The sequence below is a fragment of the Uloborus diversus genome, unplaced genomic scaffold, assembly GCF_026930045.1.
Source record: "Uloborus diversus isolate 005 unplaced genomic scaffold, Udiv.v.3.1 scaffold_15, whole genome shotgun sequence".
Lineage (NCBI taxonomy): Eukaryota > Metazoa > Arthropoda > Arachnida > Araneae > Uloboridae > Uloborus > Uloborus diversus.
In genome coordinates this window covers 561,116-622,063 of record NW_026558209.1, presented here as the reverse complement: position 1 = coordinate 622,063, position 60,948 = coordinate 561,116, and the positions used below count along the sequence as shown (strand labels likewise).

Sequence of the window (60,948 nt, the reverse complement as noted above, 5' to 3'; positions counted from 1 at the left end):
GTTTATATACATATATATTTATTTATTCTCAATTCTTACTATGAAAAGTATGTTCTACCACATAAAGAAATTTGAGATTTTTCTCTCTGTTGTAAATTTTTACTTTACAAACATCTAATTTTAAAATTTATGTTCTCACTCGTTGAACACTATAAACTCAAATGTTTTTAATGAAAAAAATGAATTTTCTCTAAAAAATATGAAAAGTTGACACTATTGTGTGATGCAGCCAAGATTGAACTCTGGTTCCCCCAACCCTTTGTTCAAAGACTCAAGGGTTAGAAATTGTTGCCTCTTTTTCAAAATTTAGATTTATTAAGGAATAAACACCCTTGCAAGAAATGGTACAATGCAGCAAATTGTACAAAATTATTACTCATACTTAATTAAATACGTATTACCTTTAAAACTGATAAATTAGCCATTTTTTTGTTTAATTTTTGAATCCAAGTTCTATTTTGATGCATTTTTGGATATCATCCCTTTTACGTAATTCTTTGGATTTCCTCCTTTTTGCTCTCTGACCACTCTCATCCCTGTTTTAAGAAATCTGCAGAATTTCTGCATGAGTTGGAAGATATTTGTAGAAAATTTCTACAGATTTTCTGCACCACAGTTTCTGCAGATTTTCGGCACCGCGGTTTCTGTGCAGAAAATTTGATCAGTTTTCCTCTCACATTTGAACAGAATGGTTCTTCAGCTCAGGCATCTGTTCTGCGACGTACGTCGCAAATTTAGTAGTATTCTGCTTTGGGGAGTGTACTAATTTAAAGAATAATACATGAAAATTATTTAAAAAAAAACATATAGATGCATCACAAATAAAACAGCTCAGACAAACCCTGTTAACAAATAAACAGGAAATTTCAAGTATAAAAATAGGAAATGTCACACAGCTTGAACAAATGTGATTAAACGATACTGGATACTCATTGGAAAGAAAGCTGCGTATAATCTAACGGTAGCAATGTGCACGAGATCGAGCCGAGAGTTTAACACAAATCCGGAGATTCTTGCAACGTTTTTTTGATGCGCAACAAAATGGTGGTATACCAGGAATCTAAGCGGGATATGGAGTCGTATTCTTTGACGGCATCGGTGAATCCGTCGATATCTTGCTCTTCCAACTTCTCTATAAGCGTCTAAATTAAACAAAAAATATTATAAATTAAACAAAAAAATCCTCATATACAGTAAGCGCCGATTAATGTGATCACTTTGGGACAAATACAATTCGATAACAATAACCGACTGATAACAATAACCGAAAAGAATCCAGGAGACACAAAATAATGATTTTTTTTCCAATTAAGGTGCATTTATTTCGGTAACCTCAAATTAAAATCACAATGACTCAACTGAACGCAGTTTTCAATTATAAATTATTAAATTAACAGAATGGAAATATCTGAATTATAAAAGTTTTTTTATGACATAGTGATACGTGAAGTAAAATATGACCGTTTTCCCCGACATTCGTAAACCAGTTTCGAAGCACGTTCTGCTTTTTTATCTTTTCCAGCATGGTTTTGCATGTTGGTTAAATTTTAACTTAACTTCGCTTTGTTTTCAATCTCGACACAATTCTTTGATAGTTTACAAAGTAATGGCAACAATGGAGGTCCTACATCAATGCCTGCAACATGCCCAGCGACTGAATTTTTTTAGGTGCAAAAGAAAGTTTTCTTGGGGGGAGTCTCACCTCTTGTTTTACAATGTTGTGACTGCAGTCCGATGTTTTCCTGAGGTGCTGAGATTGTGCCTGGGAGCTCCAGAGTTCCACGTTGTATAGTGGATTCTTTTTGAAAGAAGTACGAGGCGTGTTTTTAAAGTAAGTTCCATTTTGAAATAAAAAAAGAATGAGTACAGATAGAGCAAAGAAATTTATTGCACAAAAATCTACCACCCTCACGCTATTTTTCGACATTGCTCCCGTGATTTTCCGAGCATTTGTCATAGCGTGGTACAGATTTTTGTATACCTATTCATACAAAATTGCCGCCTGTGTAGTCAACCATGGGGGTAACATGTTCTCTGAGCTTATTATTGCTGTTGTGCCACAGACCACCTAAGAAAGACTTCAGATGCCGAAACAAATGAAAAATGCTGCGAGAGAGGTGGGGGCAGACCAGAGGATGTTCAAAAACGTCCCAGTCAAAGCCCTCCAGGAGTCCTCAAGGTCAACTACACGGGCGGCAACTTTGTACGTATAGGTATACAAAAACCTGTACCACGCTATGACAAATGCTCGGAAAATCACGGGAGCAATGTCGAAAAATAGCGTGAGGGTGGTAGATTTTTGTGCAATAAATTTCTTTACTCTATCTGTACTCGTTCTTTTTTAATTTCAAAACGGAACTTACTTTAAAAACGCCCCTCGTAGGATGTTTTTCGTCGAGCCCAGCCAGAAATGCGGGCATGTTCCAGTTGTTGCCTTGAGATTATCTTTTTAAGTGAGGGATTTTCTCTCTGAAATTGAGAGTTTAAATCAAGTTGTTTTTTTTGCTGTGAAAAGGCCTAGCAAACAGGACCATGGAAGGTCCACGCTCGAGAGCTGGATTGGATGTCCGTTAGATGGACGGATGGTTTCTGTTGTCCAGGAGGACAGGTTGCTTTTCTGAATTCAGCACGGTGGCATGGAATGGTCACGGACAATTTCGATATGGGATCCAAATCGGTGGATCGCGCCCTCACATGTTGTGCCAACTTTTAAGGAAGGAATAGCTTGTTTGGTATGAACATGGCTGCCACTCTAAAAATTGGCGACGACTGAAAAGAGCGTGGCTCCATTTCGCGACACCAAAATGTTAGCGCTTAGTTTGTTTGATGTTTTAGACATATATAATAATGCTAATTCTTGATGCTGTAACTATATAGTAAAACCAAATTGTAAGATTAAGTAAAAATTAAAACCTAAATAAAAAAAAATAACATATCATTGTCCAAGATTTTTAGAAGGTAAAAGCAGAAAAAGAACTTAATAATAAAATACAATTAAAAAAAACTTACTATTTGCTACTGCAGAAAAAAAGCTTCAGATTTTATAGTTCATGTTACATAAATAGTTCATATTTCATACAAAAAAAAAAATAAATAAATAAAATAGTAATTAAACAAAATTCAGGTATGAGATTCTCGGCTATAAGATGCATTGTGATAAAAACTTTAATAAAATTTTCCAGATTAAGATAAGAATGGTTGAAATCAACAGATTGAGTGACCTATTTAATTATTTTTTGGGGGAAAAAAAACAGCTTATCTTTTTAACTTTAGCAGATGGGCCAGTTTTTTGTCCTCAGAAAAATAAGACCTTTTTTGAGAGTGAGAGATTCAAAAGTAAAGATTTGTTTCATCTAGAAAAATCATTTTGAACATGGAAAAAAAATCCGATGGCCGAAATTTTCAAAAAGACGGAATTCCGTCCCTTGGACGGAAGTGTGGCAACCATGGGTATGAACTTTTAATTCGTTCGTATGAACTATTCTGTTTTTTGGCATTGGACTCAAGGTTGTACTTCTATTAATCTAGTCATATAAATTTTACCGGAACTTTAAACAATACTATTTTTAAGAAATGTTTCCTACTGATATTTTTGGGGGGATTTTTTTATTCAATTGTTGGGGAACGTGATTTTTATTTACACTTGTTATTATTTCCATGTTTTGACACATTTATTGTTTAATAAAAATGTTTATTTAATTGTTAAATATGTGTCTGTATGTCCCTTCTTCCCGAGCAGATCGTTCCACAAATTTTCAGTTGGGTTTGCTTACTTAGAACCTGCTTTTAGTCCTTTGAACTTCGGGTTTTGATTGAGCTATCAGTGTGAATTGCCCAACAAACCGATTCCGATCCGCCGGTCGAAATGCGATTCGAAAGCTGCTGGAAACGACAGTCCGTTTTCGAAAGGTATAGGCAGTTTTTTACTTTAACTTTTTAATCGCCAGAAAAAAAGTCTTTGTGCAGTAGAAATATTGTTCTAAACAACGGGGACCGAACCCCATTCGCATAATTAGATCCAGAAAATGGACTGTTTAAAAAAATAAATTGAGCATATGAGTATGTTATTTAGTTGTAAAATATTTTATTAAAAATGAAATAACATAAAATTGCAAAATTACTGAATAATTGTTTGAAAATGGGGTTCATATTACACTAAAAATATTATAATTTAAAAATAAATAAATAGAAAAATGAAATAAAAATGAATTATAAAAAAATTTTCACAACTTATAAAAATTCTCCCCCAAATTCAAAAAATCCCCCCTGGAATCTGAAGTAAAGGGGGGCATGCCCCCCTAGAAATTGAACCCTATTTCAAACCCTGAAAAGATTGTTTTCCATACCATAACAAATTTGCATTCCCTGGAGTCATGGAACGAAGGACAGATTTCTTCGTACTTCTTGATAGCATGCTGCAAGAAAAAGGTTGGGAGTCAGAAATAGAAGTTTACCATAAAAGAAAAAATTAAACAATATTTCCTACAAATTTCAAAATCAATGGACCTGCCACTATTGTATTTGTCAAGTGCACTTAAATACTATTCACCAATGCTCACGAAAACTATATTTTTGCAGGTATTCCATAGACTAATAATAAGAATAGACCGAGCTATGGCAACCCTTTTGCTGCTCATAAACCAAACCATGTGACTGGTGGATATCCTAGCAACAGCGGGCGTTGATCGTAGCAGACGATCAATGCCCGCCAGAAATAAAATAAATAGAATTGATGGAATACGGAAGAATGATCTTTTATGGAGTCCGATTCGTAAATTTCTTATTCTAAGTTGTAAATATTTTGTTAATATAGCGAGTTTTTCGTTTAGATAGTATTGTGCATTTTCTTTATTCAATTTCAATAACTCTCTAAGCAATAAAAGATGCAAGCGACCAAGAAGAATCGGCAAACGGTAAGATTTTTACCTACAATTTCAATTTAAGATACCGATTAGTACATTTTTGCGTTTACGCAAAACGTTTACGCCATTACGTTCACGCCATCGCTGACGTAGCAGTTCCGAGTGAAATAAAAGTTACTGAAAACTGTGATCAAAGACTAATTGCTAATGTCAAAATAATGCATAACTAACAGAAAAACAGTTCAATCTCTGCACCTGGAAAAAAATTATAATGGAAACACATTACGTCTTAAAATGTATGTCGAGTGCCAAACTATAGATAATGTTGCCATCTAGCAACCATGCCGCCAAAGTTTTCGCCAAGCCTCCCAACAGTCACATGATGTATCCATGAACCAATTTCTTCATCAGCAAATCTGGGAAAGCTCGGTCTACTCTTATTATTAGTCTATGAGATATTCGCTTTGGTAGCTATCCCATTAATCCTTTAAGGGCCATAAGCTTCGTGGTAGAGTGTGAAAATGTTTTATAAATACTGTAGATTGTCAAAAATCTATATATATATATATAAATGGATGTTGGTAAATGTGTTCCCTAAGATCTCAGAAACTACCCGGCAGATTTGGCTGAAACTTTCACCGTTTGTTCATTTTGGAACTGGGAAGGTTTATCGACCAGTTGGAAAAAAATCCGATTGATAGTTCCTTTTCTATTCCAATTTTAGTCCCAATTTTCGCACCAATGCCCCAATGTGGGGGTGGAAAAAAACGTGCACATATCAACATTATGTGTCTATCGAAAGCGCCAATTTTTCTGCTGAAGATAACATCTGTTCGAAGTTTCTAAGTTGTATAAAAAACGAGTTATGAGCTTTTTTGTTCCCCGTTCGAAGGCTTTCACCAATCCAATTCATTATTTAGCGTATCATCTCAACTCCCAGTCGATAGCTAGAATTGTCGTACTGTTGAATATTTTTGTGTTTCGTCTGACATTTTGAGGCTTTTCTCAAGTCAAATCTTAAAGTAACGTTTTTCCACAAGATTGGCTAAAAATAAATGGATTTGGCTGATCATTTTCCATTTAAACCGAACTTAAATGTAATTAAAGGGTTTTTTTATTATTATTTATGCGGATTGGGACACTTACTCACTATCCAATCAATCAGCATAAATATCGCCAAAATTTTTGCAGAAAGATTCAGTAGCTGATGCATTTGGTAGTTTTTCCAACTGTCGCTGTTTTTGAAGCCAAAGGCTACGTCATAATGTTTCTCAGCTTACACCATGCAAACAAAATATCGCCAATCAAAGAATCTTTTAAAAAAACTTTTTTTACTGTGTAAAATAATCCAGCAGCTAAATAAGGCAAATCCATAAAGAGCAAAAAAACTTCCATAAATTTTTATTTTTGCACAATTTCAAACAATCGCCAAATTTTACTACTTATTTTGGAAACCTTTCGGATGAAACCGTTCAGCGCCATTTTATTTTGACCAAAAGTATCTCAGCATCTGGTGACAATATTTCTATAATAAAAATTAGCAAGAGGGGGGAGTATTATCGAAGGTGTCCCAAAATGATTCTCGCAAATTTGGTAACATTTTAAACCGCACCAAGTGCCCACAATATTTGAAATTTCCCAAAATAACTAAAGCAAGTGTAAGGGGAACACGGGCGGCTACATTTTTTAAAACAGTTCGTACATCAATAGCCATACAGAGAAGGTTTTAGATGTAAAAAAAAAGTACTAACAGATAAATCTTTTTAACCGTAAAGTTTAATTTCATATTTCGAAAATTCTTCAAATTTGTATACGTTTAAATGTCGTGCTTTCGTTTTTAAATGAATACTATTTCGTTCTTTATGCTTATTGCTATTTTAGTTTTATGAGTAAGGAAGAAGCTCGATTTTTAATCACGTCAAAAAGGTTTGTTTTGAATTCTTTCGCTTAAAACAGAAAACAAAGGCAAGTAACGATTGTTTCTCGTAACTATTACTGACCCGGGCAACGCCGGGTACTTTTGCTAGTCTGATATAAATTTAGTCTTATCTGCTCCATACAGTGTCAGACTACTGCAATCTTACAGTTTGTAGATCAAAGCCTTTTAATTGAACTTTGGATCGCTTCATTTCTGAGCGAAAACCTCGAGCTTTCGACAAATAGAGCTGTGTCAGCGGCCGGAGAAACTTAATCTCAAATTCTGTTTTGATTGAATAACCATGTGTTGGATTTTTAATTTAAATTTTCACAAAAAGTGGAAGAATCACTTAATTTGAAAAATAAAAAAAAGAATCATTAAAAATACGTTTTTGCATCATGCAGAATGTTTCCAGGATTTTGTTTTTCCAGGACAGCACAAAGACAACACAATAGATGGTGGTGCCATCTATGGACAGTTCGAGAGACAATTTAAAACCAGGCCAGGAGCCGAATAACTTCCTAGTCTGGCACCCCCCAGAGGTATCGTTTCACTTGGAGGACATTGTGACCACGAGCATATTTAACGTCGCCCAGTCACCATTAATGACGATGGTGGGTCTTCGACCAGTGAGGATCGAACCCGAGTCCTTTTTTGATGTAAACATTGCATCACGTTGTGACGTCATTCGTGTGATCGGTCGCGATAACTCAGTCAAATGAATGAACTTTTGGGTGAATCGAGTCACCAGTTCATTGTATCTTATAACCGCGAGAGTTTTTTTTTTGATTGAGTTACTTTTTGATTGGCAACACATCTTTAACTTTCTTGCATTGGCAACACATCTTGTGTTTTGCATATTCTTAATTTGAAAGCCATGTGAATACCTTAAATACTTTGAGCGATCTTTTTCACTCTCTCTCACCTCTCACAGCCGTCATGAGTTGAATGTAGTAATTTGTTGTAATTTCGTGACGTCTGCCAGTGCTCTTTACTCCTGACAGGTTGTAATACAACGTGATGTCAATTTTAAAGTTCTAAAATGCCTTTAGGCCTATTTTGTGTGTTACCGAAATGCTTTATATTCCATGGAACCAGCATGTTCATAAATTGAACTTTGTTTCGTTGTGTCATAGTGGCTGATATATTTATTTTTCAAAATGTTTTTTAAATATTAATGAAGATGTTGTTCTACAACTTAAGCAATCTCTGAAGATAATAAATACAGATTTTCCTTGAGGAAAAATGCCCCACGTGTTTTTCGTTTTCTTCAGCTTCAGGCTGTGGACATGTTTTGCAGGTTCACTTCTACTAGCGGTGTAGTCAGTCTAATTTCACTACACTTGATGCTCACACCATGCATGCCATTTACGATGTATAAAAATGCTTCCTTAAGGCATGAAAAGGCGATTTTCGATCAAAATTCACTTTTTCTCAAAATAGTTTTATTCAACAGCCCTATTCTTTAAGATCATGAAACATTTTGGTTTTATAATCTACGCGAATTAGAACTCACGTTATAAGCATTTGAATACTAAGTGTCTGCAGTATAACGCGTGTTAAGTCTAATCTTACGTTTTTTTTGAAGAATACAATTATTTCTCGATACTGGCTACGGAAAACATGATTTTGCAAATTCTATTCAGTATTCAAGCATGAAATTTGGCATGCCTGTCCTGTAAGTACTTGTGAGTGGAATAGACCACAGACTATGTAAATGATGAAATATTTTTTGATTTATAGCTTTTTTACCAAAAAAAAGTGACAAATTTTTGAGAAATTCCCGGATAAAGTCACGTAATTTGTCATAAACCTGAAAATTCTTGAAATATTTCTTAACCTGCGGTCTGTTTCATGTGAAATATTTATACATGCGAAAAAATCTAAGCAAATTGTGTATAGCTAGTTAATTTTTATTAATACAGTGTTTCTCCTAACTGGTAATTTTCAGTCATTTTTGCCAAAAAAATCCCCCATTTAAAAAAAGTTATTGATATTTTAGTTTATTTTTTTAAGAAAAATACATGTTTTAAGATCATTCTGCTTCTAAAAAAACATTAATATTATTTCATAATAGTGTTTTTTAAAAAAAACTGCTCCGAACCTAGTCGGATACCTTAATAAAACAAAATTATTGCTGAATCAATTATTTTTTGCAGTCCATTTACCTGAGCATTCAAAATATCAACACATAAATGTAAAAGAGCAGCACAGAAGTAGTATTCTTTGGCACTGTACTTCATCAAGGGACTGGCGAGGGAGGCCTCCCCGACCTTGAATTTAAAAAAGCTCATTAAAATTACATCATGTACAGTATTTATATCGATAACACTGTGTGACAACTTTTCTAACATGAATAATATGACGTGCATTGAATTTTTCCACAATAGGGAAGTTTTCGATTTTCTTTTTAAAAGGTGTCCAGGGGTAGAAGTGATCGACTTGTCACACATAGGACATTTTCCACAAAAAATATAGGACAAATATAGGACACATTATATGAATAGTTTCGCTATGAAAAATAAAATAATACATACATATTATTTATTTATTCTTATCAATGATTTTGTTTTATAAAAAACCTTCAAAAAAAATTATAACTTACACCTGAAATGACTTTCCTGTAGTTGAAAGAATAATTTTTGAAAAAAGTGTACTTTGTAGACAAAAAAAAAAAGAACAAAGTGAAATTTATTGATAATTAACATAGCAACTCACAATTTTTGCAGGGATAGAAGTGTCTCAAACATAACTTATATAAATAAATAAAAACCGTCTTTGTGTTGAGAACTTACAGGAAATAACCAATGCTTTGTAGCACAAACATAAATATTTTGTTCTATAAAATTCCACGAAAAGAAAAGATTGCAAAAAGACTATTATAACATTCCGATCAGAAAATGCACTGAACACGAAAATATACCCGCGAAAACAAAAACCAAAAAAAAAAAAGCACGAAAACAAAACCAAAAATACCACGCTGGAAAACAAAACAAACTGCTGTTGCCAAACGCAAAATTCTAAAACCAACTTCAGAATTCGTTCTCGAAACTCCACCCACTAAAGTGACGTCATATTGCTGTGGCCAATGAGAGAAGATGCCTGTTGCAGGATTTAGTGAGTTGTGTTTTTTAATTTGAAATTCGTTGCACACGTACTTTCGACGAAAAATCTGAAGTCAGATAGTTTGTTTACTGTTGTTTTAAGGAAATAAATTGGATAAAAAACAGGAATATAGGAAATATAGGACATTTTCCAAAAATATAGGAAATATAGGACCATTTTCATACTTTTTTTGAAAATATAGGAAATATAGGATATATAGGACCACTTCGACCCCTGGGTGTCCCAAAATTAACGCAAGATTTGAATTTGCCACAATTTTTGCTATGAATTATTGGCAGCCACGGAAAAAGAACAATTTGACAGCTGGGAGTTTAGGGTTAGTAAAAATGGAGTGTTATGCTATTATACAGCCGGCGAAACAATTCAATCACTGCATAAGGCATTTCCTGTTCGTGTACTCCCTCGTTTCGGTGATACGAATTGTACCCCAGATCGTGTGATTTTACATCATTAGACTTCTCCCTATGGGGTTATTTGAAGTCAAACGTCTATGTCGGCAATCCCACAACCACCCGCGCATTACCTAATTGCGATATCGAGCGCCAATAACAGTAAACCGCTCGACCCGCCCAAACTTTCATTATTTTTCAAATCATTGTTCGATAATGAAAACGCATTATGGAATCGGAAACGCTCCATTTGTAATAACCCTAGACCCTCAGCTGCCAAATTGTCCTTTTTTCAAGATTGCCCACAATTTATTGCAAAAATGGCGGCAAATTCAAATCTTGCGTTAATTTTGGGACACCCTTTATATGATAGAGTAACATGTATGAACATCATAGGTGAAAAAAATTTTGCGATGCGATAAGTAGTTCTTTTTAAATTAATTTTTAAAGTTCAAGTGCTTGTGACGTCAAATGGCACAGGAAGTGACGTCATGCGCTCTTCCGACAGGGGAGAAACCGAAGGACGTGCATTCGACTTTGAAGACGAAACGTAAAAGGCTTATCTCCTCGCATTTAACTCCTCGCGTTTCTGGGACATTAAACCTCTCATCCTCCTGGAAATATTCGCTTTTCCAAGACTTTCTCATGACTTCATAAAAATTTTCATGACTTTGTTAAACAAAGAGAATGGTACTACTTAATGTCAAACCTGCCAATTTTCGGAAGTGGGCATTAGCAAAACTTTTATAAGAATGCCACTACCTCATCAAAGCACTTGACTAAAAAAAAATATCAGTGCACACTGCAGAAACTAAACTATTCTTATTTGTCTTTATCATATAAACTTTAGTTAAGTAAAAATATAGTGAATGTAATACACTAATGTTTAAATGTCTAATAATTATTTAATAAATAGGGCAAAATAGTAATGAAGGGGACAAAAGTGGAATAAGTTATTACTAAGTTTCCGATCGTAAATTAACTTCAAAAAGAAATATTGCCCATTTGGTGTCAACAGTGCTTCTAATCATCCATGTAACAGTATTTTCATTCATTGAAGTTAAGTCATGTTTATCAGTAAATTCATTTTTCTAAACCAGATATTGCAGCTGGCCACATGGACCAATTTTGCGAGCTGCACGTTTGGCACCAATGACTATTAGAATTCTCCTATTTGTATGTTTTATCGTCCGATTAAAGTCTTCATTTTCTAAAGCTTTAAACAAATTAAGATAAACTCCGACAATTACAAGTGGTTTAAATAAACTCGGATGCAATTAAATTACACTTTTTGAGTGGGCGTGGTAAAATCAAGAACATGCTAATCCCACTATTACAGAATGAAACATATAAGTTCTAAAAATAATGGTGAATTTAAAATTAGAAATGTTTCAGCAGTAAAATCACATTACAAAAAAAGGCGGGGCGAGTGTTACAGAAGCGGATGCAATAGGATTCCTAAACTCAGATTCGTTTTTGAGATCGTTCAATTTTCAAGTATTAATAGCTTTTACATGCAATATGGTTGAATCACTCAAAATTTTAATTTTCTACTGTTCTTTATTACTGCCCAAGACATTTTTCCATGACTTAAAATAAATTTCCATGACTTATAATGAAAATATTAATTTTCCATGATTTTTCCAGGTCTGAAGTTTGTTTATTTTTTTTTCCATGACTTTCCAGGATTTCCATGACCCGTACGAACCCTGCGTTTAAGATAAATGCTAAAAATGACATTTGAAATTTAATTATACCATTTCATTTTCATAATATTTCATAATTCATAACATTTGAAATTTAATTATATTGAATGAAATTCAAAAATAATTAAATTTCAAATGTTATTCTTTAAATAGTTAAAATTCAATTTAAAAAAGTTGGCAATGGTATAGTTTTGTTAAATGAATTATTTTGAAGAAATTCCATGACTGAACATGAATGTACATGAACTTGTTCGATTTCACATGCAATTTAAAATTTAATACAGTAGAAGACCATTATAACGCCGACCTATATAACGAAATTCTCTATAAACCGCACAACTTTTCTAAAGTAAACAATAGGTTTTGAAGCTTAAAAAAATCCCTCTGTTTTGCTTTGCAAACATAAAAATGGTTAGGCAAATTAAATCTTGAAAGTTTTTCATCTTTCCATCTTAATTCAAAGCTTTTAAATTGAAAATTAGTACTCACTGTAAACAGAAAATATCAGATGGCTCTTGAAAAGGCAGCTGTTATGCAAACCATGAAGCTAGCAGAAGTGCAGGATTTTGATTGTGAAACATATTTATTTGTGAATAACTCATTGTAATGTTGGTGCTTTAATACTCATTGCAGATAAAACTCATTCTGAAGTGCTAATATATAAATATATTCTGAATGTTAGTTTCAAAATTTGTGAGATGATCTATATAACGCAAAAACCTGTATAACGCAAAAGCTGTGGTCCCAAGGTGTGCCTTATAACGGTCTTCTACTGTATATCAATTTCAATCAGAGTTCACATTTCAAGTTTTTACACGAAGCTACTCATGCACCCTTGATTATCCTTCGGCCGTTAGTCTACTTGAAAAAATTACTAAGAGGGGGAAACATTCATACAAATTTGAGAAAAAATTTCACAGTACATCATATTTGTACACGTTAACGTCAAACTTTCACCATTTAAATTTCAGATTTTAAAATTCCAGTAAATTCAATACTTTGCATACCTGCCAACCTCCGAGAAAAAAAATTCGGAAGATTTTTTTATTTTTATCCACAAGATTTTAACGCAAAATAAAATCAAACAAAACCCCTATCTTCTTTTTATTTAACAATATATTAGTTATGAATTTCATATCAATTGAACTTACTTTCGTTTGGTAAATATTACTTTTATTGCTTTCTTTAAAAGTTTGGAAATAACATTTGTTACTCATCTTAAAAAAAGAACGAAGCAAAAACAGCTCGAATTGAGAGAAGGAGAAGATAATTGGCTCCGAAATTGTGCCCCTAGTTGCACGCCGCAACGCTTGCTTTGATTGGATCCCGATGAAGTCATGCGCTGTATCACTCCGTAATGTCATTATCTTGCCTCACTTCTTTTCATGCCATTCTCCTACGGCAACCTTTCCTTGGCTACTTGGCCTAAAACGCGGTGCCGCATTCCACAAAAGTATTGTTAGCACCAAAATTGGAGAGATACACTTTTTTTCCTACAAAACACGAAAAATCCAGAAGATTTTGCTCATAACCGGAAAAACGGAAAAGGACATAAAAATCCGTAAAACTTCCGGGAAATCCGGAAGGGTTGGCAGGTATGACTTTGTACGATGCATTGGTACATTAGTTGTCGTAAGTTTTCTCTGTAACTGTCCCTTATCCAGAGACAAATACGTGGAGGTCCCAATTCAAAAGGGACGGGGACCAGAAAAAAGTATCCCTTAAATAGAGTTGCCCCTTACAGGAGTTATTGCTGTACTTCGTCTTATATCTCTAAACGAGCAATTCTTGTGGGTATATATATATATTTCTTATCTCGGAAACGGCTCTAACGATTTGAACGAAATTTTGGATTTAATTGTAGTTTTGCATTCTAAGTTCATCTACATCAGTGTTTTTTCTGTAAAAACGCGATTTTTTACAAAAAACAGTTTTTTAATATAAAGTCAAATTGAGTTAAGCCTTGAAGTAAACTGTGAGTTGACGCATCAGGCAGACGATTTGCAACCATAACAATGAAAATTTGTCTCTTCTCGCTTTAAAATTTTATACTTGCTTAGGGTTGCCAGGCTTGGCTGATATTGGCCACTTTGGCTAATTTCAAACACACTTGGCTGAAAACAAATTCAAAAGCATTATGTAAGTCGATGTAAGGCTTTTTTTCTTTTTTAAGTGAAACTATTGCTTGACCATCCTATTTTATTTTATTTTATTTATTTATTTTCTTTTTACACTTCAAATAGTTTAACATGTTTTTTAAATCACGCATCTAAATTTTATTTCGAAGAAGTGTATGTCTTGAGATTGTTTATGTTTTGTTAAGACAGTTGTTATCATTTGTTGGAATGGTTTGTGGATCATCAGTTTTGATGGATATCATGCTGTATGTAGCATTTTCTGGCGTAAAAACTAAAAGTACTTATTCAAAAAGAAAATCTCGATTGGGATAAAATCGTGAAACGCATCATAGTATGAAAGGAAGTATTCGGTTAAAAACCGATTTCACCATAGCAAAACTAAGGTCAAAATATTTTAATTACTGACAAGAAAATTGTATAGTGGAAACAAACGTAACAGATAGTTTAAAGCAAAATGTTGATTTAATTACATTCAGAATCTTCTTTGTTTGGTACTTTAGTGTTATAAGAAGGTCGAGTACATAATATTTCGTTAACGTGAAGCTTTTCAAGTATATTTTAGACACAATTTGACAAAAAATATTGTCCAGGTACTTTCCGTTAACAAAAAACAAACGGAGCTACACATTTTGCATGCACAATCGCTAAATAATGATCACCGATGATAGGTATCCGCAAATTTACCTGCTCGTAAATGTTGATAGCCTTCGTGTTGCTCGAGTTGGGCAGCGATGGCGACGCCAGCATGCATTTGTTGGCAGAGCTGCAAACATAACAAAGAATACAATCAATACATGAAATACCCCGCCAGCTCAGTCAATTCCAGCCGAGGACTGCAGTTTCGTGCTTATTAGCACTCATCAGCCCGGCATAGGAATTAACTGAGCTGGAGGTGGAAAACCTCTTAAGGAAGCCAAGAGTGCTAAACAAAGGTAGCTAATACAGAATTAGCGCCTGACCAGACGAAAGTGACTGGGGTTCGTGACCTAATTTCAGAAATAAATGAAGGAAGGAGTTTTGGAGGAGTTTTGAAGGAGTAAAATGAGATTTTGAAGGAGTACTAATGGAGTGTCATTAAATGATGTCACACTTTTTTTCAATATATTTGACCATCAGCATTCTTTATCACAAAGTGTCACACTTCACCCCAAACTTCTCTTGTCACGTCATATTTTTTACAAACATATTGTTACAATAACTGTGTGATGTCACTTTTTGTCACCCTCTCTCTTCCCCTTGTCACAATTTCATGAGCCCGTCTCTCTTCCTCAAAGCATGACATCGCTTGTGGATGACACTTTTTACAATATCATAACTGCAATTAACTAAACAATTGTTTTTTTTTAACGCAATCACTTAATGTAGTACATTTACTTATGTAGTTTTAAATATTTAAATAATAATTAGACAACTTGACTTTTGCTGCTGAGAGTGTGGTGGAGGAAAAGACAATAATCATAAAACTTGAAAAAATAGCCAAGCACCATTTAAGCATGTTTTACTTCACTTATGAAATGTCTTAGTCTTCTAATAAAATTTTCACCTTCAACTTTTATGAATTAACTATGATCAATTTGTAAATCAAAATGAAAACGAAAAAATAAATTACTACATTAAAATTGCCTTTGTTGAAGTATTTAAGTTTCTGTCATAGAGGAAGATTATGTAGTCTTGAACTAAAAAAGAAGGAGTTTTGAAGGAGTTAAAACCAAAATGAAGGAGTTTGAAGGGCCCTTCAAAAAATTTTTCTAAATGAATGAGTATTGGAGGAGTTTTGAAGGAGTGTACGAACCCTGGTACATTGTGACTGATGTCAGCAAACTTCAAAAACTTTATCTTAATCAAAAACATGATGGCAAGAGCAAATTAAGGTACATTTTGAGAATGGACAATTAATCGAACAGGGGGGAAAAAGAATATAATGAATTGGAAATGATACCTATTTGATTCTTCACCCCTAAAATAATCTGCAGCTTGCTCATAATGGGCCATGGCCTGAAATTCAAACGAAAAAATTACAGCCACTGAAGCGAATCAGCATTAATTTCTATATAAAACATTTCATAGAACGACTAAAAATATCAAAAATATATTTTAATTAAAAATATCAAAACCAAACGTTTTGATGATAAGAAAAAAAAAATACAATACAAGTTTTTCTCCAATGAATTCAAACAAAGGAACAATAGCCACAACCTAAAGCTGGCTTCAACTCTTCAAATATACAAATACAAATACAAAAGTGATGACCAGCAACAGGCTCTGGGCCCAGCTAGACTGGTCCTAGTCCATTTACAATCCCCAGTGAAGATCAATGGCCCTCTTAAAACTATCTACTCCCTTGCTCATGACCACCTCTTCCATTAAGCTGTTCCACTACCCTGCTAAAATAATAATTTTTCCTAACATCCATGTTAGCTTGAGGTTTAAATAGCTTAAAACAATGACCCCTTGTTCTGTTTCCAGTGCTCAACTTCAGCCCCGTAACATCTTCCATTTTAATAAATTTAAACAGCTGAATCATGTCCCCTCGGTCTCTTCTTTGCTCAAGACTGCATTTTTAGCCTTCTAAGCCTGGAATCGTAGTCTAAGTGGGAAAGTCCATTTGTTAGCCTTGTAGCCCCCCTTTGAGCCCTTTCCAATACATTAATGTCTTTCTTAAGATAAGGAGACCAAAACTGAACAGCCTACTCCAAATGGGGTCTCACCAAACTTCTAAATAAGGGCAGAAGAACTTCTTTAGATTTGTTTGAAATAGATAATTGCTTCTATTTCAAACAAATCCAAAGAAGTTTGAAATAGAAATAGATAATTTGTATTGCTATAATTGCTTCAATTTACATAGATTAATTTATCCCTCTCACTCGAGTAATGTTTTCGTTTCTAAATCTGCATACCCTCTATTGTTTTGCCTTTTTCATCCGAAATTCGGTATCAAGCTGCTAAAATATTTGAAAAGTTAAATTTTGATATTGCATTTTCCACTGCAAATACTATCAAGATTGATGACTTAGCAACTGGGGCACTGCAGCATTTCTTGCACTTGTAGTCTTCCTTACATAGGTCAGACTAAATGTGTCCTCAATCACCATCGGTAAGGTCATAAATACTACATCAAACATGAATCACTCACATCATTTTCAATTGCAAGAAGACAGGTTGCAGATTCAGTGGGGGGAGGGGGGCATGTCCCCCTCCCTTAAGCAAGGCTGTATACAGAATTCTTTTTCGGGAGGGGCTCGGTTTCGCTTTTCGCACATCGCCCTAGCACACACACACACACATTTTTTAATGCTCCCCACTGTTTTTATTTTTATTTCTTATTAATTTTAATTCCAAGGGAAAATTTTTGAAAAATAGATATATAAAAATCTGTGTTTAGAGGCCTTATATGGTGTTAACTGAGATTCCAAAATTTGAAGAAAAATAGGCAAACAAAACCTTTTAAAAGTTATGCACACAACAATAGTTGAGTTCACAAAAATTTTTCTTGAAAACCACGCTGCAAAAACTCGAGAATCGTGATCTTTGTATATTTTACGCAGGATGTATCAAGGAGCTGAACTAGGGGCCAAAACCCTTCGAGAGTCTTGAAATTGGCGTAGTGTAAGTTTTATAAGAGTTTTCGGGGGAGGGGGGGAAGTCTACCGAACTGAACAGGGGCCTGGTCCTGAGTTGAATTTGGAAAGGGAGCAGGAAGTCCTAATAGGTGTCTAAATTTCAAGTACGCTCTGCAGCTAGCGAGAACTTGAACTACGATACTTATTCTGTATTTCTTCAAATTTTCACTCGTTTAATAGTTACACAATTAAGAATTAAAAACTTTGTTATTTCCCTTTCTGGAATAAGAAAGTAAAAAATTTAAAAAAAACTTTCTTCTGTTTTACGTTGCAAAACATTTCGGGTTTTAAAGGGGGGGACGTCGCCCCCCCCCTCCTCTGGATACGGCCTTGCCCTTAAGTGATCAAATATAGCCTACTCAGCGTTTTTGGGGCTTAGATTTCAGAATATTTGACCCAGACCCACTATTACTGCTCAAAAATTGCACTTTGATCACCCCCTCCCCCTCTTTCTGATGATGACTCCCTCCTAAACCAGTTGCAAGATCCGCCCTTGGATTAAGATAAGATGATAGAACTAATAGTAAATGCTCTGTGGTCAAAAACGTTAATTTTTGGGAAGTTTACTGCATTTAAAATTTTTGATTTCCTATATTCAAAGATTTTCCAGTACTCTACATTTCAACGCATTTTTACGATTTTTTTCTGGTCTTCAGAATTTTAAACAAATAAGAACATCTTTTGGTTGACCTTTTGTCATTAATGACTTTGTTGCTTTTAGTGGGACATCTTTAAGTTATTGACTTTATGATCCTGACAATTGGTGCTATATTTACGTTGGTAACCCCCCACCCTCCCCCAAACTTTTCTCATGCATTAAACATATTCATAAATATTAGCCCCCCCCCCCAACAGCCAGCATTTGGCAAAATTCGAGGTTCAGCAGGTTTTCAATAATCCTGCCAATTAATGGGGGGATAAATGATTATTCCTTTCAATAACCATTTCCCCCATGAACCGTTTCTAAAAAAAAAAAATAATAATAATGCTAATAAAAACTACAATTTTAAAATGAAAATTATAAATTAATATTAATAATACAAAAAATAAGTTAGTAATAATCATGATAATTATAATATTTATACTAATGTATCTACATTTCCAAAACCAATTACACAAGAAATACATATTATACAGGAATATTCACAACACAGAAACCGTAAATTAATAGCATACCTTTTCAATATCTGCCAACTCCGATTCATATATCTCAGCAACAGTTATGTGATGTTTAGCAGCAATAGTAAAGCGACCCTAAAATTTTGAAAGAGATGTCATACTAAATAAATAACAACCATATAACTATCAAAAGTAGGTAAAAATCAGTAATATTAATTTTTTTGAATCATTCCCTTTCGCACATTAATCTAGCATTTTAGTTTTCTTATGATTGATTCATTAATAATATGAGAATTACAAGACAAGCTCATATTTTTCAGCTTAAAAAGAAAAGGTCAATTTTTACTTTTTGTAAGAATTTTTTTTTTTCAGGGTGGCGACAGGAACTGTGAAAAAAAGTTCCCTGACTTTTCCCTGATTTCGTTCACCAAATTTCCCTAATTTACGTTACCAATGATAATGGTTTTCTTTCTTTGCTCTACTTGAAATCCATTGTATGTTTGTATTAAATGCAGTATTTTAAACGTTTTAGGTTGTGTAAAGTTTTTGAACTAAAGATATATTTTTAAAAAATGCTGCTTTTTTAATAAAATGGTTAAAAAAAAACGACAATTTTTTTGGAAGGAAAGAAAAATCAACAAAACAGTATATTAAATTTTTATACATGGAAAGATTACAGAAAATTCAAAAAAAAAAACTTTATTTCCAGAAACCACTTAGCATAATAAATTTAAGAAACTATTAAAATTACTCTTAAAAACATATGTGTATTTATGATAGAACTAAAAAGTAATTGAAATTATTTTGAACTAAGTTTTCAAACAGTATAATAATTGTTGCAAGAATAACAAGTAATAGTGAAAGAATAGAAGTAATGTAGTTATTCTTATCTAACTAATTGACATATTTATGCAAAATAGATGAAACCATTTGACATCCATTCATAGGGAGCTTTTCTCTAATCAAGAACATAGGTTTTAATGAATGAATACAGCATTTTAACAATAAAAAAATAAAGATATTTACTTAAGTACACAAGTTAACTCTATTTCAAATGATTTCAGTATGTAACGAAAAAAAATCTTAGATTGCTTTTGTAACAAACAACTTTGAAATGCAAGGAAAAAAAAAGCAATTAGTTAATATCAAAATAATATAAAAGAAGAATACAATTTGGTTATAAAATAAAAGAATCATTTAAGTCTGAAGAAAAGAAAACCTTTATAATCTGCGGCGACAGCAAATAGTATAACGGCAAAAAACAAAGTTTTTTGATTGAAAGTTCAATTTCAGCAATTCAATTAAAAAAGTGAAGAAGTAATAACTTTTAAGCTTTTATCAGTATTAATTCAAAAACCAAAGATTTCTTCTTGAAATCGTGATTACAGTACGCTAATCACTTTGAGAGCTAAGGCATTAATGAAGACTTCCTCTTTGCCTGTATGGTTGTTTATTTTACGTAGCATTGAAAGCGTAAAACGAAATTTCAAGCTAGGTAAAATAAACAACCTTACAGACACAGAAGCAATCTTAATAAGTTCATCTTGTGGTTAATAAGTAACATTCAATACTTTGACGTTGAAGAAAAAAGATGCACAAGTATGCGGCAGTGTATAATCGTACCTCATTAATTTTACTTTTTTTGAACAGATAATTGGCGGAAAATGCGTAGAGAATTAGAGTATTCAATTTTGTAAAGCAAAAAAAAAAATTTTTTTTTCTTCATAAAATCAATTTTCCCTGATTTTTTGTTATTTTTTTAAAGTTCCCTGATATTTCCCTGATTAAAAAAGTTCCCTGACTTTTCCCTGATCTCCCTGATCTGTCGCCACCCTGTTTTTAAATAAAAAGGTTATATTTCATAGAAGAAAATAATATGATGATTAATGCTTTTTAATCCTTTGAGTACTACAAAACAATTCTGAATATAGGCCAATTTTGTGACGGCCTAAAAAAGTCAATTAAAAAAAAGATGAGATATTATGTTGAGATGTTTTGAAAAGATGGAAATCACTATGGCTCAGTTTTACACCCTACTAGCAAAATTTCTTGCATCAACCTTGATATTATACTGACGGCGTCAATATTGACGTGTTTCATACTGCGTAAAGGTTGCATAAAGATTGAAAAAGCAATATTGCAGTAACAACATGTATGCAACATTGCATTCATCTTAAAATATCAATGTTGATATTACCTTACAATATCAGCATTGCATACATGTTGACCGGTCGAGATGGTATTGATTTCATGCTGTCGCCGTCAAGGTAATTAATACACAATAGAACAGGTGGACCTTCGTTGATACTTGCGCATGCGCACAGTTCTTTCTACCCAGCGTCCCTCGCTTTGCTGGCTCATCTTTCTCCTTCGACCTCCGATTCAGTCGGTTAAGAGGAGCTGCACATGGCTTTGCATTTCTTTAGGCTTCGTTAAGTTGGTTGCTTAGTTATTAGTGTGGAATGTTATTGTTTTAGGAATAACTTATTAATGACTGATAACTGCATTTGTTTATTAATATAGAACTAGACAAGCCATATCGCAGACGATGTGCGATCAATGATAGAAATGGCCGAGGCCGTCCCTAGACTTTGAAACAAAGGACATGCAGCCCAGAATTTCGTATTATCACTTCAATCTCACGAGTAAGATTAATTTTATTCAATGATTATTTGTGTTATTCTTTAAGATAAATTCAAATATTTTGTCCAGGTGATATTTTCAATGCCGACATCCACTCGGAAATGTACTCTATTTTATTTATTTATTTATTGTTATCTTTACTGTTTAATGTGCTATAAAAACTTCCGCAATTTTTCCTAATTGGGCATTTTATGTCTTTATAATACAATTAGAAGCAATGAATTTAAAAAATAAGTATTATGCAAAACAAAGAAATTTTCATTTTTCAAATTAAATTGCGAGTACTACTAATATCTTTATATGAATATTCGATCAGATGTCAGCTTTAAGAAAATATTCTTAGGCTAGAAAATTAATTAGTCTTGAAGAATAACAGAAATAATTAAAGAATGAAATTTAATTCTTGAGTTTGAAGCGAAAATAATACAAATAAATAAATAGATAAAACATCTTGCAAACGTACTGGTTTCATACTGTCATGACAATGTATCCTGACATTTTCCTGTCATATCAATACGTATGCAGGATTACAAAAGCAAGAACATCTTGCCTAGAGACTGGATTCATGCTGTCATGACAACATCTTGATATTATCCTGTCATATCAATATGTATGCAAGATTACAAAAGCAAGATAATCTTGCCTAGAGACTAGATTCATGCTGTCATAACAACATCTTGATATTATCCTGTCATATCAATATGTATGCAAGGTTACAAAAGCAAGATAATCTTGCCTAGAGACTGGGTTCATGCTGTCATAACAACATCTTGATATTACCCTGTCATATCAATATGTATGCAAGATTACAGAAGCAAGATAATCCTGCCTAGAGACTGGATTCATGCTGTCATAACAACATCTTGATATTATCCTGTCATGTCAATATGTATGCAAGATTACAGAAGCAAGATAATCCTGCCTAGAGACTGGATTCATGCTGTCATAACAACATCTTGATATTATCCTGTCATATCAATATGTATGCAAGATTACAAAAGCAAGATAATCTTGCCTAAAGACTGGATTCATGCTGTCATAACAACATCTTGATATTACCCTGTCATATCAATATGTATGCAAGATTACAAAAGCAAGATAATCTTGCCTAGAGACTGGATTCATGCTGTCATAACAACATCTTGATATTATCCTGTCATATCAATATGTATGCAAGATTACAAAAGCAAGATAATCTTGCCTAGAGACTGGATTCATGCTGTCATAACAACATCTTGATATTATCCTGTCATATCAATATGTATGCAGCGTTACAAATGTAGCCTACCTTGATATTTTCCTGATATTATGCTTCATACACCTTGTCAGTCAATATTGTGGCAGCCTGCTGACAGCACAAATGAAGTAACATAACAATACTGAGGCAGCATTAATGCAAGACGATTCTTCTTGCATGTCAACCTTTATGCAATACGGAGGCAAGATATTTTGCTTACTGGGCAATCAATTCAAAAACCATTTAGTTGGATTGTAATTGTTTAATTTGGTCAGATCAAAAAATAAAATACGTATCATTTTGTACTCACCATATCAGTATAAATCTCAATGGCTTTTATTATACATTTGATAGCCTCTGAAAAGATTTTCAAAAATAATTAAAAATTCTAAAACCTGTAAAAACAGCACATTACAAATAAGTATTCTTTATGTTACAACAATCTAACACATTGGAGAGTTTACATTTTCTTTAAAATTACAACTAGGGCTTGGAACAGTAATTGTTTCTCGTTCCAGTTCAACTAAGAAATACATATTGGTTCCATTCCAGTTTTTGATCCCTCCGAAAAATTCAGAAAAAATATAATTCTATCATAAATGTAGCAATGATGATAATTATCTAGTGAAGCTAAATAGCAAAATATCCATAAGTTGGTTATACAGTTGTACCCCGATTTAGCAAATTCATCGGGACCGAAACTTATATACATTAAATCGGGGTTATTCGTAATATCGGGGTGTGAATTTATTTTTTTTAAAAAATTGCACTGACTTTATCTAAAAGCCCTAATTAGCAATTGCACAAAGATATCCATAATTAAAAAATGTACGCTTTTTATTCAGCATTCCGCGACTTATTACAAACCACTTAATTTTAAATTTTGCTGTACTGAGTAATAAATTTTGACAATTTCCTCGATACTTGAAGAAATAGTTCGCTTTCGACTTCAAACATTGTTGATTCTAAGAAAAGTCTTTTCTGCTTTTCAGAAGGATATATCATTTGGAAAGCAATCCAATGTTTCCTACCTCAAATTAACAAAAGAAATTTTTTTTCAGTGGTTAAAATAATTCGTTAATTCGGGGTTTATTATTCGGTAAATAGGGGCTTTTGCCTTCATTTTAGTCGGGGAAAAAGAAAAATTCACTAAAACGCGAAATTCATTAAATAAAGGTTTGTTAAATCGGGGTCCGACCGTAAAAACAAAACGATCGAACCAAAGCGTAACCAATATTTGTTTTTCGGTTCTCGTTCCGACCCCATATTTCCACTTTTGGTTTGGCTCCGGTTCGAGGCCCTGCTAAAAAGGCCGAACAAGTTTTGTTATTTAGAAGAAAAAGGCGGCAAATAAAAAGCTTTTTCAAAGTTCATAGAAATTCCAACATACGAGACGTGTTTTTAAAGTAAGTTCCATTTTGAAATAAAAAAAGAATGAGTACAGATAGAGCAAAGAAATTTATTGCACAAAAATCTACCACCCTCACGCTATTTTTCGACATTGCTCCTGTGATTTTCCGAGCATTTTTCATAGAGTGGTACAGGTTTTTGTATACCTATTCGTACAATGTTGCCGCATGTGTAGTCAAACATGGGATAACATATTCTCTGAGTTCATTATTGCTGTTGTGCCACAGACCACCTAAGAAAGACTTCAGATGCCGAAACAAATGAAAAATGCTGCGAGATAGGTGGGGGCAGACCAGAGGATGTTCAAAAACGTCCCAGCCAAAGCCCTGTAAGTCCTCATGGTTGACTACACGGGCGGCAACTTTGTACGAATAGGTATACAAAAACCTGTACCACGCTATGACAAATGCTCGGAAAATCACGGGAGCAATGTCGAAAAATAGCGTAAGGGTGGTAGATTTTTGTGCACTAAATTTCTTTACTCTATCTGTACTTGTTCTTTTTTTATTTTAAAACGGAACTTACTTTAAAAATACACCTCGTATTAGTTTACTTTAGGGACTGAAAAATAGAAGTCAAATCATAAGAGTGAGAGATGGCAAAAGAAACAAAGTGGAAATTTTCAAAGTAGATTGCCATGTATCCTAAAGGTCTAAAAAGTTGCCTAATTAACAAAGTCAATCTTTTCTGACGTAAATACACTAGACACGGAGTCGGGGGGAAGTCTGCTACAAATCCTGTCGCTCATGTTTGCATTAAAATACCGTATTTTCCTGCGTATTATCCGTGGGCTGCCTATAATCCGCAGGTCCTAAATTCGGTCTGAAGAAAATAAAGGTTCCTATAATCCGCGGATAATACAATGTAAAAAAATAAAGTTTGAATTTAACATACCATTTGAGCAACTAAACTAAAAACGTGAAAAAGTAATTACTTTTAAGGCATAATCAAAATTAATGTGAAAGAAAATCTAAAATATAATGATTTCTTTTTGAAATCTTGATTATAGTTCGCTAATTGCTTGAAAAACAAAGAATCAAGTCAAAGGAGCAAACGGTCTAATCTTGTGCAAATGGCTACCTATTCCACTGTAATGTTGCTTATTTTACATGACCTGAATCGCAAAGAGGAACATTCAAGCAACGTAAAATAACCAACATACAGGCAGGCAGCGATGAAGAACATGCATGCTTCGTAAAATAAACAACATTCAGTCGGCGTACGATCTCGATCGGTGAATCCTACTACAGTAAAACCTGTAAAGTTGACCACCTTTGTAAGTTGACCACCCGTCTATGTTGACCGCTTTTGTCAGGAACGGAATTATTCCTATCTTATATAATGAAAGAAAACCTCTGTAACTTGACCACCTCTCTATCTTGACCACCTGTCTATCTTGACCACTAATGAACACCAAGTTTGGATTGGAGTATTGAAAAAAACCCGTTGTAAGTTGACCACTTGGTTTATTTTTTAAAATTTTATTCAACAAATTATTATTTTTATTATTTTTTTTTATAGCTTTCCAAGAATATTTTTGATGCCAGACCAGCATTTTACCAACTGATGAAACAGCAGCATAACTAAACCTCCTTTTGAGTTTAACCACATGGGAAAACTACTAAGAACCCTTTTATTCTCCAAACTTGTTTTTCTTTTGTTGTTAAACGAAAAAAAATTTATTTTTTGATTAACTATAATTTTTTAGGAACTATTAATACAAAATGATTAACTTTTCATAAAAAATAAGACTTTTTTTTTTTGATCAATTTACTGAAATTTTAAATTTTCATAACATACTATACATCATTCTGGGAAAATAATCTCTAAAACTATTCGAATAACATTTTATATTATTGATTCAAAGTAATGCTAAACAATGAAAGTGAATTGAACAGAAAGAGTAAGTGTCAAGTAGGCAAAAAATGAATGCATGGTGCAAGACTTACAAAAAAAAAAAAAAAATCATCATCATCATCATCATCATTACCCCCTTTATAAGTTGACCACCAAAGTATTGCACCGCAAGTGGTCAACTTACACAGGTTTCACTGTACTGTAAAAATATTGAGGTTCAATGCGTTGGTGTTAAGCGAAAAAAAAAAAATCACAGATAATCCGCGGCTGCGTATAATCCGCACCTCATAAACTTTGCCTTTTTTAGCAGATAATCCGCGGATTATACGCAGGAAAATACGGTAGCTTGTGGTTCAAATTAGACCTCCAGGGGTCCATTCAGATGCAAACTGGGCCTGCTCTGCGATCCCTTCAAGAAATTCTATGTTGTTAAAGCGGACACTTCAGAAAATTTCATGTCTTGAAATGAGACCTTTCTCAAAATTTCATGTGTAAAAACAGTTCTTTCATCACTTTTAAGCCGAATCAATTTGTCTAAAAAGGATCAGTAATTTTTTTTTTAAATCCAAATTATGTCCAATGAAGGCCTTTAGGCTAAACGGATTTCCAAGAGATTAAATTTTCGATAGCTAAACATGCTGTATAGCATATGACAGGTTTCTTTTCATTAAAAATATACCAGTTTTTTTTTTCACAAAAACAAAATAAACTACAAAAAAAATTCTTTTTTTCACAAAATGGGGACCTAAAAATAATCGACCCCTGATCTCCGTCTTTCGGTTTGCTTTAAGCCTAAAAATGCAACAGTCTATTGAGCAATTCTGTTCTGAAATTTTGTGATGAGTTAGTTGAAAAAGCAACAACCTCCATATATCAAAGTAGCAAAGTGCCGGAAAAAAATTCGATATATAGAAATTTCGATCTATAGAAACAAAATCTTATTTTATCATAAAAATATCCCAAAACATTAAAATTAAAACTAATTTTCGTGCATGAAACCCAACTTCTAATTAAAACGAGCATCGGATTAAATGAAAGTTGATAATTAAAATTTTAACAGAAATTACATTTTTGCTCCTTCATACACCTTCATTCTTCGGAAATTCAACTTGAACCGCCACATTAGGGGATTTTCGTGTTCACAATGTAATCGAGAGAACAGTAAAAAATCAATCTAATTAACTTGAATGATTTTTACTGAAGCTAAAAATACTAGGAATGATAATCAACACTCAAAAGGGATAACTTGAAACTGATTTTAGTGTTACTGGTTGCAACTAAGATTTGAAATAAACTTGAGGGAATGTAAGAACTCCAGAACGGATCAACGACCCTATCTACACACCCCCTGAGCCCCCTCCTATTCCATATGAGTTTCGTAGCAACCTTTACATCATTTTCTCCGCTAACCTTCATTTTTCATGAGACAAACAGTCTAAAGTGGAAAAAAACCTACGAATGTCTCGAAAAAAATTTCGATATATAGAGACTTTTTCGATATGTAGAAACAATTTTTCTATGTAATGAACATAGAAATTTGCTGGGATTTCGATACATAGAAAATTTCGATATGTGGAAGTTCGGTATATGGAGGTTCGACTGTATTTTAAGCAACAGCTCAGTAGCATAGCCCAGAGACTGCAGTTTCGCCTTTGCTTTGAGATCATCGTCAAAGCTATAGAACTTATCACTTGGCATCTTTTCTGCATTTTTATGTATACAGTAGACGCCGCTAAATGTGATCACGGTTAATGTAATCATTCGCTTAATGTTATCAGAATCACGAAGTCCCGGAACACTTGTATGTTAACACACGTTAAAACAGTCGGATATTGTAATCGGCGTTTTTGTTTATTGTTAACACTTTTTCAGAAATTTTCAATCTTTTCCCCGTTTTTGTTCCTCAATTAAAAGAAACACATAGGCAAACTCTGACTGGACTAACTTTCTGTGTAGCATTTTGTGGTTTTCAATAGCAGTTCAAAATTTTTCTAGGAATGAAGCTACAGAAAGTTCGCCCCCCAGTGACCACACAGACTCCCCCTAAGAAAACTTTCTTTTGCACCTAAAAAAATTCAGTCGCTGGACATGTTGCAGGCATTGATGTAGGACCTCCATTGTTGCCATTACGTTGTAAGCTGTTAAAGAATTGTGTCGAGATTGAAAACAAAGCGAAGTTAAATTAAAATTAGCAAAACCATGCTGGAAAAGATAGAAGAGCTGAATGTGCTTTGAAACTGGTTAGCGAATGTCGGGGGGAAAACGGTCATATTTTGCTTCACCTATTACTATGTGATGAAAAATTGCATAATTTGCTTTAACTTTTTATAATACAGATATTTCCATTCTGTTAATTTAATAATTTGTAATTTGAAACTGCGTTCAGTTGAGTCATTGTGATTTTAATTTGAGGTTGCCAAAATGAATGCACCTTAACTGGAAAAAAAATCATTATTTTGTGTCTCCTGGATTCTTTTCGGTTATTGTTATCGGTCGGTTATTGTTATCAAATTGTATTTGTCCCAAAGTGATCACATTTAAGGGGCGCCTACTGTAACTGACATTCAATAAGTTAAATGAATAGTGTCTTTCATAAAAAAAAAACGGGGGTGGAGGTCGATGGGATAAAAGATTAAAAAAAAACCTACCATGTGCATCTGTCTTTTTGTAGCAGTTTCCAGCATCAATCAAAAAGGACGCCGCGTCATGCGAGTTATCCATTTTCAGTCTCAAATTTGCCGCTTCATTAAATGCACTTCCGGCAGCTAAACGGATTAAAATGCAGGAATAAATATTCCTTATCACACATAGTTTAACTAATAGAAATTAAATGGAATAACATAGCATGATTGAAATTAACTCCACACTAAAGTGAACGTGAAGACTTTAATTATGATAAATAGGAGAAAGAAAATATTAAGGGATCTTTACCACTCCATTTCTTTGCTATTTTAAACATATTTGCTGCTCTTGCATACATTTCACAAGCATCTTCTACTTTTGAAGATGATCTAAAATGATTAACAAACGATATTAGTATGCTATACCCCCATGCAGAGTCAGATAAAAGTATAAAGTATCTGCAAGCTAATCACTGTCTATCACGAACAAAAAAAAACCAGGGAGGGGGGGGGGGGAGTGTCCGTATTCCAAAAAAAAAATAATCATAAGAAATAAATACTTGCAGGTATATGCTTTGAGGTTACAAGGAACTAATTTTCATGCCAATTATGTGAGCCTATGGATGCAAAGACCTAAGCTAAATTTCAAAATTTTAAAACTAAGCTTCTTTTAGCAGTCTATATTATCTAGCTATGAATACTACGTTTTACATTAGCAATGTTAATTTTGAACAAATTAGAAGTAAAGAAGGAGAACCTGAATGATTGTCCCGAGATGCGCATGCTCGCAACGAATGTATCCGCACAGCAGCGAATATATTCGCCGCACGCGCTTGCGTACATACTATCTATTAGTATTTTTTACAAATTAATTAAATAATATCAGTTTAAAACAAATTAAAAGTGAAAAGTAAGAACTTGAACGATTATCATGAGGTGCGCGAGAGCGCAGCGAATGCATCCACCGAACGTGCGGGTATACTACATACATCTTGTAATAATTTTTACAATCTAAATAAATAACATCAATATTAATTTAAAACGAATTAAAAGTAAAGATATTGTCTTTACTTCTTTTTCGTTTCAAATTGATCTTCAATTGATCTCATCTTTATCTTTTACTAGCTGTACCCGACGCGCGTTGCTACGCCAACAAAAAAAATACATTATACTGATTTTCATGACAATCGGTTGAACGGGGCAGAAGTTGCTACTCTGCAGTGCCACCTGGTGGCGAGTGGCTTCAATGAGCATATTATGCACCTTCTCCGTGGAAAAATACATATATATGTGAACTTTCGTTTTGCAGTGTTGTTTTTTTATTTGTGTAAAGAACTGTTGTACAGAGCGCCCTCTTGTGGGAGAAACACTTTGCCAGAATGAGAAAACGCGAGACTGGAGTCGGATGCTTGAGTGAAAACAAGGAAGTAGTGTTCCAGACGGGAACTCTGTATAGAACGTTATGTCGTAGTTCCAGATGGGAACATTCAGTCTCAACTATTTGTGTTTATGTTCGTACTTGTACTTGAATGTTTAGTGTGAAATTAAATGAGTGTCGTCAAAGAGAAGGACTTGTCCTTTTTGTGTAAGCAACGAGAGTTGGAAGATCTATATTTACATATATAGCAATTTTCATAATAATCGGTCCAGGTATCAAGTGAACCCGTGACTATACTCAAATTTTGTACTCACGCAGTTTGCAAGATCAATCCATCACTAAAAATATCAGATAGAAAAAGTTTTAAATCCCCCCGTTGCATGAAAAGTCATAAAACAATAAAGAAAGAATTTATTTGTTCAAACTCAAGAAAAATGGCTTCTTATCAATGAGATCTTTCACGCGAATTCATTTCTGCAGCCGATCATTTTATTCGTATTTATCCAATGGATTGTGACTTAAATCGGAATAAAAAAGGAACGATCGATCGGATTTTTTTTCGAACTGGTCTATAAACATTCCCAGTACCAAAAATAACAAACGGTGAAAGTTTCAGCCAAATCTGCCGGGTAGTTTTCGAGTTCATGGATGACATACAGACAAACATTCATTTTTATATGTATAGATTTAATAACTTTTACGATTATCGGACGACGTGCAACTCCGGGGCGAATGTATCCGCACGTCAGCGGATGTGCTTCTACATTATCTAGCTCTGTTAGTACGCTATACCCCCCATGGTAGAATTTCTCTCTCTCTCTCTAGCCCATTATGATTATATTACCAGTTTTATAAACTCAAAAAAAAAAGGCAAGATTTTTTCTGCTTTCAATGCTGGGCAACTTGTATAACCCACGAATCTGCATCTACTTTTTTTTAACTACTTGTCGAAGAACTAAATTTAGATCAAAACGTGATGAACTGGACCCACAAAATATTTTACAGGTGATAGTATAGGTAAAACTAAATACAAATACAAAAGTGACGACCAGCAACAGGCTCTGGGCCCAGCTAGACTGGTCCTAGTCCATTTACAATCCCCAGTGAAGATCAATGGCCGTCCTAAAACTGTCTACTCCCGTACTCATGACCACCTCTTCCGGTAAGCTGTTCCGAGGTTCCATTACCCTGCTAAAATAATCATTTTTCCTAACACCCATGTTAGAGCCTGAGATTTAAATAGCTTAAAACAATGACCCCTCGTCCTGCTTTCAGTGCTCAACTTCAGCCCCGTAACATCTTTCATTTTAATAAATTTAAACAACTGAATCATGTCTCCTCAGTCTCTTCTTTGCTCAAGACTGCATTTTTAGCCTTCTAAGCCTGGAACCATAGTCTAAGTGAGAAAGTCCATTTATTAGCCTTGTAGCCCATGACTCGTGAGACTCGTTTAGAGCTTTTTTCTCTCGATTATGGTGCTATTTCATGACCTAAAACTAAATTACCATAAATCTACTTTAGCAAAATGCCAATAATTTGTTTCTAAAAATTATCAAGCTACTATAAACTTTTTTTATTATTATAGTTACCTTTGAACCCTTTCCAATACATTAATGTCTTTCTTAAGATAAGGAGACCAAAACTGAACAGCATACTCCAAATGAGGTCTTACGAAGCTTCTTTGAAACAACTTTGTTCTTAAACATTGATAAGTTAGGGCAGATCAAAGGGGATGTGATTCAGTTGTTTAAATTTATTAAAATGAAAGATGTTACGGGGCTGAAGTTGAGCACTGAAAACAGGACAAGGGGTCATTGTTTTAAGCTATTTAAATCTCAGGCTCTAACATGGGTGTTAGGAAAAATGATTATTTTAGCAGGGTAGTGGAACCTTGGAACAGCTTACCGGAAGAGGTGGTCATGAGCAAAGGAGTAGACAGTTTTAAGAGGGCCATTGATCTTCACTGGGGATTGTACTTGGGAATGGACTAGGACCAGTCTAGCTGGGCCCAGAGCCTGTTGCTGGTCATCACTTTTGTATTTGTATTTGTATAAAGATGCAACCTAGCTAAGAACACTCTGGTTCAACTCTCCTTTCGAAGAAATTTTTTTTTCAAAATCGGTCCATCCGTTTAGGCGCTAGAGTGCCACAGACAGATACACAGACACGACAAACTTATAACCCCCTTCCTTTGTGTGTCGAGGGTTAAAAAGGGTATAAACTGAATTATTTCTAGCACAATATTGTAAAACAGCAAGATACTTTAAAGCCTCGAGAATAAGACTTTTGATGAGCAGCCTATAGTAGGTACCGTGAAAATTTATGAAGTTTTAACATATGCGAGACTCGATTCATTTTTGCATAAAAATCATGTGGGTTCTGTATTCAGCAGGTACTTTATAACATACTAGCATTCCCGTACTAGAATACAAGATGTGCAGCCGCTTAATATTGGAAACTATACTTTTGAAGGAGTCACCCAGTTTAAATACTTGGGTGCACTTATTACCAGTAAGATAGAGTTTAAAGTTGAAATCGGAAATCGAATTTCGATGGCTAATAGATGCTACTTTGGCTTAAAGAGCCAATTAAAATCTAAGCTCCTTTCCATTAATACAAAAATAAACCTATACAAAACCCTCATAAGACCGATCATTTCATACGGTAGTGAGACATGGGCAATTAATAAAACAGAGGAAAAACAGACTTCTCATTTCTGAAAGAAAGATCCTTCGGGCAATTTTTGGAGCAGTAAAAGAAAATGACACTTGGAGAAGTTTATATAACTTTGAAGTATACCGTAAATACCGACAACCCAACATCTTAAGGGTAATTAAAGCCAATAGAATCAGATGGCTGGGGTAAGTGGCGTAGCGAGAAAAAATCCTTAGGGGGGGGGGGTAATTTTTTCTGAAGTTTAAAAGTAATGCTATGCCCTCGAGTTTACACACACACACACACACACACACATATATATATATATCTATATATATATATATATATATATATATATATATATATATATATATATATATATATATGTATATATATATGTATATATGTATATATATATATATATATATATGTATATATGTATATGTATATATATATATATATGTATATATATATGTATATATATATATGTATATATAAATATGTATATATATATATGTATATATATGTATATATATATATATATGTATATATATATATATGTATATATATATATATGTATATATATATATATATATATATGTATATGTGTATATGTATATATGTATATATATATATATGTATATATATATATGTATATATATGTATATATATATATGTATATATATATATATATATGTATGTATATATATATATATATATATATATATATATATATATATATAATTTTTTGGGGATCATGGGGGGGGGGGTTCTAACCCCCCTATCCCCCCCCATGGCTACGCCACTGGCTGGGGCACGTATTTAGGCGTGCAGATCTGGACCCGGTTAAAAAGCTAACTTTTTCAAGGAGTGAGGGTACAAGGAGAAGGGGAAGATCAGCAACAAGGTGGCTGGATAGTGTTGAGAAGGACCTTAAAATTTTGGGAGTGAACAGGTGGAGAAACCTGGCAACGTGTCCTACCGCCTGGAGGAAGCAGACGGAGAAAGCCTTGGCCTGCACCAGGCTGTTGTGCTGATGAAGAAGAAGAAGCATTCCCGTAATTACAAATACAAAAGTGACGACCAGCAACAGGCTCTGGGCCCAGCTAGACTGGTCCTAGTCCATTTACAATCCCCAGTGAGGATCAATGGCCCTCTTAAAACTGTCTACTCCTTTGCTCATGACCACCTCTTCCGGTAAGCTGTTCCACTACCCTGCTATGATAATCATTTTTCCTAACATCCATGTTAGCCTGAGATTTAAATAGCTTAAAACAATGACCCCTTGTCCTGTTTTCAGTGCTAAACTTTAGCCCCGTAACATCCTACGTTTTAATAAATTTAAACAGCTGAATCATGTCCCCTCGGTCCCTTCTTTGCTCGAGACTGTACATTATGGTCATTATTTATTGTTAATATGGTTGCTGAAAAGAAGGGAGTATTGAATAAGGAGGACATGGTTACTTTGTGGGTGGGAACAAATGATGTAGGCCACAGTAAAAATGAGGAGTTTTCTAGAGAATGGGAATCCCTGTTGGATAAAGCAACCAGCTTTTCGACGAATGTCCAAGTGGTTGGTTTGCTTCCCAGGTATGGAGTGCATAGGAGCTGGCTAAATCAACGTGCGAGGTATATGAACTTGCTACTGAAGTCAATTTGCGAAAAGCGCAGTATCAGGTTCATTGATGTATGGAGTCACTGTAAACGGAATTGGATTGCTAGGGATGGCCTGCATCTGAGCTCTACAGGGGTCAAAATGGTTAGTGGATTAATTTTAAGGGCTTTGGAGTCAAAAAACTAAGTTGGAATGGGGGGCATGGTTCAAGCACCAGGTATCGAGAGAATGATATGTTTTTGGGTATTGCTAGAAATGGAAATAAAGTGACAAACAAGAGTAGTAATGTTAACAATTGTAATTTAGGAAATTTCAGGGTGTTAAATAAAAGCAACTTAGGCATGCTTAAAGTTTTCTATACCAATGCTCGCAGTATTAGGAACAAGATGGATGAATTGAAAAGCATAGTTATGGATGAGAAGTTGGATGTTATCGGAATTACAGAGACATGGGCTACCGAATCTGATGCAGAGTTATTACATATTGCTGGGTATAATTTATTCAGACAGGATAGAGTAGGTAAAAGAGGTGGTGGGGTTTTATTTTATGTTAGAGACAATTTTATTTGCAATGAATTGGTCATAAATGATAAGCCTACTGATATTGATATGGTTTGGCTGGAGTTGATGAGCAGTAAGGGCAAAAAGCTACGCTTTGAAACATTTATAGGCCACCTAATTCAAACCAGGGACAAGATGAACAGATGTACCGTATTAATAGTGACATGTCCAGTAAGGGATCCGTTATCATAATGGGGGATTTCAATTTTCCGGGTAATGATTGGAATAATTTTTACCCTGGTAATGGCAAAGAAGAGGAATTTTTAAAAGTAATTGGTGACTGTTTCTTAGATCAAGTTGTAACTCAGGGAACTCGAGAGGAGGCGATTTTGGATCTAGTTTTTTGTGACATAGGTAGTTTTGTTCAGGGGTTGAGTGTAGGGGAGCATATTGGAGATAGTGATCATAACAGCATTAGGTTCCGGGTTAAATTTGAAGTGTGCAAAGATGATAATTTTAGGTTTGTGCCCAATTTCAGAAACACCGATTTTGTTGCACTTAGGCAGAGCTTGAAAGAGGTTTTTTCGTCAGGGTTGGAAAATAGCGACGTAGATCAGCAGTGGACGGAATTTAAGGATAAACTTGCTAAAACCGTTGGGGACTATGTTCCATTTAGGAGAAAAGGTGTTAGTACCAAAATTTGGCCCATGTGGTTCTCCAGGGAGACTAAAGAAGCTCTTAATTATAAGCAAGCCACTTTTCGTAAGTTTAAAGAAACTGGTCAGAGTGCGGAGAGGCTCCAGTATGGTAAGGCAAGGCGAAATTTTAAGTATTTGGTACGGATTCAGAAAAGGGAATTGGAGCAAAGGCTGGCAGATGACATTGATGGGAACCCTAAGAGGTTTTTTGCTTACGCTAATTCCGGGAAAGCTCGAAACAGTCAAATTGGGCCTTTGGTTGATGAGCATGGAAATTTAATCCAAAACGATAGGGATATTGCAAATGTTCTAAATAACTTTTTTCCCAGTGTGTTTAACGATAACTGTATCTCAACAGTTGACACTAACAAGACACAAGCTATTATACAGCTTGAGGATTTTGTATTTTCCAGGGAGGAGGTTTTATTTCATTTGAAAAAGATTAAAGCAACTAAAGCTCCGGGACCAGATAATATTTATCCAAAAATTTTAGTTGAATGTGCAGAGGAATTAGTGGATGTTATTTTGAATATTTTCAATGCTTCTTATAACTCGGGGACGGTGCCAGAGGACTGGAAGCTGGCTAACATAACGCCACTCTTCAAGAAGGGGTCTAAAGGTATTGCTGGGAATTATAGACCTGTAAGTTTGACTTCGGTGATTTGTAAGATTTTCGAAACTTTGATCAAAATTAAGATCATGATGTTCTTAGAGACTAATAGTCTGTTGACTAGTTTGCAGTATGGTTTCAGGAAAGGTAAATCCTGTACTACTAATTTATTGCATTTCTACGACAAGGTTACCTCAGCTTTAGATAACAAAAAATGTGTGGATGTTGTTTATATTGATTTTCAAAAAGCTTTCGACAAGGTACCGCATGTTGCTCTTCTCAGCAAGTTAGCTGACATTGGAATAGGAGGAAAAACTTTACTTTGGGTTAGAAATTGGCTTACTGGTAGGAAGCAAAGAGTAGTTGTGAGAGGAAATCATTCTAATTGGAGTGATGTTTTAAGTGGGGTTCCTCAGGGATCAGTTTTAGGGCCTCTTTTGTTTATTATATTTATGAATGACATCAATGAAAATATTTCTGGAAGCATGAATTGTTTTGCTGACGATGTAAAAGTTATGGGGATTGTCGAAAATGAAGAACAAGTAAAACAGCTGCAAGAGGATTTAGATCATATTACTAAGTGGGCAGATAAATGGGGTATGGCAGTTAATGTAGGGAAATGTCAAGTGCTACACTTAGGTCTTGGAAATAAGCGTATGAGATATCGTTTACAGGGTTCAGTCATAAATCAGGCAGATAATGTTATGGATCTGGGTGTCTTTATAAATCAGGACTTCAAGTTTAGTCAACAGTGCAGTATTGCTAGTAACAAAGCCAACAAAATGCTTGGGTTCATCAATAGATCTATTTCAAACAAATCTAAGAAAGTTCTTCTGCCTTTATATAGGAGTTTAGTAAGACCTCATTTGGAGTATGCTGTTCAGTTTTGGTCGCCTTATCTGAAGAAAGATATTTTTGTATTGGAAAGGGTTCAAAGAAGGGTAACTAAATTAGTAAGGGGACTCTCAGATTTAGATTATGATACCAGACTTAATAGGCTTAACATGTATAGCCTGGAGCAAAGGAGAGTCAGAGGGGACATGATTCAGTTATTTAAATTTATCAATATGAAAGATGTAAACGGATTAAATTTTTGCGGGGAAAGCAGGACGAGGGGTCATTGTTTTAAGCTATTTAAATCTCAGGCTAACTTGGAAATCAGGAAAAACTACTACTTTAGCAGGGTCGTGGGCACTTGGAATAGCTTACCGGAAGAGGCGGTAATGAGCAAGGGAGTGGATAGCTTTAAGAGGGCCATTGATCTTCATTGGGGACTAATTAATTGACTAGGACCAGCCTAGCTGGGCCCAGTGCCTGTTGCTGGTCGTCACATTTGTATTTGTATTTGTATTTGTATTTTTAGCCTTCTAAGCCTGGAATCATAATCTAAGTGGGAAAGTCCACTTATTAGCCTCGTAGCCCGCCTTTGAACCCTTTCCAATACATTAATGTCTTTCTTAAGATAAGGAGACCAAAACTGAACAGCATACTCCAAATGGGGTCTTACCAAACTTCTATATAAGGGCAGGGTCCCGGGGCTCCTGGACTAATTATATATATATATGCCCTTGTCCTTAACCGATTCTTTAACTGTAATTAACCATCCTTTTAAAGTATTGATTTTCTTTGCAAACGCAAGCCATCCACATTTTATTGTTATATCTATGTTTAAGCAAGAACTTCCTTGTTTACAACATTTTTTTTTTCTGGTGTTAAAATTATGAAGCTGCTTGATGAACTCACTCTGGAGCAAGCTACATTAAATTGTCGGTGTGAAAAACAGTTTTCTCTTAAATAAATCCCTGCTACTTTTAATATCTGTTCTTGTGACTTATTAACGGTTATTGTAAAGCAAACTTTTGCAGGAAACTGCACTCTTCTGAAAGGATAGTCTGTCTGTGATGATGTTCTTAAAAATTTCGTTTCCAATGTTGAAAAAATGAAAGCAAAAGACAGCAACATTATTATTTGTCTTAAGAAAAGCTCGAAGAATCACGTGAGAAATAAAAACAGTATCAAATTTAAAAATTCGCTATCGACAAAAAGTTGAGATGAAGTACTGAATAATGATTTGAATGCAGGAAAGCCTTCGAAAATATGGGATTTAAATTTCAATTGCAGGTTTTAATTTCACAGATATGAAGGGGTTTTAATTAGTTTCTCCCGAACTAATTGATATTTCGAAAAATCCTTTCTTAGTGGATACTTTCGTAATCATGTGGACATGCCAGCGAAATTTCAAGTCTGAGGTTTCAGCGGTATAGGCTGTGCGTTGAGATATATATATATATATATACTAGAGGACCCGACAGACGTTGCTCTGTTCAAAATTTGTAAATTGAAAAGTTAAAAAAATTCAATAAACTATGAAGTGTTCCAACCGTTTTGTTGAAAAAATAAAGTAAAAAGAAAATGTTTTAAGCTGCTTGGTATCAGAATGCGTATATTTATTACAACTTGATTTATGTAATACCCACTGAGCAGTTGTTTTATTAACTGTTTTTTCTCCCGTACTTGATGGTTTGTTCCTTCAACCATTCCCAGAGGATAAAAAGCGTCCTCAGATATTAAGTGTAAAAAACTAACTACCCATCTAGAACAAACGGGAAATCCCGCTGCAATATCCCCCATATGAAAAAGAATAAAACAATCGGCAGGATATCGTTTCAAAAAATGATAAATGTAAAACAGTTCTCTGAATAAGCGAAAACTACCTATCCCCCCCTCCCGATGTAAAATAAACACATTCTTCAAATAAAAGGACTATAAACTCGTTAAAAACGAAAAACAATTCTTTATAATTTGAAATATTTCACGAAATGAACAGAAAATACAATACATTAACAGTAGCTTTAAAACGTAAACAAATGATCACGCAACTCTACTGTTTATAGCCAAGGTCCCCAAGCCACCACGTTACTGTAATCCAGTCGATCAGTGAGTGAAGCTAACTCCGACCGATTAGTGGTCCGATCTTTTGAAGGAAAACTTTTAAAACTTCATATATTGCCTAATTTGTTCTGTCCACCAAAAATAAAGATATTCCATTGCACTGATCTTTTGTGTACAGAACTACACTGTTGTAATTTATCTGAACGAAAATAAAATTTGTTTCGTCTTTAAATTACATCATCTTTTCCTTTAATAATGCACTGATTAGTTTGATAATCCTTAAAGTATTCTTGACATTGGTGCCAAAACTCAGATGGATTTCAGCCGAGAAACAAATATTGCGAGGTACGGTACTTTCTGATCATTTGTTGGGAAAAACTAAAGTACCGATCCGGTCACATGGTTCAACTGCGACGACAGAACACACGTTTTGCGTGAACCTTCCAGTACTTTACTTTAAAATATATCTCGGGACCTAAAATCGTTGCTTTCAAGAAAAAAAAGCTTCACTTCCCTCCCTCTACGTTTTATCTATTCTTAATTGACATATCACAGTAGGAAATTTCATTACAAAAAGCAGAGCTGGCTTTCTTATTGTCCTTTGGCAACAGGTTAAATATTTATTTCAGTTCTCGCTCAACAATATGTCAAAATAAATATTAATCATTTGGGAGATATAACCGTCTAATGTTTAAATTAATTAATTAATTAACAAAAACGTTTCCGATTCGATCCATCCCGCTTCGAAACCATGATTGCCACAACTTAATTACACACAAAAAATTTGATCAAAATCGGTCCAGCCGTTTAAAAGCCTTATGGTGACAAACGTCCGCACAGAAGATTTATATATATATATATATATATATATATATATATATATATATATATATATATATATATATATATATATATATATATATATATATATAGGGGATATTTCGATAATTGGGAATTTGCCGATATTTCTTCATTGGCATCAATTTTTGGCTCCAGAGCCTCTGCGAGAGGTTTTTCTCTTTGCAAATCTAAACAAAGAGATCGGAAACACCTATTCACATAGGGTTACTATAAATCAGCAGGGTTACCAAAATAAAATTATTTACGCCAAAAATGAAACGACCGCGCCAGATTCCCAATTATCGAAATATCCCCACACATATACAGGACATTGATTTTTATATATTACCTTTTTTGTGTAATATGGGCGTGTGATATTTAAAAAAAAATTCCTTTAAAAAATAAAACCTATTAAAATGTTTTTAAAACTTGCGTACAAAAGTTTAGTATTAAAATACAAACACACGAACGCATTTGTAAAAATTATAGATAAAAAACAATCACAGAGGGAAAAACCAAAAAGACATTAAAACAGTAGTCTAACCGAAAGAGGCCTCCGAGAAATCCCTGAGCTGATTTCAATTTCTTCTCCGCATCAGCAACCAGCTGCATTGCTTTCTGTTCATTGTCTGCCATTTTTAGATGATTTTAATTTCGATCCTTTTTTAATTTTGAACAACTTTTCAGTGGATGAGTAATGAAAACAGACAACCGCAATGAAAACAGAAAGACATTTGCGGGTGTTGCCATACGTCTCAAACTTTCTATATTTATGTCGAGGACTGCATACTAAGTGCCTTGCCTCCATTATTTTATTTACCGATAGATGGCAGCACCATCACCGGATCGAACAGTTAATGAGAATTTAGAACTAGTCCAGGCGCTAATAGCTACCTGGTGCTAGCACCCCCAGAGATATCGTTTCACTTGGAGGACACGAGCCTATTTAACGTCGCCCAGTCCCCTTTAATGACGACGGTAGGTCTTCGACCATCGAGGTTCGAACCCAGGACCCTCCGACCCCGAATCCGACACTCTAATCTCAAACTTTGAATGCAGAGTTCGGAAAGTCGCAAAATACTTTTAGAAGACTGAAAATTTCATATTTCAGCTCAAAATGGAGGGGCACATTCGATTTAATGATTGCATCGAAGTCGAAGCTCGAAGGAAAGTAGAGCATTCCTTCCCCCTCCCCCAGCAGTTTATGAGTGCGTTCCACGGGGATATTTCGATAATTGGGAATCTGGGGCGGTCGTCTCATTTTTGGAGTAAATAATTTTATTTTGGTAAACCTGCTGATTTGTAGTAACCCTGTGTGAATAGATGTTTCCTATCTCTTTGTTTTGATTTGCAAAGAAAAATACCTCTCGAGCAGGCGCTGGAGCCAAAAATTGACGCCAATGAAGAAAAATCGCCAGATTCCCAATTATCGAAATATCCCCGCGTTCGACGAGCATGACTGGTAGTGACCGGTTAGTTAATCACGTGACAGCCAATGATCACGTGCTCCAATCAACCAATCAAGTGCTTAGAAAGGTAACCGGTGCGGTAACCGGTTGATCATAGAACACCGCGGTTAGTAACTGGTTGGTCAACCGGTGAGGTTCGCCGAACGCAACCTATTTGACATTTTTCGCGAAATACCTGAAAAGTGGCAACGCTCGCGAAATCCTTAGTCTACTCGCCGAGCTTAAGTCATCGTTATGTACTATTTATTTTTAGTTTATAGGCCCATCATTTGGATATTTTGTTGATTTTCTTGATGGCTGATGCCTCTGATACTACTCCCGCTTACTGAAAACCTGTGTATCAACTGTAATATCAAATGTCGGTGCTGAAAAGCGTCCGGTCCAATGAATATGTGTCCGTCAAATAAGCGTAAACTACCGCCAGAATTATGTTTGAAAGGACAAGTGTTTTTCATCTGTTCAAACTATCAAAGCATCGAGATAGTGAAAGATAAAATTTCTCTGCTCGGCGGTAAGGTTGATGTGTTTTTGACCAAGAATGTAACGACCGTGCTCGTGGAAGATACCCACTTGTGTGCGCCCCAGCTGATACCCAACGATCTGACATTGAACGCCGCCTACGGTCCCAACGCCGTGATTTTATCGAATTTCCAGTATCAGAGTGGCTTTTCGAACCTGCCTTCCACGTCGAGGGGCTTCAATTTGCTCGCATCCAGCCCCGCCAACTCCCCTTACAGAATCATAGGCTACGCCAGACAATGTGGCATCCAAGTGCTGGGAATCTATCATTTTCTCGCTCTCATTGACCAGCAGGTGAAGTCGGCGATCTATCTGAAGAAAAAGACTCTCGATAACGTGTCCAATTTGAGCGGCTGTTTCATCAAATTTGAAAGTTGCTTGAAAAAGTACAGGCCATGTTATAAAATGTTCAACAATGACACCGAACGTCTGATGCCCCTGAAGAACGCAAAGCTGCTCGTCAGGCCGGACACTTGCAACGTTATCTTGGAGAAACCCGTTCCCACGAAGCAGCATTTGAACCACATGGACACTAATGACAGGAGAACTCATCGCGTAAACAACGAAAGCAACCCGAAGGCTGCGGAAAAGAAAGCCCAGGCCGCGAATAAGGCAAAACCCAAGGAGGAGAACAACTACTGCGAGTGTTGCAAAGTGCATTTCAGCGATTTAAAACAGCACATAAAAAGTACGAAACACCAGAATTTCGTCTCCAACGAGAAAAATTACGAGAGCGTGCACAGCATCCTGAAGATGTTGCCGTCGGCGCAGGAATTCATAGACAGGCACCAGACGCCGGAAGTAAACGGCACAGCTGCCGTTTTCAGCAACGGCGAGATTTTGGACGATTCTCCGGAAACGGCGTCGGCCGTAGATTACTCCGTTCCTCTGGATTTGCATAGAAACAAAACTGCCGAGGACAGTCCCCTGAACTTGCACGTCACGAAGCAAAACGTCCCCATCCCGACGAATCTGATAGAAGAAGCTTCCGTGCCGCTCAACCTGCACATAAAAAAAGAATACGATCCGGTCGAGAAAGAGATCCCGGTCACGAATCCGTTTTTCCACGACCAGGCTGCCGTCGCTCAGCAAAAAGCTCTGAACAACGACGATTTATTGGTGACGGTGAAACTGAACAACAAGGACGAGGTCATATCTTCGGAAATGGTGGACGGGGGGAATCTCGACCCCCTGTTCGATAAGACCAATACGGCGGCCTTGGCGCAGTTGTGCCTGAAGAACTTCGACAGCTACTGGCTGGACAACATCCCCTGCGAGATGGACGATCTGATCTTCGACGACAACATCTTCGATTTGGACGACGGGAAGTCGAAGGTCGGCAACGAACAGAACGAAGATTCGCCGACTACGACGGAGATTCAGACTCCGGCGATGGTGTCCGGGATCTCCAACGTCTGCCCGAAGTCCAGCACCAACACTTCGATGTTCTTCAACGAGGAAGTTTCGGTCAAGAACGAGCCCGACGACGGCTTCAAACCCGAAAACGGCGCCAAGGCCCCGAATTTCGACGAGGTGCGGATGGACGTGAAGAAGATAAAAGTGGAGAAGGAGGACGTGGATTTCGATTCGTCGATGGGCGCGTTCTATTCGGAGAAACCTCGGATGGACCCGATCCCTTCCTGTTCGACGGCCAAACCGCCGAAGATTTCCGAGCAGATGTTTTCCAGCGACAGCTCGGACGACGAGAACGGGAGCGTGTTGATAAGTAATGTCCTGAATATAATCCAGTTCGGCGACAACGAGGCCAAGGACAAGGACAGCTGCGGCGAAGATTCGGACGATTCGAAGAAATCGATCGAAGTGGGCGACGTCGAGGACGAAATTTGCGTGAGTATCATTCTTAAGTCAGTGTTGCCAGATTGGGGGAAATTTCCCCATTTTGGGGAAATCTGGTGCTCTCTGATGAAATGGGTTTTGAGGGGAATTCTTTGGAGGAAAATTTTTTCCCCTGGGGAAAACCTGGCAGAGTAGTAAGTGTGAGTAGAAAAAAATTATTTGGTTATTTCTTATCTCTCGGTTGGGCGCTTGTATATTTATGACTTGTGGCACTTGCATGGCTTTGACCGTAGTAGAAAATTAAAAGGTCTTTTGGTCCAACTGTATATTTATAAATAATGCGTGATGAATTTCTCGCCAATTGGCTTGCCCACGTTATGATAACTTGGTAATTTACTCGTCCATCTTATGATAATTCTGCTCGGGAAAATGTTCTTAAAATTGGAACAGAAAAAGAACAAAATCAAAGTTTCAAAAAATCGCTTAAAGGTGCACACCCCCATGCTACAAACTAATTCTTTGCCAAATTTCATGATAATCAGCCGAACTGTCTTGGCGTTAGAGATCCGGACAGAGAGATATCCAGACAGAGAGACTTTCAGCTTTATTATTACAAAAAAAAAAGCGAAACTATGAACAAAAAAAAGTTGGGAAATTTTAAAAGAAAATTTTTCTATTTGGGGAGAAAAAAAAATTTCAAGAGGCAAAAATATTAGAGGAAGTGGATTCATTTTATGAAAATATTAGTGGAAAAATAATTTTTGCATTTGGGGAATTTTGGTAGAAAACATCGCTTTTTGGGGAAAAGTTGGAAGGGAAATGGGGAAATCTGGCTTTGACCATCTGGCAACACTGTCTTAAGTGACTAAGTAGTTTTTTTTACTGATTTTATAACTTGTTTATTTGTGTGATTATACTTCCCTACATAACGTAAATGCTAAAGATGACCGAACATGAGTTAGTTACGAAAATATTATATAATATTAATCATTAAAGTTGGAAAAAAGTTTTTCCGTAATGTGGACCAGCGTACCTCTTGCCCAGGGCATGTTGGTTCTGTTAATGACAGGGTTGGCAAGTTCTTGCCGGGGGCGGAAGAAACCACGGTTTTTACCGCCCGGCAAAAATAGGTTTTTGCCAAAATAGATTTTGTGGTAACAACGTACAGTTTTTTTTTCCCTTTTTATGTAAAAGTAAAAGCATGAAAAGATTTTGATAAAATTTTAATTTAATTATTTTTATAGTTTAAAAAAATTTAAGGTTTAACTTACTTTTAAAGTTATGGAGCATTTTTACTTTTAAATTTTTAAACATTAACATAAAATTTCAGTTTGTAGCATCTAAGACAAACAATTAACTTACAGTGAAAATGTAATTAGCTTTGTTTATTATAGCATTTTTCACAGAATACTAAATATCTATATAAAGTATACTTAATCAAGATGCAACTATAAAAAAAATAAAATAAATAAAAGTTGGCTCATTCTGAAAAAATTGTTTTGGCAAACATTTAAAATCTTAAATTTTGCAATCCCAACATTTGTTTTTTATTTATTTTTCACCTTATAAATTAGAAGTAACAGGGAGAGACATAACTAAAATATTAAAGTGCATTATTTATATTATATTGTCACTATTTCTTGATTAACACTATAATGCTACTTTATTTGCAATTAGGTTTTTGCCGTTTTTTCCATTTTTGCCATTTTTTTCCACTTTTGCCATGGTTTTTTCCACTGTCCCGGCAAAAATACCTTTTTGCCGGCAAAAAACCCAACACTGGTTAATGAATATTTTTTTGAAAAAGCTGGGATGATGAGAAATATTTAATGAAACTCGTAATTGAAAAGTCTGCTCATTTAATGTTTTGATGAAATAAAAAATAAAATGTAGCGAAGCTGCCCAATGTGTCCCTCTCCTCCTACTCAATGTATTTTTGAACGAAAAACAAATGCACAAATTCATCCTTAAACTGTTTCTGAAAACATGGCGGCAATGGATATTCTCTGATTGCCCAAATGACTGGTCTACCTAACCATACGTCAATGCAATATTTTATTGCACGTTTTGTGCTTTAAGTGCTGTTTTGTTTATTGCTATCAGGGCCCAATACAGGCTGATTTTGCTACCGTTTTTCGGTACATTCGCAAAAATCTTGTTTTGAAATAGGTACTTTCACAAAAATCAAGTAATAATATCAGTAGCTTCACAAAAACATTGAAAATTTCACAAAAACTCCCATTTTAAAATATAAAATTTGTTTCTCCGTTTAAATCAAAATTTACTCATAAAATAAAATTATAAGCAGGTTTATATGAACAATCGCTTAAATAGCAACCTTTTTGTAGTATTTTATCAAATTTTTAGCTGTTTCTCGCCAAAGTGTATTTATGCAATATTATCGCTATCTTTTAACATCTGTTTTGGGGAACCGTTTTTCTCATCATTTCCTATATTGTACACAGTACATAGACCATTAAGCTGAAATTACGATGGTATTTTTCATACTTCTTAGGTTTTTAGCCCCCCCCTCTCCCCAAAAAACAAAACCTGTTAAAAATAATACTAAATGACTTTTACACTTTTGGTACTAAAATTTCACTTGTTCTACTTCTTTTTTACAAAAATTAGGATGCCTCTAAAAATCACAAAAACAATGCTGATAAAAAAAAAACCTTTCACAAAAATAGAATGATGCAATACTTTCACAGAAATAGGTAATGAGAAAAAAATCCTGGATTAGCCCCTGGCTGTGTAAACCTTGAAACAGAGAAACAAATAGTTGGGGCAAACCTAACCTGGCAGCATAGTAATGCTGTGATCCTTCACAATGCTGCCAGGTTAGGTTTGCACCATAGAGGATGACGTATAGGTTAACTGTAGAAAATGATCTCAGGGGTGATTGTGGTCCGGTATTTTACCAAATTTCCGTTATTTTCGAACGAATTTCCGGTATTTTCATGTCCGAAAATACCGGAATTATGTTCTTCTTTCGTTATGCTTTTATCTCCCTACCTCCGCAATTTATTTTAAATTATATAATACTCATCAAATATACCTGCAAGAGCCTTAAGATGGACAACTATCCCTTAAGATGGACAAATGTCCAGATAATTCGTATAATACCAGCTCAAAAGTAATTTTGTAATCCATTAAAAATTTAATTAAATGTGCACGCAATATTTTGACTCAGAACTATTTAATACTATGGCAAAGGTGCACTTAAGTAATAGGGGCCAAAGATTCCCCCCCCCCCCCCGTTCTCGCTTTGAAACTTTCAGGTATTTTTTGATGAACTCACAATCACCCCTGTGATCTGCATTGTGAGTCGCATTCAGCTTGTAGGGATGAGAATGGTGAGAAAAATACTGGAAATTTTGGGTAGGAAGTTCTTTTTTCATTTGGAAGAAATTGGAAATTTTGAAATTTCTAGCAAAATTTATGCTTTTAGAAATTTAATAATACTTCATTAATGCTTTTTTGTCTGAAAATGTTTTCATAGAGATAAGGATGCATCGAATACAGGATTTTCAACCTGCCCACCAACGGAAAAAAATAACGAGCAGATATTTTTATGTAAAACCCATGCTGGAGTTTTTTCCCAGAGGTTTTATTAAATATAACTGAAATTTTCAGACTTTAAGCAGTTATCTATAATTTTATTCATCAAGTGCATTATGTTTGATGGATGTTTATTTATCTTTTTCAACCTTTAAAGTCTTAATCCTGTCTCTACTGAAAAAAAAGGAAGAAAACTATAAGTTATCATATCAACTAAATATTGCTTCGGTTATTGCATTTTATTTCATCTTGAAAAATAATGTTTTGAAAGTCCCTTATATTTTCAAGTTATCTAATTTAGCAGACATAATGACACTAATAACAGAAGTCCCCCCCCCCCAAGGGTGTACCCTCCCTAATATCACAAAATTCCCACCGAAAAGGGCGAGCCCCTTCCCTGATTCTGATAAGGCTACAAATATAAAAAAAGAAAAGGAATATCCATATGAAAATCATAAAGTTCTGATTTTTATCATTACATTTCATTTTGCTTCTTCTGGAGAAAAAACCCAAGCCATGCTTAGCTATTAGACATTACTAGTACTAGACTAGCTAGACATGACTAGTATTTTCCGTAATGCATATGTGGTCTTTTGGTATCTTAATACCCTTTATTCTGCATTTTTTTTTCCTTTTTCATGAAATGAAAAAAGGTTATAAAAATTTCAACTTTTTGCTTTAATAGCTTAAAACTTTTTTTTATAACATGCCGACATTAAAACTGGCTTTGCCGAAAATTGCTTAATGTGTTTGAAATTTCAGTCCTTTTTCAAAACAAGAAGTTCCATCTAGAACTAAACGAGCCTACTTTCCCGTATACCCATACTACTTTCTGGTACCTGATCAATATTCTCAAAAATAGCTAAAATCGCAAATTTTTTCAAACATTTTTTTAATATTTTAAGCTGATTTCTAGGAATAAAATATTCCTCTCTCATCTAAAAAAATTAAAAAATATATATATATTTATCTTTAACAGCTTTCAAAACGAAAAAATAATAAAATTAAAATTAATGAGCTCATTAAAAAGTACCTCATATAAAAAAAAATTGTTTCTTTTTCCCCTGTTGCCAAAAATAATTTCTTAAATGAATTAATGCACTTACCAAAAAAATTAAAACAATAAAATGTCAACTTAAAAAAAAAAAATTTTCATTGTCAAAAAATCGTCTGCTCATATCATAATGTAGAAACATAAATGACTTCCAGTTTATTCACCGAAAACTGAATACCTAAATTAAAACTTAAGCCTGAAAATAAAAGCAAGTCATATCAACAATAAATATTTCACAGTTAAAACCATAGCTACGAAGTCGGAGTCAGAGTCAATCTCGGTTTGGGATAAAGGAGTCAGAGTCGAATATCCAAGAATCCAAGTCGGTCATTTGTCTTTCATAAATTTTTGCCAAAGCTACGAAGTCGGGGAGTTGGAGTTCGATTAATTGTCGGGCACAGGAGTCAGAGTCGGGTGCCCCTAAATTCTCAGAGTCTGGAGTTTGGCGTCAAGAGCTATTTCCAACAAAATTTGTTTGAAGCAAATTTGCCTCACAGTTCGAGATTGCCTTGAATTTCCCCATAGGCGATAATGTTAAATTTTTTGAACTGTTCAAAATTGAACAAAAAATAGTTCAAATCAAAAAGTGAAATATGGGAATGAGGTGTCCTCGCCGAGATCTTTCGAACAAAAAAAAGTTTTGTTCAGTAAGTTACCGTCCTATAGCCAGGGCTAAGGCAGGAAGGAATACATGAAATACGCCGCCAGCTCAGTCAATTCCAGCCGAGGGCTGCAGTTTCGTGCTTATTAGCACTCATCAGCCCGGCATAGGAAAGTGACTGAGCTGGAGGTGGTAAACCTCTTAAGGAAGCCAAGAGAGCCAAACTTTGGTTTTGGGATGATTAATAATCGACTTAAAATAAAATGTAAAATAAATCCTTCCAAAAGCTAAAGCAAATCAATGCCTCTGAGGTAAACAGTGTTTTTTGTCTAACATGCCACCTGAAGTGCAGACTTTTTTTGGCATAAGGTAGACCATCTGGTGTGTGAATAACTTGTGATTCTTTTGGGGGAAAAATGGGTTTTAAAACGTTTTTCTTGGGTTAATTGGCAGTAGGACTTCCTTCAATATGTTTCCAGAAGAAAAAAAAAATCTAGAAAATGCAGTGTTCATTCATTGGGTTGGATCACAATTTTTTTTGCCCCCCCCCCCCCAATTAAAATGATGCAGAACTACTAAAGTTCTCCCCAGTTTTTTAAAATAATTACATGTATCATCTAGGGTATTTCTTGCAGTTTTCCAAATGGGCTACAATTTTTAAATAAATTTTTGAAAATGAAATAAGCTCTTTCTACCCTATATATGCTTTATCCACATTACAGTGAAAACTAAGAAAAGATGAACATATCAACTGTTAAAAGCTGAAAATATTTGTGCAACTCTGTACTTTAAGTAAAATATGCTAAATTTTCACTTTTTAAACATTTTTTTTTTACCTCAGCACAATAAAAAAAGTGCCCCTGTATGAAGGGTGGAAGAACCAATAATGTTTTTATTGAAATATTAAAAGAATCATTATTTGGATTTTTAGTACAGGTCAAAAATAAAAACTACATTAGGATTGGAAAAGCCTCCTTATTAGAGGCTTTTAATTAAAATGATTATTATTTTAAAAATTGATTTTTTTCCCTTAACATATTTAAACAAGGAGAAAAAAAAAGTTTCTTAAAGCGTATTCTTAGTGTTCTCATTGATTGATAGGTACTTGAGGTAAATTATTTCTTGCTCCATAACTTTTTTTAGCTTTAAACCAGGGTTGAGCTATTTAAATCAACCCGATTTAAATCAATTTTTATCATTGATTTAAATCATAATTTTTAAAAAATAAATTTTTAAGTTCATTAGGAATAAACTTAATGTGTATAAAGTTCAGAATATTTTTTTAATAGAAAAACCAATAAAAATACAAATATTAACTATAAACAACCTTACCAAAAGAAAATAGAACGGTTCATATAGTTATTAAATGAAGTAAATTAAAACCAAAGAAAAATAAAAAAAAATCATAATGTCAATAAAATTGAAAAGAAAAATTGCAAATGATATATGAACTAAGATGTTTGTGTTTGGAATTAGGAGGGATTCATCTGTTAGGAGTTAAGCTATTAAAGGATTCATTTAAAAATGAGCATGTCATACAATCCTCTTCGACATTCAGTCAGTCAAAACAGTGTTAAAAAATTTTAGAATATGCACATTAATAGGACAAGAATTCAAGGGGGGGGAGTCTAATTTTTGTCCTTGGTGAATTGCATTAAAGGTTTAAAGGGCAAGATGTAGGTTTTTTTTTTTTTTTTTTTGAATCATGGATGGTATTTTATGGTTCCTTAAAAAAGAATTAAATAAAAAAACTAATAAAAAGCATTATTTGAAGAAAACAATTCAATGTTCTGTGTTATTTTAACTTAATAAAGGTTTAAAAGGCAAGATGTAGGTTTTTTTTTCTTTTTCAATGATGAATGTTATTTTATGGTTCCTTAAAAAAGGATTAAATAAAAATTAATAAAAAGCATTATTTGAAGAAAATAATTCTATGTCATTTTAAATTCTTTATTTCTACAGTTAATATAAAATGTATTATTTTAAAATTTATTTTATAATTTTTTAAATGGAAAGGCAAATATTTTTAATTTGATTTTTAAGAGATGTCTGGGAAATAAATTCATCTGGATATGGGACTTTATATTGAAGCAAGTTTTTCTCAAACTCAGATATGCACCCGCAGTCCATGGTTGCCAGATGTGATTAACTCCTCTTTTTTATATTTTTAATTTTATGTATTTTTCAATTTATCTATAAAAAAAAGAATCTGATTTAGACATGTTACTTGAACAATTTAATTTGTTAGTACCATAAACATACTTAATTACTCTTAAACTAAAAAAATTCTATTTAAATAAAAAAAATATGATTTTTTATTTTTAAAAAAAAAATCGCGATTTTATTCAACCCTGATTTAAACAAAAGTGTCTGTTGACCTTTTGGTCGTCAAAGTATGTAATGTATATCGGACTGGAGATTCATTTGTAGATGTTAAAAAATAATTTCTTTGTACCCAAATTATGCTTAAGAGTAGATACTTGATTTTAATTTTACCTGTGTATTTATTTGTAGCATTGTAGAAGGTAGAGAGGCAACGATATTTCATTTTGCCGAACTCTAAATACTCGGTTAAACCTATTTAACGTTAGTGATTGTACAGTGAAATTCCGTTACAACGAATACCAATACAGCGAAATTTCCGTTTCAACGAACTACATTTTCAGTCCCTATATAACTGTTATTACATTATTTGAATTCCATTACAACGAAATTCCCGTACGAATCATCTACGAACAAAACTTACGGTCCCTTGAAGTTCGTTGTAACGAGATTTCACTGTATATTTATTTTATGCTAATCTAAAATAGGAAATGTTCATCTATTTTGTATTTTGTGAAATGTAAAATGCATTTCCACTTCTTCTACAAAATATAATTATTTAATCTAAAGCAGGGTTACTTGATTTAAATCAGCTTGATTTAAATCTTGATTGAAATCATGATTTAAATCAAGATTGAAATCATGATTTAAATCAAGATTGAAATCATGATTTAAATCAAGTGATTTAAAAAAAAAATCATTGATTTAAATCAATTGATTTGAATTAAGTGATCTTTTTAACAAAGTCGTTATAGTCAGTTGATTTTACTTTTATAAATTAATTTTGCATTTTTAGAATGTATTGCTCTACATTTAACTGCACTGCATTATACTATCTTAACTCCAACAGGCAAAACTACATAGATCCCTCTTTCTATGTATGCAACAGATTTTCTCACTCCAATGCTTTTACTCCGAAATTACAATTTGGAATGAAATAAAAATTTGTTGTTTTTCTTATACATCACAGGGGCTAATCCAGGATTTTTTTCTTGTTACCTATTTTTGTGAAAGTATTGCATCATTCTATTTTTGTGAAAGTTTTTTTTTTTTTATCAGCATTGTTTTTGTGAACTTTTAGAGGCATCCTAATTTTTGTAAAAGAGAAGTAGAACAAGTGAAATTTCAGTTCAAAAAGTGTAAATGTCATCCAGTATTATTTTTAATAGGTTTTGTTTTTTGGGTGTGGGGGGGGGGGGGGCTAAAAACCTAAGAAGTACCAAAAATACCATCGTAATTTCAGCTTAATGGGCTATGTAATGTGTAGAATATTGGAAATGATGAGAAAAACGGTGCCCCAAAATATGTTAAAATATTGTGATGATATTGCATAAATACACTTTGGCGAGAAACAGCTAAAAATGAGTTAAAATACCACAAAAAAGTTGCTATTTAAGCGATTGTTCATATAAACCTGCTTAGAATTTTATTTTATGAGTAAATTTTGTTTTAAACAGAGAAACAAATTTTATATTTTAAAATGCAAATTTTTGTGAAATTTTCGATGTTTTTGTGAAGCTACTGATTTTATTACTTGATTTTTGTGAAAGTACCTATTTCAAAACAAGATTTTTGTGAAGGTATCGAAAAACGGTAGCAAAATCAGCCTGTATTGGGCCCTGCATCATCACTAATATAGCTAGTGCAGAAAAGTAATTGCTCAACATATTATTTTACACTAAAAACGTACATGATAATGGAAACCTTATCGTTAAGCAAAGCATAAAACATAATCACATCTTATCTAAGCATTATAACATATTTATAAATCTTAAAATGTTATTGAATAGTTACAGAACTTATCTTAGTTTTAAAAGTAAGTTGAATGGATTCATCTATTGTATGAAATATATTATGTTTATAAATGTAAAGTTATTAATATCTAAATTTTTGAACATTTAAAAAAAATCTGATTGAAATTAAAAAAATCCGACTTTTTTGATTTTTTTTAAAAAAATTAATAAAATTATGAACTTTGATCTAAAGTAACTAAAAAACAAAATAAATCATCCCTCTAAGACAAAAGTAAATTATATTAAACAGGGTCGCTATTTTGTCTACTTTTTTGTAAAAAGTCCGGGACGCCAGAAGAAACTGGACGACATTGACAAAATGGACAAATGAACTCATTATACATACATAAATTTATTGTTATTTGGTGTAATAATATTAGTATATTATTCTAATACATTTTCTATTATGAATTAATCATTTAATTAAAGTAGAATCATTAGCTTTAGAATTTCACAAATATATAAAAAAAAAATACACATTGGTGCAGCTATTTTTAGATCATAATTTACTTAAAAGTAATAAAATTTTTAAAATGTGAATAAGCTATTGGGCATGATTAGATTACTATATACAATAGTAGAAGATAAACTCAATGGGAAAGTCAAATGAAATGCTTGGAGACATACAATACAGAGATTTATAAACTAGAAATATTTTGTAACTGTTATGTTTTTATTGAGGTCACCCCCACCCCATAGTAAAATATTTATGTGCAGAGCATATTTTATGAATCTGTTAATGTCATATGAATTAAGAAAAATTACTACTTTAGTAAGGTTGTGGGTAGATAGCTTTAAAAGGGTCGTTAATCTTCATTGGGGACTAATAAATTGAGTAGGGGGATCAGCCTAGTCAGAGCCTGTTGCTGATCATCACATTTGTATTTGTATTGCAAGATCAGATTTCACTTCATGCCAACATTTCTTTTATTAATATCAAGTAGTTTTTCTTTTTTTAAATATGATTTTTAATGTTTTGAAACTCCAAGCTTTAAAAACTTTTTATTTCTACCTTTTAATTTTGTAAATGCACTTAGTATGGACAATAAACCTCCATATCACAGATAAACATCTTAAAAGTTACAGCTGATGTGCCTGTTTTATAAATGCTATTACATGCATTATAATTTATTTTAACACTCATTTGATTTATTAACACACTTACATAAACTTCAACAGATCTTGCTTTTTTTTTTTTTTTTCACTTTGAAATATTTTACAATCAATTGTTTATGTACATTGTTTATGTATGCTATTTTTATTAAAATATTTCTTGAATAGGAAAAAGCTATATATAATTATTCATTATTTTCAAACTTTAAATTTTTAACTCAAAACTTTCAGTTTACTGATGAAGTAGACAAAATGACATTTTGTCCGGGACGGTTTTTTCCCGGGGTGAACAAAATAGGACAACCCTGATACATATTAAATGGCAAACTTGGTTCATTTATCTGCAATTCTGCATGACTTGATTATTTATTTCTTCAGCTATGATTTCACGGGGTCATCTGGGGTATAAAAAACAGATATATTTAATTACAACGATCCATAACAGCAGAAACATTATGAAATAATATAATCATGTATTTGTTCAATATTCTGTTGTACATTGTGTATCTTAGGTCTAGTTTGAACATAATTTGTTTTTACTTTCTTCTATATCTAATATATAGAAAAAAAGTATTGGATTCGTGCAAATTTTCGAATTTCGAATTTTGACGGATTCGAACGTTTTGAGGTGTGCTGAGTCCATTTCGACTATTTTTGGAAAATGTCTGTCTGTGTTTGTGTGTATGTGTGTCACGTCTGTGTGTGACCAGTTTTTTGTGGCCGCTCTACAGCAAAAACTACCGCATGAAATCGAACGAAATTTGGTACACATATGTGTCGCTATGTGAACTTGTGCCCATTGGTTTTTGGCGCGAATTCCTCCGAGGGGGGTGGAGCAATGGGACGTTTTTTGAGTTACGCGTGCTTGCTATTCCTCGGGAAGTAACTGGCGGAATCAAACAAAATTTGGTCCATATGTTGCCAATACTAGGAACAGGTGCTGATTCAATTTTGGTGTCAATAACTCAAACGGGGGTTGAGCTATAGAACGTTTTTTTGTCGTCAATTGTGACTGCTGTATCTCAAGAAATAATGAACGGAATGAAAGAAAAATTTATCGGCAAGTAGCCCTTAGTGGGTATAAGAACTGATTTTATTTTGGTGTCAACAGCTAAAAAGGGGTAGTGCAATCACCCGTTCTTTTTTTCCATTGTGAGTGCCCTATCTCAAGAAGTAATGCAACGTTCTGGTTGAAATTTGGAATATATGTGAATCCATATGTAAACCGGCTTTGGTTCAATTTTGACGCCAATCGCTCCAAGAGGTATTGATTTCTTTTTCTTTTTTGTGAATAAAAATAGCTTTATAATTGCAACAATAAGAAAGATAAATCGTAATAGACTGTCGTCTGCGTATTTCTCGTGATTTTAATTGTATGGAAATGATCGAAAAAATTATCTCAATGATTTAAAATTTTTAACTGTTGCCATCCTGTGTTTGTTAACAAATAAATGTTTGTAATGAATTCAAGCAAGGCTTTTAAAATAACTTTCAATTTTCGCTCTTTGCTTTGCTTTTGCAATAATTCAGACATTGGTCAAGTTTTTGCATAATTTTGTTTTTGTTGGGAATATTGCTTCCTCATCAAGCATGGAGAGGGATCAGAAAAAGAAAAGAAAAATATAGAAGAAAGTTTCGTGATGGCCACAACATACTAGTTACATTTGGCTTTTATTTTCTGGCTACACCTGTTTTACAGGGTTCGTACGCTCCTTCAAAACTTCTCCAATACTCCTTCATTTAGTAAATTTTTTGAAGGGCCCCCTCAAACTCCTTCCTTTCGGTTTTAACTCCTTCAAAACTCCTTCTTTTTTAGTTCAAGGCTACATAACCTTCCTCCATGGCAGTAATTTAAAATATTTTGATCAACAACTTAACTTCGTGCAAGAGTGAAGGTATGAGGGCGATTTTAACGTAGTTATTTTGATATTTATTTTTTCCATAAAGGTGCTATAATTGCTTATAGAAGACTTATAGAACATAAGATAGGCTTATAGAACATAAAAGTTGAAGGTAAAAATACTATTAATTGACTAAGACATTTCATAAGTGAAGTAACACATGTTAGATGACCTATTTTCGCAAGTTTTATGATTATTGTTTTCCCCTTCACCACACTCTCAGCCATAAAAGTCCGTTTGTCTAATTATTATTTAAATATTTAAAAGTACATAAGTATATGAACTAGATCAAGTGATTGTGTTGAAAAACAATTATTTTGTAATTCACAGTTTTGACATTGTAAAAAGTGCTGTCATGCCTTGAGAGGGAGACGGGTTCATGAAATTGTGACAAGGGGAAGAGGGAGGCCGAAAACAAATGACATCACACAGTTATTATAACAATTTGTTTATGAAAAATGTGAGAGGGGGAGGAGTAAGGTGAAGTGAGACACTTACATACCTGCCAACCCTTCCGGATTTCCCGGAAGTTTTACGGATTTTTATGTCCTTTTCCGTTTTTCCGGTTATGAGCAAAATCTTCCGAATTTTTCACGTTTTATAGAAAAAATAATTATCTCGCCAATTTTGGCGCTAACGAGACTTTTGTGGAACGCGGCACCGCGTTATAGTCCAAGTAGCCAAGGAAAGGTTGTCGTAAGAGAATGGCACGAGAAGAAGCGAGGCAAGATTATGACATCACTGAGTGATACAGCGCATGACTTCATCGGGATCCAATCAAAGCAAGCGTCGCGGCGGGCAACTAGGGGCACAATTTCGGAGCCAATTATCTTCTCATTCTCTCCATTCGAGCTGTTTTTGCTTCGTTCTTTTTTTAAGATGAGTAACAAATGTTATTTCCAAACTTTTAAAGAAAGCAATAAAAGTAATATTTACTAAACGAAAGTAAGTTCAATTGATATGAAATTCATAACTAATATATTGTTAAATGTAAAGAGGGTAGGTTTCCTGTTTGATTTTATTTTGCGTTAAAATCTTGTGGATAAAAATAAAAAAATCTTCCCAATTTTTTTTTTCGGAGGTTGGCAGGTATGCACTTTGTGACAAAGGAGAAAGGGGGTCAAATATATTGAAAAAAAGGTCTGGCACTGGCATCGTTTAAAAACAGCCCAAAAGTACTCCTTCAAAATATCATTTTACTCCTTCAAAACTCCTTCATTTTATTTTCTGAAATTGAGTATGAACCCTGTTTTACGTCAGTATCATACTCATTTTGCATCCATTTCAGGGTAAAATGGGCATATATGCTGTTTAAAGTTGAACTACACTGTAACAGGGTTCGCCAATATATATCTTAATATATAAAAATCAATGTCCTGAGATAACATATATATATATCAACGCACAGCCGAAACCGCTGAAGCTTCAGACTTGAAATTTGGCAGGCATGTCCGCATGATTACGAAAGTAACCACTAAGAAAGGATTTTTCGAAATCTCAGTTAGTTCGGGAGAAATTAGTTAAAACCTCTTAATTTCTGCGAAATTAAAACCTGTCATTGAATTCAAATCCCTTATTTTCGAAGGCTTTCCTCCATTCAAATCATTTAGTACTTCATCTCAACTTTTGGTCGATAGCGAACTATAAATTTGATATTGTTTTTGTTTCTCACGTGGTTCTTCGAGGCTTTTCTCAAGTCAAATCATAATGTATCTGCCTTTTGCTTTCATTTTTTCAAAACTAGAAACGAAGTTTTTAAGAACATCATCACAGGCAGACCATTCTTTTGAATTTAGAAGAGTGCAGTTCCCTGTCAAAGTTTGCTTTGCAATAACCATTAATAAGTCACAAGGACAGACATTAAAAGTAGCAGGGACCGATTTAACAGAAGACTTTTTTTCACACGACCAATGTTATGTAGCTTGCTCCAAAGTCAGTTCATCAAGCAGCTTAATAATTTTAGCACCAGAAAAAAAAATAAAATAAAAATAAAAATGTTGTATACAAAGAAGTTCTTGCTTAAACATAGGTATATCAATAAAATGTGGATGGCCTGTGTTTGCAAAGATAATCAATATTTTAAAAGGATCGTTAATAACAGTTAAAGATCGGTTAAGGACAAGGGCATATATATAAGGAGTCCAGGGGCCCCGGGATCCTCCCCAAATTAGAAAAAATTATTGGTAATAAGTAATTATTATAGGGCATTTTCGAAACTAGGTGCACCAAGCACTGTTAACCCCTGCTAATTCCATTACCCGAGCAATGCCGGGTACGGGAATGCTAGTCATGATATATATTTATATATCGCAATATATTTCTCCGATATTTATTTTGAAAACATCATGACATTTTTGATATTTATTTTTTCAACTATGGTATTTTTAATACAAAAATTACATTAATCATAGTAATATTGTTCATTTAATATTAAAAATATCCAAAAAGTTATGTTCTATATTTTTATGATGTATTAATGCATCATTAATATAACAAAGTAATATAATATTCCTTTTTTTTACTTGTATTTTATATTCATAAAGTTGTTAGCAATGTAGCAATTTTAATTCATAATAAAAGTGCCTAATTAAGTTTTAAACATTGCTCAGAAAAAAAGAAAATGTCTAATGACTATTCACTTATTGATGCATATTAATTTCAGCGTTAGAAATTACTGCTGGTCCACTGGTCCCAGACCAGTGAAACTTGCCTCGGACCACCATAAAGAATAATCGGTGGTCTGTGGGACCACCAACCCCTGGCTTTTTCTCATCACAGTTGGCTAGAAAAAATTCAACAGCATTAGTCTCAGGGTTGGCCGGATCGGACCCAATTGGGTTGGACCCAATGGGTTTTTTTGAAAAAACCCATTTAAAAAAACCCATTATTTTACCCACTTTTGGGTTTTTTAAATTTTCTGAGAAATTTTTTAAAAAATTGATTAATTTAAATACTTTCACAATTTAAACTTATTTTTTAGTTGTTCTTCACCACAGGCAATGTACATAAAAAATGAATTTTGAACTTTAATAGTATTTCTTATAACTCTTGACAGCATTAAAAAAATACTTCAAAGATTTTAAATAAATATATTAAACTTTTTTCTTTAACTGGTCAATAAATAACTCAAATTATCTTGACTTAGTCCTGTCCTGTCTGATTTTCTCAATATTTGTAGATTGTACAGAGGAAACTACTCTAGCTAAAAGGCTTTCATGTGAATTATTTTCTGCAAACCAACACGTCACAAATCTTGTATTTTAAACAAGGTATATTTTTTAGAAATCAACAGGTTTCTCAAATGGTCAGACACAAAACAGAATAGGATGTACAGTATTTTCATTATCTTACGAAAAAGTTTAATATTTCTTACTCTGTGCACAGAAATAGAAAAATAGGCAACATAAAGTTCAAAGAAATGTCTTGATTAAGCTGGAATTCACTAAAAAGGGATTTTTAAACTACTTGAGGTTCTACAGTAGTTTTGCATAACAAAATGAAATAGAATAAAGTAAAATGCAAGAAAAAAAATCATAGTAATTAAAAACGAACAATAGATTTTATCACGCGAGAAGTAACTTTGACTTAACTGTTGGTATTCATGGAAACTAAAAAATCTGAAACTTCACCATTTTTGGGTTTTGTAGTGTTTTACTTTTCTTCAAAAAACTTTGAATTTTAACTAGTTTTCCAGCTTTTTTACCCCAAGACAATTTTTGCACTTTACCCATATACTTATGCTACAATATGTTACAAGTACTCCACATTTTCCCCAGAAAAAGACAAAAAAACCCTCATTTCTTTTAAAAAACCCAGCTTTAGTTGGGTTTTTTTGGGTTTTATTTAAAAAAAACCAAAAAACCCTGGGTCCATGGGCTTTTTTTAAAAAACCCGGGTTTTTGCCAACCCTGATTAGTTTAGCTGATGTTTGGCTATTTATTATGCCTTTAAAATAAGTAAAAATTGTCAAATTAAATTATCAATATTTTAGGTGTCTATCTTAAGGGTTGCTTAATGAAATTGGTTTTCAAACTATACATTTCACTGTTTAAGATGCCAGATTTAAATGTTTTACTGCCAAACTTTGCCAAACAAAAAATTTTAAATTTTGAAACATTAAGTACATTAAAAAATCCTTATCAATTAAAGACTGTTTTACTCTTTGCTCATTTATTTTGCGTTGTTAATTGATCATTTTGAGCTTAATTTGCAGTACAGTAATTTTGCACTTTCACGTATCCATACTTATGTCTGTATTAATAGTCGGTGTTTTATTTCATGTTTAAGAAATTAGCTGAAAATGAAATGGTTATATTTTTTTAACTTATATATAACAAATGTAATCATAAAGTGCAAATAATGTAGCATGTAAAAGACAGTTCAAATAGGATGGAAGTTGATTTTTAATGCAATCTTCCTCAGATATACTTGCATTTAATCAATTTTTTGTATTTGGGGAAAATGAGTCTTCAAATTTTAAATTATTTTCTTCAATTCTCCAAAGAATATTTTACCGATTTCGGCTCGAGTGAATGTTTATTCTCAAGGTGCATCCATTGTTCTTAAATGATATTATTATGTTGGATTTATGTATGTACTCAAATAGTTTTTTTTACTTTTGCAGCCCAAGCCCTGTGATACCGAAACAGCCATTGCAGCATCCAGGCTACAGGCTTCTCCCTCTGGCGATCAGTTACCTGAATCGAAAGCTCTTTCACCTTATGACGAACTGCCTGAATCAAAAGGTCAAGTGGCTTATGATCTAAATTCCAAGTCTAAAGCTCATAAGTCTCCTAATGCAATATCTGGGACAAGCAATCGCACATCACCCGACTTGGCACCCGATTCAAAAGTTCATGCAGCATACAATCAGTTTCCTGAGGAAAAAGTTAATGTGACTCCTGACCAATTTGCTGAATCGAAACTTTTTGCGCCTTACAAGCAGCTATCTCAATCAAAGACCGAAGCACCTTTTGATCCAATG

The 60,948-nt window shown here is 34.0% G+C and overlaps 1 protein-coding gene across 1 annotated transcript; it reads right to left on the bottom strand.

Moving 5' to 3' along the window:
* Positions 1-992: 992 nt before the first annotated feature.
* LOC129233019 (alpha-soluble NSF attachment protein-like) lies at positions 993-40,470 on the bottom strand. Its single transcript, XM_054867100.1, has 10 exons — positions 40,379-40,470; positions 28,957-29,036; positions 28,674-28,790; positions 23,069-23,115; positions 18,936-19,013; positions 16,079-16,134; positions 14,824-14,902; positions 8,949-9,053; positions 4,347-4,415; positions 993-1,142 (listed from the first exon to the last, which is right to left on the bottom strand). Exons 1-10 carry the CDS (start codon positions 40,468-40,470, stop codon positions 993-995), a joined length of 873 nt encoding a protein of 290 aa, XP_054723075.1.
* Positions 40,471-60,948: the final 20,478 nt, after the last annotated feature.

Bases quoted from the DNA above. Each gene is read 5' to 3' on its own strand.
- LOC129233019 (XM_054867100.1), bottom strand. From the start codon at position 40,470: ATGGCAGACAATGAACAGAAAGCAATGCAGCTGGTTGCTGATGCGGAG. The intron at 28,791-28,956 runs GTAAAGATCCCT...TAATCCGTTTAG, and splicing joins AATAGCAAAGAAATGGAGTG to CTGCCGGAAGTGCATTTAAT. The intron at 23,116-28,673 runs GTAGGTTTTTTT...AAATCTTTTCAG, and splicing joins CAAAAAGACAGATGCACATG to AGGCTATCAAATGTATAATA.